We start from the raw sequence: 69,902 nt of genomic DNA, 5'->3' as shown, positions 1-69,902 counted from the left end.
ACCACTGTTTGTTTTTTTAATTTATTATGAAATTAAATGGTTGATACTATCATAGGTGAACAAACTGGGTGAAGAAACTGACTTATACTGAAGCTAGATTTAAAACAGTACCTGAAAGCAATAGCAATGTCATCCCCAAATTTCTCAAGAGGCCTTGTCCATAATCTCAAGAGGAGAAGCATTTTGAAGCTCCTTAGCCAATTTCTCAGTCCTCTTCGTCAGCTTTCTCAATTAACTCTGCAAAATTCACCAAAAAAAAACAAACATTTAGCCCAAAAAATCATTTCCATCCCTTCAACATCATCAAAACAAACACATGCAATCACAAATATTGAAAAATCAATATACCAGGAGCCATAATGGTTGCTGCTGAGGAACTATTGAATCATTCCTCTTAGGCTCAGCATTCAATGGCTTCATTGCCAATCGTCTCCTTGAATTCAAAGCAGTCGACAACATTTGAGGCCTATCCAATGGCTGAAAGGTACCCAATTGTGATACTGCAAACACAAAAAGAATAAATAAATAGTAAAAGCCAAAACTTTTTAAGAACCCAAGAATATATGAACCCAGATGCAAAATTGAACTCAAAATTGAAACTTTGAAGGGAAAAACAACTTTAAAATCTGAAAAAAGATCAAAAAAATTTTTCAACCCAGATGCATTATCCAAATAAAATTCAAATACAGCACAAATCTGAAATAAGAATTCTAACCCAGATGCTAAATTGATCCAAAATAAGGATAAAAATTGAAACTTTAAAGAAAAAATAACAAAAAAATCTGAAAGAAAATTGGAATCCAGATGGTAAAATGCTTCAAATAATCACATTCTAGGATAAACACTAAAACTTTGAAAGGAACAAGAAAAGGGTAATTGAAATTTGCAGTAAAAAATAAGCCAAAATCTGAAAGAATAATTCAAGAAACTTGAAACCCAAATGCTACAAATTATCACATTGTAGGATAAAGATTAAAACTTAGAAAGGAAAAAAGGTAAAGGGGGTACCTTTTGGCTGTTGATAAGAAGAAGATGAAGAAGAAGACAAAGAACCGTGAATAGCAGATGAAGAAGTGAAAGCCAAAGCCATTTTGAGAGAGATATCACACACAAATAATACAAAGAAAGATTTGTTTCAACCAAAGAAACACTAAATTTCTTTGTGAAAATATAGGGAAGAAGATGGTTATGGGAAGAAGAAGGCTCTGTGTTTGTGTGTGGGTTTGAACAGAGATGCAAACATGGTGAGAAGTATTAAAAGGGAACCTGAAGACAGGGCGGCCTTATAGGTTCATTGAACCTGGACGTGATTTCCATTTTGAATGTGGTCTGACGTGGCAAGATCTTATTGGATGATGGATCAAGTTGTGCATCAGCGCTTGGGTCATGTGGCGGGAAAGAGAAAGGAAGAATCGTGGTGGTGAGAGAATGCGCATTTCTGACCAGTCAAATGTTTCCTTAGATTCTGGTAAACCAAATGCAAGACCTTTGTAGTTGTCAAACCTTTTACTGTTGGCATTTTAAAGTAACATTCTTGTTTCGTTACTGGAAAATGACTTTATGTGGTCGTTCCATTAGGCTTAGATACTTTTTGCCTGGCAGTTATCGGAGGCAAGCATGAAAAGAGCTTGGTAGCCTTTCATTACACATCTGACAAGCCAATGCTAATTTTTAATAGGTAGCTACATGATTTACAAATTAATTTACAATTAAAATGAGTTGGCACAATTTAAATGAGGCTGGCACAATTTAGTGGCTATTTAATCCCGTAGGAGATAGAGCGAGGTGTTGGTTTTACTCGATAATGGTGCGAAAAGTGTGCAAGTGGAGCAGTAAGGGCATGGCTGACAGGGAAGTGTAAATGGAGCAATCGCTTTAGGTCTTCAAAGGGGAAAGAAGTGGACGACGCGTATGTGTTTGTCGATGGGTTTGGCTTTAGATTTAATTTACTTTTGACAAATTATGATTTGTGGCTACTACATGTATATTTTGCGAAAGATATGGGCATAATCTAATTGATGTATAGAGACATAATTTAGGTATAAAAAACAGATATTCTAATATATTCAAAGTAGTAAAAAGTTTATATTACGAATGCAACTCTACATTATCAGCACAATTATATGGTTTCAAGTATAAACTTTGCATAACTTACATTACAATTTATATGGTATTATTATACTCAATGAAATATGAAATAATAAATAACTTTTTTAAAACTTAAAAGTTCAAACTTAATAGAATAATTTGCTTTATTAAACTAACTCTTTTTAATAAATAAATCGAGTTTAATACAACTATTTAAAATTTATTGCACCAAATTTAATACTTGCAATTACAATTATAGACTAAGTATTGTTTATTATTTAACACATTATTCTTAGATTCATTTAGAATATTGGTTCTTTGCCTAAATTTTGAATGTTGATGAAATTTAGTGGGCTTTGGACATAAAAAGTAGTATTTGAGAAAAAGAAGTTGAAAAAGGGTGTTTGAAAATTGAAATATACATTTAACTTGAAAAAAAAAAGTACTTAATAAATTTTCTCAGTGGAAAGAAATAAAAGACTTGAAAAATTGGTCAAAATTTAACTTGAAAAAAAAAAGTACTTAATAAGTTTTCTCAGTGGAAAGAAATAAAAGACTTGAAAAATTGGTCAAAACAACTTATTCAAAAATTTCAATTCAGTATATAATCAAACACTATTTTGATTCACTTGAAAAAATATTCCATTTATATCCAAACGGCTCCCTAAATTAGATGGCTAGACCAAAAATTTATCTCTAAGCAAGTAATTATTAGTTTGACTGTAAAACAAGAAACGTGAATTTTTCCCAATTTGTTCATTACCAAGAAGTGTGATAAGAGTATATCCTAACTCCGAAAATATTGTTGTTCTCTTATTCTCTCCACAAATAGACTCTGTCCTATCTGCCTTTATGGATGGCTGTTAGTATTTTCACATTTAAAATCCGTTTGACTTAGCTTAAAAAAGCAGTTTATTTTTCGGTACAAAAATAAAAAAAAAAATAAGTTGGGTTGGCTACAACATTTTTTAAGCTTTTACAGCATGAAAATGAAACTATAAGGTAAGTCAATAGAATGACTTAAAAAAATTTAAAAACGGAACTTATAAGTTATTAGGAAATGGCAAAAGGCTCTTAGATGCCTGGCAAAAATGTTCAGTATCTAACAAAGATTCTTATCCTTAAAGCCTTGGAAGAGAAAAACAAAAGAAAAAAGATTTGTCACATCTCAAGCTCTCATGGATCACATAAATAGATTTTGGTTGCAAAAATGTTTAATTGGCATATGAAATATTGTGTATACTGATAATCAGCAATCTGCACACATTGGATGGAGTGTAAAATCTTAAGTAGGCGTTTTGGCCATGAAAACCAAATATTTTCAACTTTTATTTGGAATTTTAAAGCTGGAGTTGAAGATGGAGTTGTGTGTTTGGTACATAGTTTTTGTAATGAATATTTGGTTGTTTGATTATCCTGAAATTGAAAAAGTGAAAACAAATTTTTAGGTGTTTTTCAAAGTTGTATTTAGAATACAAAGCGACGACGTTGATTTGGAAAATAAAGTGAAAACGTTACGGAAAAAAGTGAAAATTAACATGTGTGACAGATTCTAAACATAACTCTACCATTATTACCGTAAATATTTACCTGTGCTTACACAAACACGCAAATTTTGTGTATTAATTAACCATAATTAAATGCTAAAATTGTAACTGCTACTAGTATATAGCATGTAATACTCCACTAATGGTCTTTCACAAGACTCTAGTTCTTTTTAATTTGGTATGACTATAGTATGATACTCTTATGTACTTGTCGGAGCGGTCAAATTATTATATCCGAGTCCTTACTGGGTTTGCTATTATATGTTATTTTATTTTTTGTTTTTAAGAGAAGAGAAAAGGGCCTCGATGGTAAACGACAACAATATATTCCAGTTAGTGGATGTTTTTTCCCCACAGCAAGAGTCTTATTGATATCATTTTTTTGCGCATAGTTGTTCTCCTTTTGGGGTGGTTTTTAGTTTTGTCCCCTCATAATTGGTAATTTTTAATTTTTGTCCTTTAATACGCGTATTACGGATTGACTCCGAACTCGGTTAAAAAAAAAAAAAGAATTTGGAAAGGCAAAGGTTTGGATTCACAAGACAAAATTTTACCTTCAAAACTCTATTATTTTAAGGCGAAATTTTACTGAAGGTAAAAGTCTGTACGCCCAATTAAACTCCTAACTTGGCTTGTCTAGCCTTCTTCTTGCGAATTTTTTAATTTTTATTTTGAGGGTTCGAATCCAAGCCAAGAAATTTTAACGAAGGCCAAAAATTAAAGACCATATGTCAATGGAGGACCAAATAAATGAGGGTTCGTCTTAAAAAAAAATACTATTTTATAAGGTTAAATTTTTTATGTATATATATGGAATGTTGAGCACTTGAGAACCCCGTATATTCTTTTTTATATTTGGAGCACATAGGTAAACTAGCTCATGCTGCCGCCGCGTCCTATTAATATCATCGTCAGGTAATAAAAATAACAATAATGGGAAGAAGATACCCCTGGCTATGGAGTCCCCACTAATAAAAGTTAATTCGTAGAATATGAAAGTCTTGCCCCTTAGAATTTCAAAAGGGTTACAAGCACTTTTATCTAAGCCTCCATGAAATGAATGATTAGGGGGGGGACCTTAGCTATATGATGCACATTAAATAGCCATAGAAGAATTAAGAATTAAGAATTAAGATTCTTCAACTTGATATTTGCTATATACAGCTTTAAATAAAAAAAATAAAAAATAAAATATGTGACTTTTCAGATTAGAACTATCAGAAGGTGGTCGAGTTTTAGTGATAAAATAAAGCAAACACGATGATAAGGGAGGCCACACCCAAAAAAATCATACTCATGTTTAAACCAGCTCAATAAATACATAATATTTGGATTTATATGTAAGATAATAATACAATATAGGTAACTAATGGACATATTCTTTCTATCTTAATATTATCACTTAATTATGAATTAATATGATAATTGTTAGGTTTTACTTTTCCTCTTACATGTGGAATTGGATTAATAAACTCAATTCAATTTGACTAGGCCACTTTTGCCCAAAAATTCCTCTATATATAAGATCAATTTAGGTCTTATTTTCGAACGTAAGAGTGAATTCGCCTTGGCCATGTATAGAGAGAAAAACGTGAGAGAAAGTAAATTTTTCTTGGAAATTTTATACATGATAGTCTCTCTTTAAATTGCGTTTCTCGATTCGTTAACCGTTGGATCGTGCTGAAATTTGAACTGGAGGTTCTTAACATCTGTTTCTTCGATTTCAACGGTGGAGATCGGATTTTGTTGTCTGTAGCTCCAGTTTTCGAGTACGAACAGTAGCTCATTTTTTGGGGTGATTTCTCTCTTTTCTTCACTATTTTTTGTGCTATCTTTTATGTATTGTTACTCCGTGCTTGGCTTTGTTGTTGTAGCCATTTGGAGAATATTTTTGTAACTCCTGTTGATTATAGTGGAGATTTTGTGGGCCGGAGGTCCCGTGGATGTTTTCTCTTCATCTTAGAGGATTTTACCACGTAAATTTGGTGTCTCTTGCATTCGATTTATTTTTGCTTGCTTTGCTATTTTATTATTGGTATAGCTCTTTGCCCAAATTTCCATTTGTGCTAGTGTTTATTGTTTTCTCTTGGTTCAATAGTGTAGGAAGTTTTGACTTGGGTATTTCTTCCGCTGTTACCTCGTCGGGCAATTTGGTTGTTGCTTGTTTCTCCCAACAAAGTGGTATCAGAGCTTGTGGTTGTATTTGGTTGTGTTGATCATCTATTTGAATGATGGAGGCAAATATAAGCAAGATGGTTTGCTTAAATGTGATACAAAGAATTATCATATTTGGAAAAAAGCAAGATGAAAGATCTCTATTTGTCGAGAAATTGCATTTACTTTCGTGTTTGATTCTAAGAAACTCGAGTCTATTGAAGATGAAGAGTGAGAATTTGAGCACTTATAGGTTTGTGGCTATATTAGGCAATGGGTTGACGATAATGTTCGAAATTATATTGTGAATGAGACAAATGCTAAAAGCTTGTGGGAAAAGCTCGAGACACTCTATGCTTCGAAGACTGGCAATAATAAGTTGTTCTACTAAACCAATTGATGAATATTAAATACAAAGAGCGCAGTCCTATTTATGATCATATAAATGATTTTCAAAGTGTCCTTGATCAGCTGTCTGGAATGGGTGTCAAGTTTGATGAAGAAACACAGGGACTTTGACTTAATACTTTGCCAAACTCTTGGGAAAACCTTAGAGTTTCTTTGACTAATTATGCTCCCAGTGATGGTGTAACTATGAATATTCTAAGAGTGGTGTTTTGAATGAAGAGATGAGAAAAAGATCTCAACTTTCGTCTTCTTCAGCTTCACACTCCGATGTTTTAGTTATGCGAACGAGAGGGAGAAGCGAGCTTTCGAAGGTCAAAATGATAGAGGTAAAAGTAGAAGCAAGTCAAGATCCTCATGTACAAGAATCTTATATGTGACTATTGTCACTTGAAAGGGCGCGTTAAGAAATATTGCTACATAGTTTAAGAGAGAGACAGAAAAGCAAAGATAGAAGGCGATAATAAAAATCGTGTCACAAAAATGATCTTTCATTTGCTTGTGGTAAAAATGATATCAATCTTGTTTGTGATAGTCTACTCGATTTGTAGATTCAAGTGCCACTTCTCATGTATCACGCCAAAGAAGGAATTATTTTCTTCTTATACTTCGGGTAATTTTGAAATGTTACGAATGGGCAATGAGGGTGAGGTTGAGGTATTTGGTATTGGAACAGTTTGATTGAAAAGTAAGAATGGTTCGAAGAATGGTTCGAGGTTGGTTAATAATATCGAAGCATGCTCGGATATTCGTACGAATTTGATTTACGTAGGAAAGCTTGATGATGAGGTTATGATCAAACCGTTGGTGGTGGTAGGTGGAAGGCTTTAGGAGTTGATGATTGTGGCTCGAGGTGACAAGATATGTCGACTTGTAATTATTTGAGGGGCTCCATTTGTGGTGATTGATAAATTTGGTGGAGAATGATACTTCATGAGTTATGGCATAGAAGGTGAGTCATATGAGCGAGAAGGAGATTGATAACTTGGCTAAGAAGAATTTGCTTTACGGGTGAAACAACAAAGTTAAAGAGATGCGTTCGGCTTAGGGGGAAACAGAAGAGAGTTTCCTTTTAGAGTCATTCGCCTTTAAGAAAGCTGGATTTGCTGAAGTTGGTACATTCTAATTTGTGTGGTCCCTTTAAAGTAAGCTCTCGTGGTGGTGCACTTTACTTTTTGTGACTTTTATTGATGATCGTTACCGCAAACTCGGGTATTTCCTTTGAAGTCCAAGGATCAAGTACTTGATGTGTTCAGACGACGATATGGAGGGCCGTCTCAATCTCTGATTAACATATCCTAAACTGGTGATGGTGGCTCCCAAAGTATCAAAACTTAAATCAGCCGGATCCGTTATTACCGCCATACTAGCTAATTTATCGGCTACCATATTAAGTTCCCTATAGTCTTGGGGTGATTTGAGGTCACCCAACATTGCTTCTCACTGTGAGTTGACCTCGCAATCATCCACAATAGATGAGTGACAATTAGTTTTGATCTTGCAATAGAGAAATGATTTGGCTTGCATCAATTGATATTTGCAATCGAACAAGGTTTTAGATGTTGCAGTATCAACCACTTGAAGTAAGGCTTGTAGCTCCACATCCATTGAGGTTGTGAGTGTTAATGATTTTGAGAAATCAAGCACCCAATTTCCTTCAGAGTTGTTTCAGCCTTCTGTGAAACATCTATCATATTAAACATCACTATTTATTATTATCGTAGTTATATAAAAAGATAAATAAATTTTACATCCTAGAAGCTCTACAAAATGAACTTAAAAAATAATAATATAGAAGTGTGTGATATTCATGTACTAATAAATCAAAGCAAGTAAAAGACTTATAAAATCCTATCACCATGAAGATAAAAAGAAAAGCCATGATCACTTTGGAAGCCATATCTTAGCATCTGATAATTATTAGACAAGCTATTTGATAGTTGTATTATTAAAATAAATGATTTTTTGAGATTTTTTTTCTTTGGTCCAAAATAAGTGAATTTTTATAGTCCAAGAGGTCATTAATTAAAAAAATTTAAAGTTTTTTCAAATCTCAACAATTATTATTTCAACCTATAAGAAAAGTTTGGGAAAAGACATACTCCCGATGACCATAGGGTAATTAGGCTAATGACCATTAATTAAATTTTTGAATGGGTGTTCCACGCCTCAGAAATTCAATTATTTCGGAATAGAGGAAAGAAAGAGTTCTGCACTATATTATTGGGGCTTGGAGTTTGATTTTCAAAAATAAGTCACGACAATTGTGATGCCACGCCAGAAGCAGTAGGTGTTAAAGTACAGTCGCTTGACTAAAAGAAACAATGTTTTATCCAATAGATTATTGACATTTCAAGCATTCATGGGGGTATTTTCGTCTTTCAGTCGCTCATTTTATGATGGGACTCTCTAGTATTTAGCCACATGTTCATCAAACCGTAGTACCGCCCGCATAAGATCATAGCACGACGTACTTTTCAGTAGAAGTAGCAGCATGTTATTGTTTCTAGGGTGTTCCTAGGATTCTTCACTCTACCAGACCAGTAATAACTCTTGTCTCTCAATCTGGTAACACTTTCCTCTCTCTCTTTTACTACTTTTTTAGGGTTTTATTACTATGCTCTTCATTCCTTGATCGCACTGTGAATCCCTAATCAGTTAGTTTAGAGTACCATCACAAAGCAATTGAATTTTTTATGTGAACCGGGGACGTATTTACAAATTACTACTTTTTTTGCTGTGGATCGAAGGTACTTGTAACATAGTTGTAGCATTTGATGTTGTCAATGAAGCCTAAAAATGTTACTCCTTCTGTCCCAATTTATGTGCCACACTTTCCTGTGCAAAAAGAATGTCATCTTGCTATTTACAAACAACTTTAACTTTAAAATTAGCCATTTATCCTCAATGAAATGATTAATAACCGCACAAATGTCGAGGTTTGTTTTGACCACAAATTTTATAAGTCTTCATTTTTAAAAAAAAAATTGTGTCAAGTCAAACGGTGCCACATAAATTGGAGGGATGGAGAAGTTTTGCTTGGCAGTGTCAGCTGACATTGTTCAACAGAGCAAAGAAAGAGATGAAAGGAGGGTTTTTTTTGTTGGTTTGTTTGTTTGGTGAAAGTGGATTAGAAGAGATAATAGTGTTGATTGGGCTTAGCAGAAGTAATGGTTTTGTGTAATGTTTGGACTGGGTGATGGGTTCTTTTGAATCATGATTTATGTCCTCTAGGGCCTTTGTGATAAAAATTAGTGAATACTTTTGTATGAGATTTTGTTGTTACTGCTTCTGTTTCCTTATTTGCTGTGTTTATGCTTTCCTTGAGTCGAGGATGTATCAAAAACAACCTCTCTACCTGCACAAGGTAAGGGTAAGGTGTGCGTACACACTACCCTCCCCAAACCCCACTTGTGGGATTACACTGAGTATGTTGTTGTACTTTTGTATGATTTGTGTTTTTGTTATGTATTTTGAGCTTCTTTGAAGTACCTGCTATTGTCATTGAAGTAGAACATGGCGGAAGCTAGTGCACCAGCTGTCCCAAGTACTGAGTTGTTGGAGTGGCCAAAGAAAGATAAGCGCAGGATTTTGCATGCTGTATATCGTGTTGGTGACCTTGAACGCACCATCAAGTAGGTGGTCTGACTTGATGAGATTCTTTACAAAAGTGTTGATCTTGTTTTCTTGATCAGATAATAGTACTATCTTGTTATTGTTGCTAGGTTTTACACGGAATGTTTTGGGATGAAAGTTTTGAGGAAGAGAGATGTTCCAGAGGAGAAGTACTCGAATGCTTTTCTTGGTTTTGGCCCTGAAGAGTCTCAATTTGTGGTGGAGTTGACATATAGTAAGTTTAAAGCTCTTATATGTATGTCTGTTAGAACTACATTTTGGATTCTTAATTCTAGATAGTCCCCCTATCTAATTCATAAAAGAAAAAAAGAGTTTGGCCATCTCTCTATCGACTTTATACCATGTGATAAGGGCTCTAAAAAGAAGTGTGAACTTTGAGATTTAGTCACTCAATGTAAAACTCCTTCCCTGAAAATTACAGGGATTGTTGTTCTTGCGTTGTTATCTGGGTTTTCCTTGGGGGATGGGGGGAGAGTTGGAGGATAAAGCATGAGTAAATTGTCAGGATACTCAGTATATGGTGCAGTGGAGAGCCACTTGGAGAACGGGATGCCAGGAGGAAACTTGATTTTACTGAACCAAAGGCACATTATTTGGTTAAGGAGCACAGATTTTAATACTAGTTTACCTATTATCCAACACCAATGATTGAATTATATACTGTACCTTGAAGAGTAATTCTCAAATCTTACATAGATACCATTGTACAGATTACGGAGTTGATAAGTATGACATTGGAACCGGCTTTGGGCATTTTGCTATTGCGACACCAGATGTAAGTAATTTTTGTTAGCAAAATTATGTGGATCCATTTATTTCTTCTAAATGTGCTTTCTTCTTCCTTTCCTTAAGGTTTACAAACTGGTTGAGGAGATAAAGGCTAAGGGTGGAACTGTCACAAGGGAGCCTGGTCCTGTCAAGGGTGGATCTACTGTTATTGCTTTTGTCAAAGATCCTGATGGCTACCTATTTGAAATCCTCCAGCGAGAGTCTACTCCTGAACCACTTTGCCAAGTGATGCTTCGTGTGGGTGATCTTGAACGCTCTATCAAATTCTATGAAAAGGTGACTTTTGCTAATTTATATTTGCTCTTTGTAGATATCCTTTTGTGTTATATCCTTGATATGCCAAATGCGAACTTCTTGCAGAAATATCCGGCATGAAATGGAAGAGAACGCTTGTCATTTTTGTGGACATGTGCATTTGTCTCAATTCTAGTTTATACAATACATTGAAAGCAATGCAATAATTTCTTTATACCAAACAAAATAAGGAGAGCATTGGGTTAAACATGTTTGTGGGGCTAAATCGTTACTTTTCCTTAGCCTCAAACGATGTGGCCCTTCAAGTATGTCCAAGGTATACCCAGTATGACAGGACTTTGGAAAGAAGATACTTGCAATGCATTCATATTTGTTGCTCTTTTTAAGAACCCATGGGGGCTTTAGACATGAATATAGATCAGCTTGGGCTATATTGTAGTTATCTATGTTTTATAATGTTTATGTATTTTTTATATCTACAGGTGTGCAATTTGTGGTTTGACAGAGTTTGTCTTTGAATGTAGGCACTTGGGATGCAAGTGGTGAAGAAAGTTGATAGACCAGAGCAGAAGGCATGTTTGATTTTCTCTTGCCGGACTTGGAGCCCAGATTACTTGTACAATATGACTGACACTTATCTTTTATGCCTGTGCAGTATTCAATTGCTATGATGGGATATGCTCCAGAGCACGAGACAGTTGTTCTTGAGTTGACATACAACTATGGTGTGACTGAGTACACAAAAGGAAATGCTTATGCGCAGGTTGGTTTACTAGCATGCATGTTTATTTCTGGGCTTGCCCCTCATCCAACTCCTTTCTCCCCTTTTTTATTAGTGTTGTCAAAAGTGGGCATACTCGCCCAGGGAATTTCTTCCAACCAAGTCTTGATCCCCTTTCCTTGTTCTCACTCAAGGAGTGGTCATTCAAATTCTAGTTGGCTCTTTCTTTTCCGCCCCCCCCCCCCCCCTTTTTTTTTTTTTTTTTTTGTGTGTGTCTGATAATCCATGTTTTCTGGTCAAACATAAGAATATAAAACATTTTATTCTCTTTCTTGATTGAGATTCACTTGGAACCGTCGTCTGGTTAACCATGAACTTCATTTCAAACATCTTATAGGCTGGACATTCATGTGATTTTGTTCCAGGTCGCAATAAGCACTGATGATGTTTACAAAAGCGCCGAGGTTGTCAATCTTGTTACCCAAGAGCTTGGAGGAAAGATAACTAGACAGCCAGGACCAATTCCTGGACTCAACACTAAGATAACTTCTTTCCTGGATCCAGATGGCTGGAAAACAGTAAGTGTCTGGACATCATACTGTTGTATCATTATTTTCTGCCCTTTTGCAGGGCATCTTGAGCTCATTTTCTGTGTCCTTACCTTTGTTGTGATTACGTGTAGGTGCTGGTTGACAATCAGGATTTTCTGAAGGAGCTAGAATCGTCTAAGTAACTGGTCAAGAAGATGCTTGGTTGTATTTTACTAGATATAAAATAAATAGTCCGTTGTGGTATTTATCTTCACATGCAGACTTTTGCTGATGTTTGGCACTGTAATCAACTATGTTGAAGAACTTTGTTGAGGCATTCTCGTGTGTTACAATACGAATATGACATCTTTGCCTTATGAGTATGTACCGGTTCTTTTCACCTTGAATTTCTATGATGTATGAAATTATCCCATCAGCAAGTGCGGACTTGAAATCTTACATACACTTCTGCCCGGAGGAAGTGTCGATGACAATAATAAATGTTAATGTTTTCCTATTCAATAGTTTTTCAACATGGCTTATCTTTAAAACTTTTAGCATCTTTGATTCATCATGGCTATATATTATATTTGCGTCAGAAATGAGGACTGGTGCGACAATAATTTCAGACATAGAAACAAACAAGGAGACTAAATAAATTTATATCGCCGGATAACTTTGAATCTTATTAGGAACATAATATGGTTGTTTGATCTACATATAATATATAGAAAGTTAGGCATAAATAAGGTGATATGACGTCTTTTTATGGTCATCATTTATATTTATCTTTTTTTTTTTTTTTTTCCTTTTTTCCCCTTTTTTCCCCTCTCCTCCATCCTATTAATTTAATTTATATTAAAAAGCCTTTTATGTCTCTATTAAAATTCTCCAAACGTAATGTTCTTCTCCCTTCCCCCTAATTAATATGTATTCATGTGTATTAATTTCCCGAGGATAGGAGATGAAAAAAAAAAAACGTGGATAAGAGATAAGAAAACGTTATGGTCCTTCTCACTTCCCTCTAATTAATTTTTATTAATGTTAAAAGGACAAGAACCAACTGCCTGTGCCTATTTTTTCCTGTAACCTCACTCTTTCTTTGGATGCAAACCTATAAATGCATGTATGTGATTTTTCATATAGATAATTCGTTGAACTTTTGTAGAAAGCACTACCATAAGTAGTTGTTAATTAAGCGAATTTCATGTATCTGCGAAAATGTTGCTAATTTTATTGTGTATTCCTGAGGATTATATGTATTGTAGCTCGTAAGACTGCTATTCATGTATGATTCATCCATTGCAGCTCCAAAGGTGCATGGAATTTCTTTAGCATAAGGTTCACTGTATTTTTTTTAAAAAAAATTGCTTTGTACAATAACAATATATTTGTGAGATTCATGATTAGTGTATTTTGGTTGAGCTTATTTGTGTGTGCTCCGAGCAAATCAAATGGACCTATTTCTTCATAGGCAAAGGTTAGCCAACATTTCGGTCAAAAAGTATACACTTTTGCGTCTCATAATTTCTTACTTAGCTTTTGCTAAATTTTGGTGATTTGTGCTAAGCCATCTGCATCGAGGAGCCGTACAATCAATATATCTACCTCAATGTTATATCTCAGATAATTATATACATTTTCTAAATTCATAAACTTTTTTCGACTCCTATTAATTAGCTTTAATTTCTTTTATAATGCATAGTTTTCTTGATTAGATTTGTTCTGAGAAACCAAAAACAATAGCACTAATAGCCTGTTTGGTCAAGCTTATTTTTCCCCTAAAAGTACTTATTTTTTCAATAAGTGCTTATTTGAAGAAAAAAAAGTAAGGTGTTTGGCCAAGCTTTTGACAGAAAATAAGTCTTTTTGGAGAAAGAGAAAGAATTTTTTGTAAGCTCAAAAAATAGCTTTTTCCCAAAAATACTTTTTTGAAAAGTGCTTTTTGAAAAAAATACGAAATAGAAGACTTTTTAAAAAAGCTTGGCCAAATACTAATGATCGCTCAAAAGTGTTTTTTTTTAATTAATTTTCCAAATACAAACGTTTTTCGCAAAAGTACTTTTTTAAAAAAAAAATTTTTTGATTTTTTGGCCAACAAATATGCTATAAATAGCTTTATCCAATTGCTCTACTTATTAGGCTCTCTAATATTTTGCCTAGCAAACGAAATGTAGTTACCCAATGCTTGATAAAGATTGGAACCATTTCCTTTTGTATTATATAGGGGAAAGGTCAAAGTAAAATGTGTAAGAGAGGGAATTATAAGCTAATCGAATTCTCACCAACAAGATGAAAGTTGATATAGCAAAAAATTAAACAATTGAGATCTTCTACAAATATTGAAATCTCACACTAAATAATGCCTCTAATTATGTTTCTTCTTATTTTTTTGTTTTGTCTGCTAGATTGCTGTACTTAATAATTGGTTTGGCGCTCAATAAAAAAATGCTACCTTCATGGAAGGTTATTCATGTGGTCTTTCATAAATAACGATCTTTTTAAAAGATCAATCTTCATTCTTGCACCCAACAATATATTCATCTACCAAATATAATTCACAATATTTGCATTTATAAGAATAAAAGCATACAGTAAAACGAAACTAAAAAAAAGGTTGTACTGCTGCGACGATTTATTTTAATAAACCTTTCTTACTTTTAGTATTTAAAATTCTCTTACAGTTTAACTAAATTTTTGTTGTGATTTTTTGTTGACTAATTTGAGAACAGTGAAAGTTATACTATCGTTGGAAAGTATTTTGAATGCCAAATTTACGAGATGCAAAACAAGACTTATTGGTAGTTTTGAAGCGAGTCATAAAGGGATCAAAATCATAGAGTACTGATCTTTGCATTTTTCTTTCACTTGGAAAGTTAATGGATGTGTAATTTAATGGCCATTGTTTTTCGGATCCAAGATTCGTATGGATTAGAATCATCAACTTTTAAAAAATTATTTCTTGAAAAAAAAAATAACAATTACTTTAAGTTTCGGAAACATACTTTGTGATTATTTTAGTATTTAGACAATTGAAAATTTTATATTATAAATTTAAGGAGGTCTTACAACCGCGCAAAGCGCGGACATATTCACTAGTTGAAGTTAAAAGATGTATAACACAAGGCACAGGAAACTATCTCTGGGTACATTTAGCAAGCGCATCCTCTTCCCCAGCAGAGGGGGAAGCTCTAAATGAGGTAGATAAACAATGACTACGAGTTACAATTTGCTCATTGGACAAAAGCTACAGGTGAAGCAATGGTTAATTGCTATCCTGAGATTTGCAGACAGCTAACCTAGAAAAATAGGGTGTGGGTGGGTGTGAACTGAACCAATAAATCTTCTAAAATGCAGATGGAAAAAATATGAGAGCACAGGGCAGGCACAACAATGGGACTGGTAATTCCCAGCGGATAATACACATACAACAATTTGAAGTTGGGCAACTCCTCTGCAAGTTGAATTCCCAACATAACATGATTTTGGAAGGTAACGAATTATAAATCTGTGTCCATAGGATAGCAGCCAAGAACCCGAATGAATCTTGCAAATTCCTGTATAGAAGACATGTTAAAGAGATTTAGAGGTGTTCAAATCCTGCAAGCATGGCAGACCATAATATACAGCTGCAAAGAGAGTATATAAAATAGGAGGAAAGACAACAACAACATTATGCCTCAATCCCAAGCAAGTTGGGGATGGTAATAGAGCAACAAGAAAACACATGTGGCTGAAGGGTCACATGAGAGATAGTTGTACTAACCTGAAGATGCCCAAGAGCAAATTGAGCACGAGGGTCTGCCATCGATGCTTCAAAGTCAATGTAAAAGAGGTAGTCAAAATACCTGCCATCAAAATTTAGTCACTTTCTTACATTCCACAACAACACGAGTAGGCCTAGTTAAAATTTACCCTAGCCATGAGAAAAGAATGAAGTGCAACATATGCCGGTGTGTAAACGTAAAGGATCATCCTGCACTTGTTCCTTGCAGGACTGGAGCTGTTGGATGTTGTTCAATCTTGCTATGACTTAACAACAACATTTATGGTCTGGAAATGTGGGAAAGGAAAAGATGATAATAAAGAGAAGGGAGTAGTGTGAAATAAATATATAGTTTGAAAAGGAAGCGGTGAGGAACTAAAGATATCACATTCATGGGTGCAGTTAACCTCCCTAATTCTTTTGCTTCTTCCATGAAATTAAACAGGGATGAAAACATATTCAAAACTTCCAATTCCACCCTTCTCTTCCCCGGTAAAGTGAAAAGGATAAACAAACACAGCCATCTCAATGACTTGTGCGATTCCATTTGTTCTCAAGGCACTTGAATTATTTCTTTTCCTTTTCTGGATAAGCTTTAGGCACTTGAACTATTTATGAAGCCATCTATCTATGTACCTTTAACATATTTGGCAAACAGAAAATTAGGAAACCGTGCTATGAAGGAGCTCTATAGTGGCATATCAAACTTATACCAGAAGAAAGGACTAAAATCACTCGCTTAAAGATCCATCTTTCCTCTGAATTATGTTGCTTTTCCTACAAGCTTCAGTAATCCACAACCTTGAAGAAGGGCTGTGGGCATGGAGTGGGACAAGATCATAATAAGGAATATATTGTTGGATGGGAGGACTGTTAAATGCACCTTAAAACAAATCTTCTTTTTGTTTCAGAATTGCAAATGGAACTAGGGGTGTGTTTGGTATGAAGGAAAATGTTTTTTACGGAAAGTGTTTCAGTAGAAAATGTTTTCTTTGAAAATAAGTAGTTCTCTTAATATTATTTTCTGTTGTTTAGTAAGCAAGCAGGAAATATTGTCCCAAAAAGCATCTATACATAATCTAGGAAAGTACTATGGGATGGGTGTAGAGGTAGAGTGGTGGGGGCGAGGGTGGGGTGTTGTATGAGGATGGTTGGGAATGGGAAGGGGATAATAAGTGTGCAATTTCACTTATGCAAAACTTGTTTTCCCTACTCCCATCAAGAAAGTCATTAACCTGATTTTTAAGGAACTTGTTTTCCTAAAAAAAATATTTTCCAAAACATTTTGCCCAACCAAACATGAGAAAATTGGAAAACATTTGAAAGAAAATATTTTCCTCCATACCAAACACACACTAGAAGATGTTTTTACGGAATCATTTTTTCCTTTAGGAAGAAATTAACAAAAGTTGCGGGTGTAAAGCCAACTTTGAATGTTGAGAGAACTATTATATCAATCAATCAACTACGCTCAATCCCAAACTAATAGGAATCGGCTAAATAAACCCTTATATCCATTCCAATCTATTTACGAATTCAATATCTAAAGGATTCATCATCTATTTGTACATTGGTTTTTAACCCAATGCAATCCTCCTTTATTTGGATTCGGGATCAGCTGTACGTTGCGAAACTCATACACGGGGAGTTAAAGCTTATATTTCTCAAAATAACAAACTGAATAGAGAACAAATTATATCAATGGGAACCGAGGATTATAATTCGAAGATATCCAGAGCGAGAAAGATAAATTAGACAAAGCAGACACGGTTTCAGTCAGTTGCTTAGCGCAATAAACAGATTTAAGACTCACTTGGCACTTCCTTTGTTGGAGTCATCTACTACCCTTAATGGGCGCTTCTTTTGTGGTCGGCTCTCAATCTGTATGAATACAATAGAACATGCCTCAGAACCTTTTAATTAGAGAAGGCAACTACAGAAGCATTTCGAAGGAAATACCTTCGTTAAATTGATCTCTCTCAGAGCAAAAACTGCTAAGGCCTTGAATAGAACCCCAGGCCCTTCTTCCAGAGTGAAGACAATGCTTGTCTAGAAAATGTTGGGGAAATGAAAATGGATTCTTCATATGAACAATATAAGTTGGATAGAGAAGAAATATGTACTACCTTATATGGCCTATCAGTTCCAGGAATTATGGGCTCCCTTGCTAGTATCAGATATCTGGTGATATTATCTGGATCATCCTGGTTAGTGGGTCATCAACTAAAATCACATTACTGAAGTTTTACAGCAGACTATAACAAAAAGATTAGGCTAATTGTTTTTTAGTTTTTTTTGCTAGTTTTTTCCAAAATGATGCCGCACCCATGCGGATCCTTCATAAATGCTTGGAGGATCCAACACGCACCCATGTCCATTTTTGAAGAGTAGAACCTGCTTGGTCAAGAGTGTAGAATCAAGTTGCATACAATTGTGATAAAGATGATAAAGCAGAGAAAAGATATAAACAATTAAACATCTTCAACGGTCCAGAACAAGTAGGTCTCAGACTGTCTTAAGAACTATGTTGCTTGGATAAGGGTGAGGGTATCCGACACGGATGTGGATCTAGAGACCGGATTTGTCATCACATAAAATTTAGGATTCTAAGGTGTAAGCAGGCACATTGTTTTGTTGAAAAATAACTAACAACAATGTAATATGACTCGATTTCTATTTAATTAAGTTAAATGACCATTGAGTATTGTGTAATTATGACTTGACCTTTTATGTTTAATTAATTAAATATTCAAAGTTTACTAGTTACTATTCAACTTCACTGCGGGTGCTGGGATATGGTTTGCATTACTGGAGAACTCGACATGGGTGCAGCGGCATTTTTAGAGGACCCGACATACTTAATAAGAGAGTCACAGTTTTAAACAAAAGACGCATCATGTTAAGACTTCTACGCGCCCATCCAGGCAAGATTTACTTTGTTGTCTTGTAACTGCACAAACCAAAGACTTTTTCTTCACATTCTGAAATCCACATAATTACACTCAGAGTATCCATAAAGTTGATTAGTGGAAGAAAAAAGGCCAGAAGGGAAAGAGAAAGGAGAAAAGCATGTAGAGACAGAGTCCCGATATTCACTAATCTCCTGCAGCAGAACACGAGCAAGAGATGAAGCTCAAAAGTTTCAAATACAGCTATGAAATTTGAAATCAAAACTTAGAAGCATTAATATCTGCAATGAAGCATTGACTAATTTGAAAAGGAAGAAATTAGTGATGCTGGAATAAACCCAGCCACACCCAAACACCATCTTTGTGGTTTAATTATTTTTACGCTAGCCATTAACCTATAGTCTTAATTTATCGGGGAGGTACAAATGGGCGAAGTTGTGCCCAAACACCAACAGAAATACTTAGCGGACTGGTTCACAGTTGGAACTGCCTCTGAAAGTTCATTCTATTCCCAGTTTTACCAATTTGAAACACATTCTTCCTCATTTTGACACGCATGCAAGTTCCTTAAAGGAAATGTATTTCTTGCTCGTTACTGGCTGGATGAGCAGAAAATGGAAACTGTTAATTTGTAAGCCAAGACCAAATCCACTAAAATTTCATGATCTTTTCTTCATCATTCAATTCCGTCGACATTGCTAGCTCTTACTCCTGAAATTGCTTATGGTTCCATGTGAAGATAGAGAATAGACGTGAAGGGCTAACAAGAAGTGTGCAAACCATGCCTTCTGTAAACCACATTATTTTTACAACAGTTCTTAGATAGGGATAACTACAGTGATGAAAAAAGAAAAAATCAGCTACTAGCAATATCCTGTCTCACACTTTTAGAGTACCGTATAAATTTACAAAAATGAACTAATTAGCAATTAGGTTACATCACAGAACAAAAGAAATAATATTTCCTATGACCCTTCTGGCAATTTGAGATTAAATATGAAAGGGGAGTAGGGAACTATCAAACCCCATGATGAAGGATCTTGTTATTCTAATTCAACACATAAATCAAGCAAAAAGATGCAGCCTAAAACTATAAATAAAAAATAAAAAATCTGTACATGTTTCACGATCTTCTTTTTCTGTAGGAAACCTCTAAACCCTCAGGGATTGGTGAATTCTTAAACCAAGAAACCATCCCATGCTCCAGCAAATCTAAACCCTTAACATTCTGGGGAGGGGTCAAATCATCAAAGGTCAGCCAAGATCCTCAAGAGGTTATTGGTCAATATGCAGCCTATGCAAATGTTATTATTTTATGAACGTGTAAACCTCAGAAATGCAAAATCCTAACCTGAATTCTTTGCGCAAGAATGCTGAGCCCGTAAATTTCTGCAGCTCGAGCACTTGCCACTGCTCCAGTATCTCTCATTCCTCCAGATGCGACAATCTGTCGAGGTGTCAAATAATGAGGAAACAAAAACGGCAGAGAATGAAAGAGAATTTAATTGGAATACCTGAGCAGCAATGGAAGTATCATCACTACTGACCCTTGCAACGCCTAACTTATTTAACATGACGTTGCATTGTTCAAGTGCCTGAAAGCAAGTACTGGTTGTATTAGCATTTACTAAGTAGAAATGGAAGCAAGAAATATGCAATGTGCAAAACTAAAGGAAGTAACTGCTTTTAGTTAACTCAACCCCAAAGCTAATCCAATATATCTATATCTTTTCACAATTATTAATGAGAAAATGAGATTCTTCTGAATAATGAAATTAAACAATTACCTGAGGGTGGCTCACGACGCACTTTAGTTCCTCTTTCCTGATTCCTGGCAAGCCCAAAAGGCAATGGTTAACAAGCAACTGAACTTCTCCCACAATATGCAGCCTGTGCCGAAGGAGTAGATCGTAGTTACGATGGATGCTCCCACCAACTGTGTTTTCGATTGGGAGTACAGCTTTGTCTACTAACCACAATTCAACTGCCTGAGAAATGAAAACTAATACTATAAAGGTGTGACAAATTGCAAAGTTTCTTCAGGAACAAAATGACTTCGGTTGAAAACACAAATACCTTAAATGCAGCCTCAAACTGATCACATGGGACAGTTTCACATTTCGGGTATGCTTTAAGCGCAGCTGCCTCACTATATGCACCTGGAATTCCCTACGTTAGACAAAGAAGATTAGTTTATGAGGAATCTCACTTAAGAAAGGAGTTAAAAAGTTAAGAGCATGGAGATCCTTGCTGTCTACCTGATAGGCAACTCGCACCTTTGAACCATCACGGTGACCACTCGAAGGATCTGTTGCAGATAAGGGTTCTGCAATAAAAAAAATTGTGCCTCATGATGTTGGACAAAAAAGGAAGGCACTGAATAGCCCCAATGAGCAAAAAAACTGAATTTGACACATTTATTTCGTTGGAATATTTAACCAAATGCTTTCTTGACGTTTTCATCCATGACAAATATGTATGTTATATTAACCTATCGTTGAAAGAGGCTGTTTGCCTGCATTCTATCTTCCATGATAGTGTGGAGTAAATGAAATCTAAAAAGCTATCTACAGAAATGCACAATGTTTTCAACCAGATATTTTCTTTTCTTGTTCACTGTCAACAGAGGCAACAATTTGAAATTATATTTCCTTCTAACTTAAGTAGATTCGTGGATGGTGAAAACATAAAGCAACTAATTTGGAGAGAAATTACCAAATGCATTCCACAGGAAGAAACACGAGGACACCAAAAATGGCACTCAACAGGGGCGGCGCTACAGTTCCGCTTATGGGTTCGGCATAACAAGTAGTTCTGGCCAATACCCTTTATTTGTGTTTAAAAGTTCACTTAATATGTATAAATAATTTATCCAAGACATATAAGATGCTTGTTTCGAATCTAAAACTCATTGTCTCAATATCCTAGCTCTGCCTCTGACACTCAGGCAACATGGTCTTAGCAGATTCTCACATGCTATGTACAAAATGGTTTTTTTTGATAAGGTAAGATTAGTTCAGGGGCTATGTACAAAAAGTAAGAGATCCCAGACAGAAAGCTAATAATCAGAGAGTGCTCGACACAATTGGATCTTTCAAAAAATGACATGGACTAAAAAAGGTTACAACTTTATGCAAAGATCAATCTTTTCATCCAATTGTAACTTGTCATTACCACAAAGACCTCCTTTCTTAGCATTCTAAAAAAAACCCAAGTCTATTCTCATTCCGTAGAACCCAAAAAGGTAATTAACTGCTAAAATGAATTCATTATAGTTCTGAATATACATCCCAAATCACTAAAGGCAACAACAACAACAAGCCCAGTGTAATCCCAAATCACTAAAGGCATTAAAAGAATTTCTAAATCACACAATCCCAAATTAACAAAACATTGAAAGGGAAAAACAAAAAATACTAACTTGGTAAAGATTGTAAATCCCTGTGAAATCCTTTAGACTGGATGATCTCAGTCTCTTCAACAGTACCAGGAGAAGCAACCCCAGGTGCCAATGGCTCCTCATCTTCAACAGGAGTAATAGCTCTATCAGACAACACAACCAAACATTCCCATTTACTATGGGCCCTGAAATTCAAGAAACTTGACCCAAAACCCCTAGACCCATAACCCAATTTCAAAGATTGAGGATAAGTACAACAATGCTGCTGATTAGTACAACAGGCAGCTTTCAAAGCCATGGTTCAGTGTACCAATCCCAATGTGGTGAACAATATCTATGGGCATACAAATTCAGACACATCAGACTAATAACACAAAGATAAGACACTGTCCTATGTTGTCTGTTGGGGTCTTGAAAATTTTGTCAATTAAGAAATGGTCTAATGAATAAAAGTCCTAGGAAGAGAGACAGATTCTTGGGAAACTTAGGAGAAAATGTAGAAATGGTGGAGAGGTAGGTAAGCAGAATGTTGGCAACACGTTTTCAATTGTGTTGATTTTGTTGAAGAAAACCAGTCAATGATATAAAAGAGTTTTTAACATTTACTATATATTACTAGTATCAGATTTCTTGAAAATCAAATCATCATGGCTGTCAATTTTGGTATGCATTTTATTAGAGAAAAGGCCATAAAAAATGGTTTTAGTCCTTTAAGGTCTAAAAACTTATCAAATTTGGTCTCCATCTATTTTTTTATACAAACAGCGTACAAACTCATAAACCGTGAGATTAATCGTTAAACCATTATGGACCTATATTTCTCTCACATACCTTTTTTTCCTCAAGTTCATTCTTTAACCTCAACTTTTTTCCTCAAGTTCTCTCTATTGTCGGTTAAAGCAGGCCCGATCTGTCGATTTTGTTAAAAAAAAAAAAAAACTGATGGTCTCACGTCTTGTTTTTTTTTTTTTTTTTTTAAATTAAAGAATGAAATGTAGGAACTTTGAGTCGAACCGGATATGTTTCTTGGCATTAAAGGGTTTTACCAGCGATATTTCTTGTTCATATACTTAATTGTTTTTCGCTCTAAAACTAACGGACTCGTCTCCGTCGGTTTTTTCATAAAAAAATAAAAATAAAAAATCGACGGACTTGTTTATTTTAGAAAATAATATAACAAATAATTATATTTTTCGCTCATTTTTCACGCGACATCGGTTTTTCTTAAAAAAAAAAAAAATAAAAAAATTATTGAAAAAACCGACGAAGTTTTTTTCCATCGGTTTTTACCGGTATTTTAGTAGTGTTTGAGAAGAATGGTTACATTTTTTAGTTTGTCTTTTAAGAATGGTTACGAAATTTTGTATCGAGATTATCTTTTCGAATTTTAGAAACAAAATCAAATGCTCTTTTTTTTTTTTCTTTTTTTTTTTTGTAAAAAAACAAGAGGAACTTGAGGAAAAAGAAAGGGAGAGAGAAATATAGATTGGTTTAATGATTAATCTCACGAAGGTTTATGAGTTTGTACTTGTTGTTGGTATAAAAAATAGACGGAGACCAAATTTGATAAATTTTTGAATAGTTAGAGACAAAAAGAACCAAAAGAAGGGACTATTTATGACCTTTTCTCCATTTTATTACTATGTACCGACATGTCTTTCAAGTCATATGGAAACAAATAAAATAATTTTTAAAAAAAAAAAAAAAAGTCACAAATAGCTAAGAACCAAAGTTGAATGCTACTCCTAAAATGGAAAGCAATTAACCCATATATTTCTTTCCACAAATGCTAGTGCTATTGTTGGGTTAAAAAGAAATACTGTAGTGGTTTAATTAGTGAGTTGGTGATTTTATTTGGAATTTGGTGGAGGTTGAAATATGCTTAGCCAAATTCACCTATGTGGTCGTGACAGCTTGTGACATATCAACTAACTTCTCCCCCATGGCAATCTATTTTTTATTTCTAAAAATTTAAATGGAGGACATGTAGTTGTACTTGTCCCTTTGTCATTTACTCGTACTTATTTTTTTTAAAATAAATTCAATAAGTAGTTTTCGTGAAGACATAATTATCATTTTTTTCAAAAACTAGCTACATGTGCATTTCTTAGTTTCAGATACTTCTAATGAAATAAAAACAATTTTTGTTAAGATATTTCCGCTCTTTTCTTTTTTAATGTATCAAAGAAAAAGTAAAGAAAAGAAAAGAAAATACAACTAAAATTTTATAGATTTCGGGGAATAGTTTGAATTTTAAAGAGAGGGTGAAGCTTGAGAGGTAGCTCGCGCCCAACTAGATATATATCTTGTTGTGTTATTTTCTCTAATTGGCCATTTCATTCTTATTTCAACCCGAGCCTCTCCTCCAAAAAAATCTATTTAAAAAAAAAAAAAAAAAAAAAAAAAAAAAGAATAAGCATATATAATTACTAGCAAACTATATCCGTGCACCCAATATGATTAATTTGATTACTCACTTTAGTTAATCTTTATAGTTTGTATATTTTGCAAAGGATACTACGATTCTCCTTAGTGAGTGTCTATATTTTTTTTCTTTTCATCTTATTTTTCCCCTTAATTTCTCAATTGTTGTTAAAATTTGTCTTATTTTGGTTATATCCGCCTCCTTTTATATTTAGTAAGTTCAATTCAAATATCCTACATGTCAAGTTTATAATCACAAGATTAAAAGGATATTTTATTATATTATACACACTTTTAATTTAGAACCACAAGATTAAAAAGTGTATCTTTATTTCTTAAACTTCGTGTCTAGTCAAACGTAGAAACTTAAATTGAGACAGAGGGAGTATATGCCAAATGAAGGAAATGAAAGGACAATTGAGACATTGCCGACACGTGGGGACTTAAAAAGTACACACAAGAGGTAGTATTAATGTTCAACTTCTGAAATGTACACACGTTAATCCCGACTTAGAGTACAATTTCAGTTGCTTTTTGAACAACTTATTGTTGTTGTCTTCGTCCACCTTGGGCGTTTGTTGTTTAAAAAAAATATCTTATTTTGGTTATGTCCGCCACTTTTTATATTTAGTAAGTTAACAATTCAAATATCCTACATGTCAAGTTTATAATCACAAGATTTAAAGGATATTTTATTATATTATATACATTTTTAATTTAGAATCACAAGATTTGATAGTCAATCTTTATTTCTTAAACTCCGTGTATAGTCAAACACAGACACTTAAATTGAGACAAAGGGAGTATATGCCAAATGAAGGAAATGAAAGGACAATTCAGACACTGCGAATCTGTGGGGACTTAAAAAGTAAACACATAAGAGGTAGAATTAACGTTCAACTTCTGAAATATACATATGTTAGTCCCTGCTTAGAGTACAATTTTAGTTGTTTTTTTGTATAACTTATTGTTGTTGTGTTCGTCTACCTTGGGCGTTTATATATAATAGTAACAAAAATATAGAATATAGAATAGAAAAATAGACATATATTTTTAGTAATGTGGCCAAGTAATATGAGACGAAGGGAGTACTTCATTTATTAATTCCTAAAGAACGTGAAAAGTCAAGTATAGTAATGTGGCAAGTAATATGGGACGAAGGAAGTACTTCATTTATTAATTCTTAAAGAACGTGAAAAGTCAAAAGTGAACAAGTAAAAATGCACGGAGGAAATAAATATGTGTCGGAGAATTAAAATTGAAGTGCATACATGTATACACGAGAAGAGAATAAATATTCAGCAAGAACGTAAAAAGTCAAAAGTGAACAAGTAAAAGTGCACAGATGAAATAGATATGTGTAGGAGAACTAAAATTAAACTGCATATGTTTATACATGAAAAGAAAATAAATATTCCGCAAGAACGTGAAAAAGTCAAAAGTGAACAAGTAAAAGTGCACGAAGAAAATGAATGTGCCGAAGAATTAAAATTGAAGTGCATACGTCTATAAATGAGAGGGGAATAAATATTAAGTACTACGTCATATGTCCATGTGGGATAAAAAAGTAATTGGTTAAAGTGTACAAGTTATATAGCTTTTGGTACAAGCATTCATTGCATGTACAATTTATAAAGCTTTTGATACAAGCAGTCAATGCATGTGTTCGTCCACCCCCCACACTTATATATAAGCATATATAATTATGTGGCATACCAAATATGTGCGGACCTATCTTAATTCGAGGGGTTCAAATGAACTCCTTTATTCGATAAGTGTTTTGTTATATAAATTAGTCGGACTCTAAGGGATCGTTTGGTGCATGGTATAAGTTAGGATATTTCAGCACTAATTTTTTATACCGTGTTTGGTAGGAGGTATAAATTTATTCTGGGATAAATTTATACCTTGTACCAAACAAAGTATAAAATGCATCCCATGGTATAAGCTGGGATATACCTTCTTATACCACTTATCCTGGGACTATTTTATGCCATCTCCTAAATGGTATAAAATAGTCCCAAGATATGGAATAAATTAGTCCCGAGATTATAATCCTAGGATAATTTTGGCCATGCACCAAACGACCACTAAAGTTGTTACCGTACACCATATGAAAACAAAAGAATTGTTATCATATCCATTCTTTAGAAAACACCTGTTATAAATTGACAATTACTCACACGACGCTTATGCCGCTATTTTGCGCTGGTCTTTAATTTTTTTTCCTCATAGCAAACAACTATTTATTTATTTTTTACTAGTTAGGGGTGGGTAAGTAGTTTCCCACATGAGAGACACTGATCGATTTCCCCCTGCGGGGAGTCACATAGGGCCGAGCCTTCGGCAGCAAAAAAAATATTGTTTATACATGGTTAAATTATTTTTTATGTATATATAATAGATGTTGAAACCCTTTTGGCTTCTTCATATATTTACTTTTTATATTTTGAACCTCCTCAGTGAACATCCGGGCTCCGCCGTTGTCCCTCACCACAACTGTCTTAGTTAGAGCTTATCGCATCGGACTTGTATTGTATGGTTTACATTTCCTGTGTGGTTTGCGAGCTATTGCACAGTGAGCAGGTTACCCAATGCGCACCCGAAGGATAGCGGCTGCGGGTTTAAAAAAAATGTTTTTGCCCGGTATAGATTATTATTTTCGCATTATAATATCCCACAAGTTATTCTCTGCATCTTTAAAAAATTTATACCCCGCTAGACATCAAGTTCAATTGTTAAGGATAAAAATTTAAGATCAACCCGTTGGAAGGACCAAAATTAAAGAATCCCATTTGAAGGGTGAAAATTAAAGACGATCCCATTTGAAGGACAAACCGTGCAATTTCTTCCACCGCCCCTTAGGATTGCCCACCCAAATGATGGCCCAAATTTACACTACTAGTGGACCATTAGAGGTGAAGTCAAAATTATGAGTTCACCTTGATATTTTATTTTTTTTTGAAAAAAGGACGCAAAAGTGCATTCAGTAGGGTTCAATCCCACAACCTTAAGGCATTAAACCCAACACTTAACTAGTGCTTCACTCAATCTAGTTTAACCATGTATTCCCTCAGTTAATATTAGATATATTTTAAGGATAATATATATAATACATCGAATTTAGTCGGATGACCATGTGTTCACGTGATCCATTTTTAATAAGTAGATTCGCCTCTGCAGACCATATAATATAATTATATAGTACGAACAATTTAAGTAAAAAATGCAACTCTAGAGGACTTTAATTTGCCGAATGCATATATTATTGCCTTTAGTGGAGATTAATCTTTGGAGGCAACGGAGTGATAGTTAGCTAAGAAAGAAGATTTGAATGAGTGGAAATTTACTAATTCACTGATAGAGTTTTATTTTATATCAGAAATAAGTACCGTTCGGATTTCAATTTAATTTTCGAAAAAGGACCTAAAATACCCTTGAACTATTAAATTTGGTGCAAAATATCCTTCATCCACCTTTGGGGCCTAAAATACCCCTGACGTTAACATTTGGGGCCTAAAATACCCTTATTTTTAACGGACTCATTTTACAACCCAATTAACAATTTCATTTATTATATGACTTCTCGTTTTGGTTAATAAAATAATTAACTTAAACTAATTAATCCCCCATTTAACCCGATCCAACTAATAAGTCCTACCCGCCCAATTAAATCACCTTTTGTCCATATCAAAAGAAACCCTCGAATCCATTCAACTAATAAGCCTGACCCTCGAATGGTGCCGACATTTGAGTGGTGATTCAACCAATACATGAAATATTGAAAGAAACAGTGTGTTTCTGTTTCATGGTCTGTTTCTTTCAGTGTTTCATGGTCGTAATTTCAGCTGAAAATGACGTATTTAACTTTCTTTAACAAGAAATCTCATGTAGTCAAATTCTATTAAGTCTTCAAGTGTTTCAACGTAAAGGTTATCAATTTAACTGATCCTTTTTATGTTGAGTTATTTATTGGTGAATCATGAATGTATGAAGCAACTTATATACAAAAATGCAAAAAAAAAAAAATTACTTTTGCATGGTGGTATTTGACTAATTCTACTTTGAAAGTTTGAACTAAAATAAAATAGAAACAGTGTGTTTCTGTTTCATGGTCTTTTTCTTTCAGTGTTTCATGTATTGGTTGAATCACCATCCAAATGTCGGCACCGTTTGAGGGTCGGGATTATTAGTTGAATGGGTTCGAGAGTTTAATTGGGTGGGTAGGACTTGTTAGTTGGATCAGGTTAAATAGGGGGATTAATTAGTTTAAGTTAATTATTTTATTAACCAATGAGAAGCTGCCACATAATAAATGAATTGTTAATTGGGTTTTGAAATGAGTCCGTTAAAAATAAGTGTATTTTAAGCCCCAAAAGTTAACGCCAGGGGTATTTTAGACCCCAAATGTTAACGTCAAGGGTATTTTAGGCCCCAAAAGTGAATGAAGGGTATTTTTGCACCAAATCTAATAGTTCAAGGGTATTTTAGGCCCTTTTCCGTTTAATTTTTTCTCTTCTCTCATCCATTCAAGCCTTTTGGCTCAAACAAACAAAAAAACAGTACAAACGTGACTAATAACTTATTTTCTATGTCAATCAATCAATGATGAATCAATTTCCATTATCTGTTGCCAACACTAATTCCAAAGGTAGTGGTTGAGTTTATTTTAAAAAGAAGTTATTTCCTGTAGTCTTCAAAGTGATATCATTTGGAGACCATCTGTTTTCAAGTCTCTTTCAAAAAATTTGAAAAGGACATTGCTATAATACTGCCATCCTTGTTCAAGTCTCTTTCATTTTTTTTTTTTTTGAAAAGGAGTAATATATTTATTGGTTGTAATTATTGGTCATGGTTTGTGCCACAAGACATGGACTTTGAGGTATATGGTACAGAAATCTTTGTTGTCTTAATTCTCACGTCGCATTACATTTTCCTCCATTAATTGCTTCTCCTATAAGTGTGCACTGCAATTTCATTTCACAATATTTTTGTAGCTATCAAAATCTTTTACATTTTTGGAATATATATATGTAAAATAATCTTAAAATCAATAATTTATGTGGTCTTAAACTCAACATGATACTTTTGTAGCTAGTTATACAAGTCTTTTATTAAGGGTAAATTAAAAGGAGAAGTTAATTTAAGTTAAATAGTTTTGATTAAAGATATAGAAAGTACTGTAAAACACTTTTTGAAACATGTTAAACGAAAAAAGTGTCATATAAAATAGAATAAAAATAGAGTATTAAAGGATATTAATTACTCCCTATTTAACATGCACATGAGAGTACATGATGAGAATACGAAGATTGAACTGGCAAATTAAAGCATGTCGATGGTAATGAAACATAAAAAAGAAAAAATAATCTAATGTTTGGTTTTACATATACATGAGTGTAGCAGTTTCATTTCCATTGAGACTCGTGTTTTCTTGTTGTATTATACTCATCTCTCTTCACTTTTATTTGTCCAATATTTTAAAAATACATTTTCACTTTTTACCTGTCAACTTTTAGCATATTAAGAGCAGACAATTTTTTTTTTCCTGTTTTACCCATAATTTTAATTACTCATTTCAAATCGTTATTCAAATCCATTAAAAATATGCACTAATTAATATGGTTATCATAGTAAATTATGCACTTTATTTGTTATTTCTTAAGGGGTATGCAAAATTTACAGTGGACAAGTAAAAGAACGTAGGGAGTACGTTAGTAGTACTAGGAGATTAGGATATTAATAATCATGAGCTAATAAATTAATTTAGCACCAACTTGTTGTCATGTGTCTAATTAGACAAGTATTAAGCCTTGTCGTGATGTCTTCAAATATTGAATTGCCAATGAGTCCCGGCAAATAAGCAAAGCTAATGTATATTATCTTTCGAATGGAAAACCTGAAAGGGATATGTGGTACGTACATATACCCCTTCAAGATTTGTGTATAACCAATGGAAATTGAACACTTCATCTGGCTTGGTGATAAAGCTTGTTATATTTCCTTGCATGGTTACAGGGAAGTATAAGCCTCACTGACACAAAATAAATAAATAAACAAATAAAAGAGAAAGGAAATCGTAGTAGATAGTCTTTTTGACCAAAAGATTTAAGTTAGATACATCGATCGAGGATATATTTTATACCATAATGGAATTTAATCTATATCGTAGATTAATTATTCCTTTTAGCTGACTAATAGATCAATGCTTATGATAGAAATTTCCTACAATATAAGTTTATTGCCGTAACAATTTACAATATTTTGCACAAAATTTAAACTCTATGAGACCCGCAAGGGTGGCTCAGTTAGTTGAGCATGGGGAATTCTATAATGAATGTGCCGAGGTTCGACATCCTGCACAAAACATGGGGATTTGCGCCACTGATCGAAGCTCGTCGCATTAGGCTCTCCTGTGTGGTTTGCAGGCTATTGCACAGGAGCGAGGTTACCTTGTGCGCACACGAAGGGTTGCAAGTGCGGGTTCCCTTGTCATAATTTTTTATAACTCTATGAGAAAGAACAACAATAATAACAACATGCCCAGTGTGACAAGTGACGTCAGGGAGGGTAGAATGTACACAGATCGTATCTCTATGTTTGTGTGGTAGGAATGTTGTTTCCGATAGACCTCGGAGAAAGAAAGAGTACTAATTAGGGACCTTAGGGACATCTTCTCACAGGTCTATACATGCACTGATCCATCAAATTACTTCACCTGACCAATCTTTTATGCCCAACTTGTTATCGAAAGCAAAAATTTACAAAGCCCAAGACTGTCATACTATATACCAAGTGATCTCCCACTCATCTGGACACTAGTATTGTACGTATAACCGGACGTCAAAATGGGTTTAGCCCGTGAACCTGGCGAAATCCAATTCGCTAGTAATTGGTGAAGTTGAGCTAATTAAGATGAAATATTAGTTAATGGGTTAATTGGATAATTAGTACTATCTTTTATGGATGGATCCTACTCAACAAAAGTATTTCAATAACTCTCAACTTGTTAAAAAAAAATAAAAAAAAGATGTTATTATTACATGGGGAGGGGAAGGGGAAATGGGAAAAGGGATTATAATGTGGGAATTCGAACCCTCACCAACAAAGTGAGAGTTCAGGTAGCCAACCAACTGAGCTACTAAATCCCTACAACTCTCAACTTATTAATTTTGCATGTTGGAACTTTTTCTTTCAATGTGAGCTTGTAACACAAGTTTTCAGTTCGCTCTTTATAAGGTTATGCCACTTCCTCTTAGAATACTTTGATCTCCTACGACATTTTGTTTGTCAGTTATTATTAGTATGCAATGGAATTTACAAAGATATCAACTAAAAGCTATCCAAACACAATTAAAATCTTGTCCTCAAATATTTTGCCGGATATGGAAAGAAGAAAGTTCATTTGCCGAAAGTCGAATCCTAGTTAATTGGTTAAAAGGCAATTATACTAACCGAATTAGGGGTGTACATGGACCGAGTTGGTTCGAATTTTTTAAAGACCAAACCAAATCAATTGCATCGGGTTTTTAAATCTATAAACCAAACCAAACCAACAAAAGTCGGGTTTTTCAACCTCAGGTTTTCTTGGTTTTTTCGGGTTTGTCGGGTTTTTTCCCGGTAAAGTCTTCATTCAAAACATATAACTTGTACTTCAAATATTTCTTTAGTCCTAATAAGATACGACTATCTAATTAAGATATTTATTAAGAAAATAACACAAAATGTGAGATGAGAGATAACATTGTACTAAAATATTCAACAAAAAAAAGTAATGAAATTGCATAAATAAAATGATCATAATCTAAAAGTACTAAATCATGCTATAATAAATATGGCTAATTTATAAGGCATATAGAAATGATCTTAATCTAAAAATACTAAGTCATGCTAAAATAAGTACGGCTAATAAGTATTAATTACATGACAGATATTAAAGGTAAAAATAAAATTAAGTTATGTATTTTCACTTTCTAAACCAGCATAAAACTAAAGAATAGATATCCAACATTATTATCATTCCTAATGTTAGAATTGAATTTCTTTTGTTAGCATTAATATTTATTTGATTTTTATTGAGTTTTATTTGAGTTACTAACATCTATGGGCTATAAAATTTATTGGACCATTCAAAATTTTAAATCCAAGCTTGAAATAATATGTTAAAAGACAAAAAACTATGAAAAAGTTTAAGAAATATTTATAAATTACATTATAAAAAATATTTTTACGTATAATTTTTTTTGAAATTTTATACATGTAATGTCGGGTTGGGTTGGTTCGGTTTGACCTTTTTTTAGTTAAAACTTAAACCAAACCAATGATGGTCGGGTTTTTTTTTTTTAAAACCAAACCAAATCACCAGTTGAATTTTTTTCTCGATTTAATTCGGATTATCGGTGGTGCGGTTTCTCGGTTTTCTTTGTACACCCCTACTAACCGTTGGATTACGAAATATAATTTGGCCGACACTAAGATATGACAACTACTTTTAGTTTGGATTGATAGCTAGTGATTGGAATTGCAAAAGGTAACAACTACTTTTGCTATATATATTATTTGCTCATGATTAATTATATCCTAATCAATTAGTACTACGTGATGTATCAACAAACACACATCTTTTATGGAAATGAAACTGTCACACTCATTGTCATGAAAACAAGAATATATATATGATGGTTCGATTTACCCCATGCATTTATTTTGAAACTATTCTCTTCCCTTCATTTTAACTTGACCACTTCTATTTTTACTTAACATGATTACCCATTTGCACTGCATTGCTCCATTTTCTTTAATCAAAATCCACCATTGTGGTGGGAGTTAGGCTTAGACCCCTACCTGTGAGAGACAATTCATATTTGTCAAGTTTTCGTAATTGATGATTTATCCTATCTAAAAGAAGTGTTCCAAGAATCTCTACAGTTAAGTCAATTAGTCATGACATTGACCATTATCAAGTGCAAGTTAAATCCATATATTATCTCCTTTGTTTCTTTGCATACAAAGAATCTAAATATGTAAATTATTGTACCATCACCTATGTATAATTCCTTAGCTCATGAGTATAAGCTAGAAATGACAATAAAGATGTTTCGAACCTGTCTTTTACTGAATTTGCAAGAATAAGCTTATGAATCACAAATGGCCTTAAAGTACCCTCAATTGAAGATGGTAATATAAAAGTCACTATTGGAAAACGACCTTTTTCTCCATTGTAGAGTGGGAAAACTAAAATAGAAAAGTTAAACTGCTAATTGCAGACTTGCAGCATCTAAAAGTAAAACCAAAGAAGTACCTAAAAAATGGATAACTGCGTCTGCCGGGAGTCGAACCCGGGTCTATTGCTTGGAAGGCAATTATCCTAACCGTTGGACTACAGACGCTTGTACACTAGGTGAGTCGAAATGATGACTTACATATTATTAAGTCAACCAGGAAACATCCCAATAACACATCTAAGAACTAAACATTAGAAAATAAAACTTGTAATATGGTATTTACATCATAAGAATCGGAGTACCAAAATATAAACTGGATGCCTAGCAAAATTGGTTCAAAATTTCAAAGTTGATCATACACCTTTGGTAAAAAGGCATGATAAACTCGACTTCTATTATAAAGATGACATTTCAAGATTTTTTTACCCTCTCAATAGTTCCAATGGTACTTTGAAATTTCACAACTTTTACATAGAAGTAGCAAATTATGTGCCTAAAGCTTTGTATGTATTAATTATTTTTTATTTTTTTTTTTTGTGGGGGGGGGGGGGGGATACTAGGAAAGGGATGGTTACCACTTGTTCCCTGGTTCATAAGACTACTTTTGATAGGAGTCAAAAGGTTCAAAAGGTGATGAATCAAAGCTATATCCTTAAAAGGGTATGGTTATATCAATTACTGTAGAAAGAAATTTTCAACATCTCCAAAATTGAAAGGAATGTACGAAATCAGATTTTTTAACTTTTGTTTCACCTTTGCCAAACAAATTAAAGAGGACAAAAAATGCTTTTCCTAAGGCCAGCATTTAGATGCTAAGAAACGTGTTGAGCTAATAATGTTGGCCGAGCCCATCATCACAACTTGGTGAAATTAAAAGGAAAACTTACATAAAAACTACCTTTTAAGAGCAATTAACCATTCATAATTATCTTTTTCATAATTACAATTCATAGTTATATTAGGCATTTTCCCTATATTTGATGTATTACACTGTTCAGTTATATCAGATGTCACATATATTTATATCTGAATTTTAATGTATTCGAGTCGAATTTGAATGTGTATTAACCGAATAGTTGAATGTATCTCATATGTATTTGGCTCGTAAATGTCTCGTATCTCATACGTACCAGCTTTGTCTTGTATCTCGAACACATTTTTGTTTCTTGTCTTGAATACGAATGTATTTGGCTTACATGTAATTCGTACTAATACATATAATTCATATAGAACAAATACGTATGACGAAAGAAATGATGTAAAATACGTATGCTAAATACATATGACGAAATACACTCAAAATACACTTAGATACAAGGAGAAGAAACTAGGAAAAATATGTAAGAAAAATAATGCGCTTGGTGCAAACACAGGAGGGCGGGGGCGGGGCCACACCTAATAATCACTCCGGCCTGCCGCAATACGTATTTTTATGCATTATAAATGGTAATTTCTGAAAATGTCATAAACCTACTAAATATAAATAAATTAAAAGGTAGTTATGATCAATAATTACCACTTAGAGGTTGTTATGCCAAGTAATTATTCCAAATTAAAATGCATTCTTGCTTCCAAATATGGTGGCCCAACTACTACTTTATAAAAGACCAATAGTTCTATATTAATAATTGATGCCCAACAAGTACATGTAAGCATCTTCCACAATGAATGCAAGCTTCTTATATTAGGCCAAGACACAATGTTTGGATTGTACTTATATTAGTACTTTTAAGCATTTATTTTTAAGCTAAAGACACGATATCTAACTTATGGCTTAAACAACATCCAAACAAACTATAAGTTAAATATGTTTTGGGTCAAGATGAAAAAAGTCTTATCACGCCAGGAGGCAATGGCCTACATTTATTTTTAAGCCAATATACGTAAAATCAATACGATTAGTTGCCAAAAATCATAAGTTTATCATTCCTAACTTATGGCTTATAAGCAAGCCCATCCAAACAAACTGTAAAGTTAAATATGTTTGATCTAAGTCGATTCTTTATGTTCGTATAATTTTCGAGCTAAATTAATGACCGAGCCAACTAAAACAATCAACGGTTTCATTTAATTTTTTCGCAAATTGGGCAACATAAAGGAAGCCGGGGGGCTAGTGATAGGTACACAAATGGGGGGGGTTGAACAAGGTGCCATTATTTCCAAACCAAAAAAGTGCCATTAACCATTCATCTGGGTCTTGCCCAGCCTTTGTGCACCAACATGATTAGTTGCCAAATTTTCTTCATAACAATATTAGTAGCAGAATCTAATTCAAAATTTTAAATGATATGTCAGATAGACATAAAGTAAACTAACAATAGAAATAAAGCTAGTTGTAAATGGTTGAAACTTTAACTGACCATAATTTTGTGTTTGTTTATCTAATTTATATGATTCTTTTGTGTTCGTATAATTTTCCGAGACGTAAATTGATGACCGAGCCAATTTCGAGAATAACAATCATTTTCCTGTTCAGTTTAATTTTTTCGCAAATTCATGCAAATATAAATGTAATGAAGCAATGCCAATTTTATTAATGGAGCAAATACAAAAATAAATGAAGCATAAATAAATTGACCCAGCGCAGCTCGGCCGAGCCCACCTAAGGGCTGGTCCACACACCATTTTCTCTTGCAAAATTGGGCCCCAAAGGGGTCCAGTAAACAGGTTTAAGTAAAGTTGCATTTCAAAATTTTAAGACGTTATCCGTAGAGTCGAGTTCATCCATCTTCTTTCATAATCGGTATCGATTTAGTATAACTTTTGTGATATGTAGATTAACAGTGTATAGTACCTTTACACCATCATATTATGTTTTATGCAATGTAACTATATACAACAAACACTGTGTGATCGATAACTTGAAAATTGACTGAATAGCATGCTATAATTTGTTAAACTATGCTCATAGTGTGTATATATTCACAGTGTTTACGTTTCCTGCATAAGTAGCTCCATCTAAACTGATTTGCGTTAATGCATGATTCTTTTGTGAATTCACTTTTTTGATTCCATCTTAACGGTAAAATTAAAGTAACACGGACACCATGGTCGAATTCTTTAAAAAAGGAAGAGGCTATATTGTAGTCAAAAAAGAAATCTTAGTTGTAAAAATGGAATTGCACACAAATTCATGGGATTTGCACAGAAATCAAAGTTAACTGCTTTAGGATCCATAGGAAAGGAAATTTGGTATAATTGTCTTGTGATTTGGAAATCCAGTTAAGATTTTGGTCCTGCTTGACCCAGACACCTCCCTTTGTCTTTGCCATTTACTAATTTTTAATTTTATGCTCATGGACTACTCTGCTTCTCTCTTTTTATGGACACAACAAACCCCACTTGATGAATAGGCCAACCGACCATTCCTCAATTGTGTCCCTTTTCAAACTTCTTTATTGAGTTCACTATGCAACCATCTTTTGGTTGTTTTGCTAACTCATAGATTGAAGATATTTGGTGAAAGAGAAATTAAGGGTAATCCATTTCTGCAAATCTCGATGTTTTTTAAATATTACTAGTTCTTTTAAATCGAGGATAGTTGTGGATTCAGGAATTTAGATGTTGCGTGGAAAAGTAAGAATTTGAAGTTTACTAGTTGTGAATTTGTCACAAAATCCATAGCTTATTTCTTGTAGAATAAAAAAAACATTACATCATGGGAAGGGGAGGGGTTAATATGCCACTGATGGATTTGAACCCCTCCACCTCAACTGCAAAACACAAGGAACTTGCAAAATGAACTAACTTTACAACTCCCCATAGCTTGTATTAGTTATTAAGTTTGCAGTTAAATACATATACATATTTAATTGATGTCCTAATAACAAAAATGGGTCTCAGGAAAAGTTACTGAGTATACAAAATCATGCTTAGTATTGTAGCTCCGCCACTAGATGATGTTCAAGGCCAGCCAAAGGGTCAAGCGGCCAAAGCCACCGCTTTAGGCCCCAAGTATTAAAAGGCCTTTAAAATTTTATTTCCTCTATTATTTTTATAGATATTTTATTATATGATTATTACTAAAATCAGCTTTAGGCTGATTTATACTTAGGGACTCTTATTCTTTTATACACATTGTACCAAGTCACATTTTTTCACTTCAAAATAAACTTGAGTTGTTTAAAATGTATGAAACTATTTTGACATGTTCATAGATATAATTTTTAATTTTAAATAAGCATATGCTTATCAAATTGATTCTTTCTACAGAAAAACCTTGTACGTAGAATTTGAAGTTTGAAAAAAAAAAATTGGGGAATACTTTAAATTTCTCTATTTCAAGTTTCCTCCCACAAATTTTATTTTTATTTCAACTGAAATTTATGTTTAAACACCGCTTCAACTTTCAAATACTTTTTATGAACTGCAACTTCAAATATTCGTTTTTAGAACTTCAACCACATAATGTCCAAGTGTCCTCCTTAGTGGCAGAAATTTGAGATGATTAGACAATTAGAATTTCAAATAGCATTGTTTTAACCTTGAATATTTTTTAAAATATTGTTAAATCTGGATGAGTAGAGTTAGCAAATACCTCCATTCATGGAAGCTTAAGTAGTCAATGATGATCAATGTGATGTGCAAGTTGGCAAAATAGCTTGATGTTACAAAAATAATAAATTTGTTAGGTACAGTTTAGGCCTCTTATTAATATCTAGCTTTGGGCCATATAACTAGTTGCGCCGCCCCTGATGATATTGTGAGTTCTAAGTTAAAAGAATGGGTTCTAAAACCTAGCTATATACAAGGAGAGATGCAACTTTTAGTTACTACGTTCATATGAACCCAGTGCTTTTAACACATAATTTAAATTATGTGTAAAAATTCATTAAAATTATAACGTATATATATCAATTCATAATCTTAAAAATACCCTCATTCAATGAGAAAAACCATAAATATTGAACCTATAAAACTTAAATACGGAAAACGCCTGGGACTGGAAAATTTGAATTATCTTACCTGTGTGGTGAGTTGTACTTGAAGTTTTGAAGTTCCCCCAATTACAACTTACAAGCCAGTTCAATCTTGAAAGTCATTAGTTTACATACCTACTTGCTTTAAATATTGAATTTTTGATACCGAATACGTGCCAAGGAAAGAGGGAATCGTGAGTTATTGAAACGTTAAACAAGAGAGTTCAATCCATTTTAGCTATAGGCCTATAGCTAAGAAGAAAAATAAACCACAATTTTCTTTCCCAAGTTATGCGCATTATAACTTCTTAAGTGAAAAATATTATTGACTTAAAAAGATATGTCTCAGTTTTTCTTATCGAAACAAAGTCGGAATTATACAAAGATCAGTTCTCCTAAATTTTGTGAGAAAACAAAATGTATAGTACTCAATTGTTTTAGAAAATAACAACAGTAAGAACAAAAGATTACCAAAATAAGGTGAAACAAAAAGGGGAAAGTGGAGTGAAAGGACAAAACAGAAACCGCAGAGAAACTGAAAAAGCTTCACAAAACAAAGAATAAAATATTCTGATCCTACACCGCATAATGCAGATAAAGCATCCATAAAAGTCGCGCCCATTGGAATCCGCAACTTAAATAGCGCAAAAAAAAAAGTTAGCCATTAGTACAAAAAAAAAAAAAGAACGAGAAATAGTATTCGCGCGAATTTCGTGCGTGAAAGGAGAACTGCAAAAACAGTTTTGGCCTTTCGCACCTGCGTGAACATATAAAAAAAAGGAGAGTCACGCATGACTTTTGTGCGTTAATGTTGGGGCCTCTTTTTTTTTTTTTTTTTAATTTAAATTACGTTTTTTTTTTTAAAGATTATAACGTATATTTTAAAATTTCAAAATATCAATATTTTATATAAAACTTAATATCCCTCATTCAATAATGAAAAACCATAAATATTGAAGTCCACCTAAACGTTTGGATCGTCGTTTTAGGGGTTCTAAAGTGCCAGAAGCAAGTTTTGAAACTTGTAATATTTATAGGGTTTTGATTTAAGTGTTTTATTATATTTGAATGTACAAATTTAAATATTTGATTTAATAATAATTCATCTAATACGAGAGCCTATACTAATTAAAAAATAATTCATTCCATTTAATTACAATACTAATTGCTTTAAATATTAATAAGTAGTACACCTAAACCTTAAACGTGTGAAAGCGGAAAAAATATATTTTACACTTTCACGAGTTATGCGTGAAACGTTAAAATATAATTTTTTCACTTTTAGCCTGATTAGGTACACACAAAATAGCTGAAAGGGTAAAATATATTTTTCCAAATATTTTAAGGTTTAGGTGTAAGTTGTTCTTTCACGCAAGTTTTAGGGTTTAGTTGTAAGTTGTTACACTTTCACGTGAAAGTTGTTGTAATTTATTATTGTATTGCTTTGAATTAGTATTGTAATTAAATGGAATGAATTATTTTTTAATTAGTATAAACGTATTGGATGAATTATTATTAAATCAAATATTTAAATTTGTACATTCAAATATAATAAAACACTTAAATCAAAACCCTATAAATATTACAAGTTTCAAAATTGTTTTAGAAAATAACAACGTGTAGGAACAAAAGATTACCAAAAAAAGAATTAAGTTTTATATAAAATATTGATATTTTGGGGGAAAGTGGAGTGAAAGGACAAAAAAAAAAAAAAAAAAAAAAAACAGAAACCAACAGAGAAACTGACTACTAAAAGTTTCACAAAACAAAGAATAAAATATTCTGATCCTACACTTTTTTTTTTTATAATGCAGATAAAGCATCCATAAAAGTCGCGCCCCATTGGCCAAAACAGTACTAGGCGTACTCCATTTTTATGGGCAGAATAAATTGCCCTACCCTGCAAAGAACAAGGTGTAGTAGAATACACCTTTTAATTTAAAAAAAACATGTAATTAGGCAAATTAATTACTATTAATAATACGGAATTTGGAACCTAAGTAAAATGACTCACAAATAGCCTCAGTTAACCTTTTGGTCTAAAAATTATCTCAACATTTTGGTCTAAAAATTATCTCAACATTTGTTTTTGGATCAAATATAATCCCGAAACTAACCGACCAACTAGCTCAAATCAGATTTCATCTATTGTTGTTCCAATTTTAATTTATTGGACGATGCCCATTTCTTCTCTCTCATTTTATAATACACTAATGAAGACTGAAGTCGACATGCCAGTTGCTCAAGAAAGAAGACTAGCTTGCATGATTATTTGCTTAATTTTTTCTGAATTGTTGGATTTAATTTTCAATCTTAGTGGCAACTGGCAACTAGTGTTTGCAATCATTTTTCTAGGGAAATGAAGATAGTCATATGCTAACAGTAAACCATGGTGATCCACTGGGTGAAGATCAAGTAGTCAGAACTAAGACGTACTATATAACAAAAACCTGAATAGATAATGTTTGAATCAGTTAAGCAGTTAACAATTTGAGGCGTGTCCAAAAAAATTAATATTTAAGAAAATTCACTCATGCAACTATTAATAAGAGTTTATCGACAATTCCACAAACAAAAGACAGCTTCAATGTGCAAGAAACTTATAGATTAGAAACGTACAATAGTAGCATTTTTTAGAACACGCCCAAAAGGTTCAGGATTGTTAGTTTTAGGGGTACATTTGAACCCAAAACAAACGTTGAGAGCTTTTAAATCAAAACATTAACTGAGTGTATTTGTGAGCCATTTTCAATACGTTAGGAGTATTTTTGGCCTTTTTCCGTTAACATGTAAATTTTAATAGTTTTATATCTCTTTCTTCAGATTTTTCACAATTCACCTTAATTTGCTTCCTCGATAATTCTAAAATAACAATATAATAGGTAGTTCTTTGTAACTGGAAAAATAGTCGATCGTCGGATCTTTTCATCGCGCCCTTTGAGGTGCAGTCCCTTTTTGAATCCTGTTAATGTGAGATGCTTTGTATATTAGATTGCCTTTTTTGCCTCATAGAGAAAGAAGTATCTCATCTAGCTCTTTCTTTTATAATTATTTTAATTTAATATTTGATATTCTAGCATTTGCATACTTTAAATCACTTGACTGTTCCTTTTTAAGAAGTCTCCAAAAGTCCAGACAGATTTAATTAAAATGAAAAATTATGTATTTTTATTCGAAAAACATTGTTTCTTCGAATTTTGAAAATTTTCTCACACACACAGTATGAGTCCTCTTTACTCCCCCACTTCCTGATGAAGGCATGATGAATCACATACACAAAAGGACCACTTTACCCTTTACCTTTCTCGTTCTTCAATAACATTCCATTCCACAATCACACTCCATTTTTTCCTCTACTTAACAAAAATCTACATTTCAATTCTCAAATTTCACTTAAAAATGTCGAGACCGGCAGCAACAACAACATCGCCGGCGATGACGTCATCAACTATAAAACCAGTAGATTACAAACATAGCCCTGTACATTACGCCGTCGTTTTAGGCGATCACTCTACTCTAACCAAACTCGTCTCTTCTCTTCCTAAACTCGCTAATCCAACTCAGATACACACCGAGTCCGACTCACTTTCACAGGAAAAATTCGCTGATCAAATCTCAACCGTCCTTGACCGACGTGATAACCCTAACCGTGAAACTCCGTTACATCTAGCCGTCCGTTTGAATGACGTGTACGCTGCTCGTACACTCGCCGTTGCTGGTGCTGATATTTCGTTACAGAATGCTAATGGTTGGAATGCTTTACAGGAAGCAATTATGCGGCGATGTTCTGATGTTGTTTCGGTTTTAGTACAGCATCATCATTTAGGTGCTTGGTCTAAATGGCGTCGTCGTTTACCTCGTCTTGTTGCTGTTCTTCGTAGAATGCGTGATTTCTACATGGAAATTAGTTTCCATTTTGAGAGTTCTATTGTTCCGTTTGTTGGAAAAATTGCACCTTCTGATACCTATAAGATCTGGAAACGTGACGGTAATTTAAGAGCTGATACATCATTAGCTGGTTATGATGGATTGAAAGTTCAACGAGCTAATCAGAGTTTTCTCTTTCTCGGTGACGGTGACTTCAATTTCGATATTCCAGCTGGTTCATTGCTTGTTTTGAATCACGATGAACGTAAAATGTATGATGCTTTTGAGAATGCTGGTTCTCGTTTAAGCGATTCTGATATATCGAGTTTCTGTAATCAAACAAGTGTTTATCGACCTGGAATGGACGTAACTAAATCAACACTAGTTAGTCGTACAAATTGGAGAGGTCAAGACAAAACGGAAAATGTTAATGAATGGAAAGCTAGGGTTTATGATGTGAATAACGTTGTTTTCAGTTTCCGATCACGGAAAATCACCGGAGCTGAAAGTGAACAAGTTCTTCCATTAGATTTAGAACTAGAAGAAGATTCCGATGACGGTTTCCTCGTAGCAGAGAATCCACGGTTTAGCGTATGTGACAGACAAAGACGCCACAGCAGTTTCATTAGAGAAGAAAGAGAGTTCGTTACAGTTTCTCGGAAAAGTGTTGATATTATACCGGAGCCACGGCGGAGAACGGCGGCGGCGGCGATACCGGTTGCGCCGTTACCGAATACGAAGGAGAAAGAGTATGTGAAGAGTTTGAAACCGTCAGTTTGGTTAACGGAACAGTTTCCGTTAAAGACGGAGGAGTTGTTGCCGTTACTTGATATATTAGCTAACAAAGTTAAAGCCGTTAGACGAATGAGAGAGCTGTTAACTACCAAGTTTCCTCCAGGGACATTTCCAGTAAAGGTAAGGGGTAAAATTGGTATTTCAGTTTAAATTCTTTTTGGTCCCACGAGATTCTCATTAGTCATTTCTTCTGATGAAAGGTTGATATTTTGTTTTCTGTTGTTCGCTCTTTATTTCTTCTTTTCATGGCACAAGCTAAAGACGTTAGCTGTGGTCTGTTTTGCTGCAGCTCCTGTGACACTTTTCCTAGTGTTTAACGCAAAGAACCTTCCTGGGACCCACTTTAATTACAATTTACCTAGGTGTTATATATATTCTTACTTTAGTTTGTAATTCTTAAATTTAAGTTATTTAGTTTGTTATAAGATCAAGTGTTTGTAAGTTTTTCTAATTAGTCACACTTATTCTTTTTAAAATTCAGGGAGTCATTTGGCAGGTATCTTTGAAGTAAATTTTATCACTTAATATGTGTAAATTTTATCACTTAATATGATTAATTGTAATATTAATTTATAAGTAGCTTAGGACAAAAATAAGTAAGTTCATTTAAGTTATTTCACATTACTATGCTTCTCAATAGTAAGTGAAATTTTATATCTAGGAAGCTTTTAACTACATATGTAGATCAATTTGAACTTTGAAATTGAAGGTATCTTGGGTATGAAATATTCACTATCGTATACGTGCATCACCATCAATGTTTGAGACGTCCAAAATAGATAAAGCATGATATAAAAAAGGAAATTTTCTTTCACTAGCCAATAGAGTGCACCTTTTTTATTTTTATAAATAAATATTTTAATTACACGTACAGAGAGTATGAGCGCATCCACTATTCCATCAACTTGCTTCTGCCACAAGTTGTTGGGTAAAGCCGTTCCACGAGGGACCCCGCTTAAATCTATGCGGGACCAATCTGTTTTTTACCTTTGATTTGAATGCGTATATGTCTGTGATTCAACTTTTTGAATGATCTAACGGCAATTATTTTGTTTTGCGTGATGATAGTTGGCAATACCCGTGGTCCCCACAGTGAGGGTAGTAATCACATTCACAAAGTTTGTGGAGTTACAACCAATTGAACAGTTCTACACTCCATTTTCAAGTCCAAGGCACCTTCTTCATGGTGGTAGTGAGGATGATACTTCAGGCACCAATTACCATTCACTTCCATCATCGTCGTCTTCATCGTCATCATCGTGGCTGTCGAGAAGCAATAGCAGGTCGACGAGTAAGCAGCCACAGCAGAGCTGCAATGGTGGACAACAAGCAGATCCATTTGCAATACCTAGTGGTTATAGTTGGAGTAGTTTTGATGAGAAGAATAGGAAAATGAAGAAATCTAAGTCTACTAGGAGAACTAAGTGATTGTCTTACTAGTAGTAATTCTTTTTAACTTCGAATGTGATCAAACTGCTCTGTGTTTTTTTTTTTTCAATTACTTCCTAATTTCTAATATAGTTTGTAGATATTAAGGAGAATCTAACTTTGAATCTCCTAAACTCTTGTTCTTGGCTTCTCAATTCTCAAAGTAGTCGTTATTCGACTGGGTTTTCTCAATCCGAGCTTACTTAGAAGTACAGAAAAGATCATAATTCATTGAATGGAAATAATAAAAAATTTCATGAACTGCTTTGACTTTAGAATTAAGTACACCATTAGCTAAAGAGGAGAAAAAATGTGGAAGCTCAGTCTAAATGTCAATCAATCATGTTGCGTGATAAAAGCTGAGTTTCTTATAAGAGGACGTACTATGGTGTGGAAGTACTGCCTGCAAATATTTTGCAATGTGACACAAGGCCATGTTAGAAGGGCTATTGTGGGGTTGTAGATATTATACTTGTTGCTCAAAGCAAAGACATTCTTTTTTTGGTTTTTTTCCGACAAAGCAAAGACATTTTGACTTGTGTAATTTTTTCCCCCCAATAATTAGCAACTACCACATGAAGGGGCAAATTATGATTTAAGAAGTCAAAAATAGATGAAAACTAGATATAGTACTATAGATAGAGGTTGATTTTTTTAACCAATACCTCAGACTTGATGTATTCAATCATTTTTTACATCAATTTTATGTCAAACTATTTACAGAAAAGGTTTTACTATGGGTCTCTTTTCTCTGCATCTCAAACCAAGACAAGATGGTACTAGTAATTGTTTTTACTTGCTGTCATTGTTGGTTTAGCTTTATGGTGCATTATCATGATTCTATCATATCTTCTTTTGTATCTTTTTCTTTTACACATGGATAATTAAGTTACACAAAGAGTTAGTCCCAATAAATTCTCATGTTTGTAAAATTTTATCTGGAATAAGAAAAGTAGACTAAACATGGGATGGTTATCTGGAAGAGAGATTTATTAACATATATACTATAATGTTGGAGTCGATCAAATTACCTAAATGTGTGAGAATTGTTTACACTATCCGCGAATGGAACAAGTTATCACAAGCGTTACAAGCATTATTAAATATGATATAGTTAATTTGAATTGCAACAACTCCAGCTTTGAATGAAATTTGAAATGCAACGACTCTACCAATAGGGCAGTTGAACTACATTGAAGAGTAGACATGATATGGTTGGAAGAGCGTCTTTATTTGTAGTTCCACTCTATTTTCAGTTTTAAATACAAAGGATTTAATTTACTTCATCCAGAATCGTCGCAAAGTAAATAATCTTAGCCATTCTTGTGACAAAAACATAACGCACACTACATAGGGGGCCCTTCCAGTATAATATAGGTTGTCCATGGTTAAAACTTAGGGCCAAAATAAGCAGTCACAAAAGGTGTTAATTATATGTTGAGGAATTGGGGGGAAAGGGCTTATATCAGGCCTCCTCTCTCCCCAAAAAAAAAACATAATTCTGAGTACCAAGGTCAACCCATCCAATTTTCGTGTGTTTAAAATGGGACAATTTGCAGGATTGGCCTTCGCTGGGGGCGGTCTTTAATTTTTGGCCCTCAAAATGGTGGTCTTTAAACTTTTTGCAAGGCGGCCGAATTTGCGCTGAAATTTGCCCTTCTGAAATTCTGCAAATTCGGCCTTAAGGTACTTAAAGGCATAATTTGCACATGGACAGAATTCTGCCCATGCAAAATCTGCCTTAAGGCAGAAATGGCCTTGTGAAATTCTGTCTTGTGAGTTTTTTTTTTTTTTTTTTACTGAGTTGGGGGTTTGAACCCACAATCTCGGGGTATTAGGCGAAGGGCAAAAATTAAAGACCACCCCAAATGAAGGACAATCCGCGCAAAAAAAAGTTTAAAATGAATGATGTCAGAGAATCCATTATTCACACACACCCTTTAATGACGAGTCCGGAACAAAAATGACCCAAAAAAAAACCTTTTGAACCAAAATACCCCAACAAAAAAAAAAAAAAAAAAAAAAACGGTGACATAAGTACCTTTTACTGCGCTAAACCAAATTCTCTCTAGGAGTCCACCATTTTCCCAAAACAGCCTCTTATTACATTTTCACACTTTTTTACGTAGTTTAGCCATATATTAATCATGCTTTGAGACTCTGGAACTTCAATATTTTATATAAAACCTTACTTATATTTGTATGATTAATAAGGTAGGTTCAATACTTCAAGGATACGCAAAAGTTTGGATTGTCGTTTTAATAGTTGAAAAGTGCTCGAAGTCCTTTTTTGTTTGAAGACTTGTAGTCATTAGCTTTATGTTATTTATCTTTTAGGGTTTCGTGTTATTTTTAAATTAATGCTTAACTTTATTGCGAATGTGTCACGTTTTTATTTTATTAACAATTTAGGATGTGAAACTATAAACAATAATAAATACTAAGATAATATTTATAAATACAAATAGATACGCAAAAAATATATAATATTTACGATAAACTGTACAACACTAATGTATATACACTATCGTGGATGGGCCCCACATGTGGTATGCCTGAGACTATCCTTAGGCTTAAGGCTCATACCATCCCCATCGCCCTCGCCATCGTCTCCATCGCCCTTTTTCCTCTTAATAACCAGGCGCTCTAAGTCACGACCATCTCCTCTTCCCCTGGCCCGTGCGCCCTTGACTAGAATGTGCTTCTTCTTGGGATCTGATCCCGCTAGCACGGGCAGAACCTCATGCTGACCTGGGTCTGGAAACTCGACCTCTTCCTCGTCGGGAGTCGCCACCACAGGTGCCGAAGGATGAACCTAAAAAGTATATAATAATTAGTACTATTTCTTATTTATATTGAATACATTAACGTTTGTTGAATAATCAAACCTGTGTATCAACGGGCGCCTGAGTAGGCTGCTGAGATGGGTCTGTAGGTAGTGAATATGAGGTAGTATCTTGGACGAGATTTTGTTCGAAGTCCAAATAGCGGTTATAAAAATTATGTCTAAGTTTAAATATTTACCTATCTTGAATAAAATTGATTTTAAGTAAAAATCTTACCTGCACCTCGGTAGTCTCATGAGAAGACATCTCTGCCTCGGCAGGCTGATGAGAAGGCTCCTGAATGGGTCGCTCCTGTGGACCCACTGGCGTCGAATCCTAAAATATGAAAAAAACTAAATAATAAGTAACATACATATTTAAAATAAGTACTTTAAATAATCAAATATGTATTTTAAATATTGACCTTATGTTGAATAAAACTAATTTTAATAAAAAGCTTACCTGTGGCTCGACAGTCACATGGGAAGACACCGTTGGCTCGTCAGGCCCATGAGAAAACGCCTGAGTGGGTGGCTCTGCTGGACCCGCTGGCGCCGAATCCTGAAATATAAAATATTACTAAATAATGAGTAACATATATATTTAAAATAAGTAATTTAAATGACCAAATAAGTATTAAATACTAACCGGATCAAAAACTCATCGAAGTCAAGAATCCTAGCTCCTTCTAAATTCCTCACAAGCCACTCATCAGCTAATGAAGCAAGTAACGCTGCCCAATCGACGTTATTACGCTCCTCCATGTATGCATTCTGGCTCGGCTGTGATGAAAACCCAGGTATCTCAGCAAGTAGGAGCGTCGGTGTAAACGTAGGTGAGTCCCCAGGTGAGCTGCCACCGACTTGGAACGGTTGCGGATGGACTAGAACGGGAACTTCCTCTGGAATGGGATCTGGCTCATCAACCAGATGGTGTGCTCCACCACCAGATGGTGTGCTCCACCACCAGGTCCTCTGGCGGCAGCACCGCGTCCTCTACGCGCACGGCGCCCTCTGGCAGCACAGCCTCCTCCTCTGGGAGTACCCGGTCCTCCTCCTAGCGATGGCTGATACTCGGCCTCTGGAACAGGCTCCTGCATGCGCCTAATCTCTCCTGCCTGCCAGATACCATGCGTAATCGTTGTACGACCACCAGCTGCATTTGTGTTCAACAGTAAAAAAAAAAAAAAAAGTTATTTGTGCAATTAAATAAATCTAAATACGATAAACTGACCATTGCCTTGTACTACCCCGTGAGTGCTGAGTATCCTACATCCCTAGCGGGACGCAAAGCTGGATTGCCGATCAATCGGCGTGTGATCTGATGATACCAGCGCATGTAATCCTCAATGGGAGTCAAATGGTCGACCACCGCTAAAGTGTCCAACCTGTTCTCCCAACGGTGGAGCTGGACAGCCATGAAAGCCAGAAAATCATCATCAACGGCAGCCCGATCGTCCCGCTGGTAGTGTCGGAGCTCATGACGGACGTTAGGGGGTATACAATTTGTATTCTTTGTATGCCCAAACTGTCATAAGACACGCTTGGGCATATGGTCCTCTACGATGTCCAGGTGTATCAATGGACACCGCGACCTCCAAACCCCCTGACCTGCCCGGCAAAAGGTCGGCAAACCATCTAATATAGCAGCGTACGGCGTCCATATAAATACAAATCAGTGATCACCAAGTAGAAAAGACGTTTAATTAAATTAATAATGTAAAGTTAAATAGTTTTACCGCATCGTCCGTCATGTGATCAAGTTGGTCCCGGAATGGAAGAATCTTTGTGGTGCTTATCCACATCCCGGTCAAAACCCGCTATCCACCTCCTCGCATAAGGCATTTCAATCTCGAGGTGATGCCTAGGTACGGGCTGAAAAGGTAGCATCCTCTCCCACGCCCATAACTGTAAGCGATATTAGAAAATACGATTTTTTAGTCGTCATTTCAAGAGGTTTGTTTACATTAAAGGAACGAACACTTAAATTATTACCTGGAGAAGATCAAAAAATCAACACACATCGCTGATAGCACCAATAGACGCTCGACATAGGCATCTGTAAAGATATGCCAAAACAGCACCGCCTCAGCTATAGACTCCTAAGCGGTCCAGATGCTCCAAGAAAACCAAATATCGTAAACTAACAAAGGCACCCGGTGAGTTCGGGAACAAGATGCCCCCGAATATAATAAGCAGGTATAAACGGGCATGACGATCAACAACGTCTTGCTGGGTGCCATCCTCGATAGAGCGTAGCCTCAACAAGTGCGCAGTGCACTAATCTGAACCCGACTCTATCCCGACATCTGGCCTTCGGCATCAAGCACGAAGTGGGTGAGCCTAGTCAACTCCGTCACCCATGTACTACCAGGAAGAGGCTCGTCCCGAGGTTATAATGGCTCTCTATCTACCCGCAATCCAAAGAGGACCTCCACAACCTGAAGTGTAATCATGGCCTCACCAGTGCGAAGATGGAAGGTATGTGTCTCCGGCCTCCACCACTCAATCATGGCCGTAATGAGCGCCCAATCATGTTGTACCCGACCAACGGACACGCAACGATAGATGCCGCCCCGAAACAATATCTCTAAGACGCGAGGGTGTGGGGGGCGCTTGCGTAAAAGAGTCCACGCTCTCTGCAGCCTACGGGGACAGAGCCTAGTCGATATCCCTATAGTAGCAGCCCATAATAACTCTGACCTATGATTTCCTTGCAAAGACAATACTGATCTATCAGCGGGCCCCGGGTGAACAGCGGGCCTTGGGTGATCATCGGGCCCAGGGGGAACATTCGGATCCATGAAAGAGTCCGGTCTGTATAAACTAAATTAGTCATTATTCTTGAAATGAAAGATAAATTATATTAACTAATTAATAATTTGTAGGGAATATGTGAATTATGTTGTATTATATCTTGTGAATAATTAACATGGGATGAACAATTTCACAAATAAATAAACTAACTATGGCATAATTAACATAATAGGAGATTACTATGTTTTGGGGGTATGTAGTTTCTATGTACGTGCGTTGCACGAATATTTCTTGTCGATTTTTATAATATTATTTATATTCTATTGATAAGCAACTTGGAAAAAAAATATCTACTTATTATCTTGAATACAATACTTATTTTGAATGTATAAATCTTTATTAGATAGTCTTTTCAAAAATTATTTTCACTCTCCAACCAAATATTGGAAGAAAATAATTATTTTCAACATAACTTTCGTCATATTAAATGTGTTGTAAATTTAATATGTGATAGTAAGGACACATATGTGATGGCAAAGACTTTTAAGTTAATTAGTTTGGCAATCGAAATTCAGCAGTAATATTTGTTTAGAATTCTATTTTGGATATGTGATATATTTTTAGTTGACCAAATAGCCAACACAACTATGATAAAATTAGACTAAAAGAGTATATTCGTAGATCACATATTTTCCTTCAAACTTTACATTTTTATCGTTAACTTATGTATTTATGAAAAGAAGAACTTTAACTATTCTTTTTTAGATAATCTTTTTTTATTTAACATATATATTCATGATTTTAAAATAATATAAATTTAATAATTCATAATCATTTACAACTTGTTTGGATGGTTGTTAGCTATTGTATTATATTGTGTTGTTAGTTTAAATACAATGTTTGCTTTGATTGTTACTTTAATTTTATTGCACCGTGTCGTTAAATCCATCGTTATGTAACGACGAAAGGTCCTATTTTATGTAACGACAGATTTGGTCCTATACAATACAACACAATACGATACATAATGAAACAATACATAACAATCATCCAAACAAAGTGTTAACAAAATAATAATTCATTAACAATCAACTTCTTTCAATTCATAACCAATATTTAACAACTAATTAATTCATAATCAATATTTAACAAATAATCAATTAACAAAATAATAATTCATTAACAATTAACAATTCATAAATAATTAACAATTCATAAACAATTAACAAATTAACAACTCATAAACATATAACAACTTAACAATTCATAAACATTTAACAAATTAACAATTCATACACATTTAACAATTAATGAATTTGACCAAAAAAAAGAAGAAGGGAACAATGGCAAAAGCCACTGCCCATCCGATCAAACCCAAAAAAAAAAAAAAAAAAAAATTTGACTTTTTTTTTGGAAATTAACGATGATTAAATGTTAAACATGCGTACAATATAATGTATATAACAAATTAATAACAAAAGTTCATAGTTGAAAACATTAATCGAAGATTTTTTGTAGAGTTGTGTTAATCGAGTTGTACGCCGCTTTTTCCCACAATTCGAGCTAGAATGCCCTTTGGCTTCGAATATCTAATTAATCTAAACTTTCCCGACGAAAATTAATAGAAAACGACCTTTTTTTTTTTTATGTGGGGACCACCTTAAATCGCCTCCAATGGCATTTTTGAAATCTTTTAACGCCACTGGAGGGACCAGTGGTGGAGCCGATCGGGTTTTATGGTGGAGCCCTATAGCGCATTATTTTACTGCACTATAGGAGAGAGACAATTTGGTTTAGCACAGTATTTTACTGTGCTAAAGCACTTAACGGCTCCGTCACGGTTAAGTGCTTTAGCGCAGTAAAATACTGCTCTAAAGATACTTATAATACTGCTCTAAAGATACTTATGTCACTTGTTTTTTGTTGGGGTATTTTGATTCAAAAGGTTTTTTGGGATCATTTTGGTTCCGGACTCTTAAATGACTGCCTTGCTTGAGAAATAGTTTAGCCTTGAAGCTTATTATAATGAAATTGAGTTATGTAAAGCTTTATCACTAAGAATGTAGAAGGTGGTTATTCAGTATCCATCGCAAGTCTCATTACTTTTCCTAATTTATTAACCTAAGCCGCACCCTTTTATGGTGGGCTCGGCCTTCAAAACACATGTAAGATAAGTTTTTGCCTCATACAACTCGAGTGGGAAGAGAAAGCATGAATATATCGCAATACATTGGTAGTATATAGTTAACATTCTTTTAATAATTAATTCAAGCTACTTCATCAAAAATAATTAATTAAAGCTATACAAATCACTTATTTATTAGTTTTTTCGTGTTGTCTCGACACTAATGAGGTACAATAAGAACAACCCCTCGTTCAACCTTTCGTGTGAATTAGAATATGGATTTCTTAATTTTTTGAATTTGTTTTTGTATATTTGGAACTGTAAAATTGTTTTGAAAAATCACAATAAGAAAGTTTCATTCTTCATGAAGTGATAGTGCCGTTACTTCACGCCACACTTAAAAAGGTAGGATTAGAATAGATCAAGTGATATACATGGACAGTGCAACTTTTTGTATTATATTATGTGTATTGGTCTATTATAAAAGATGGTTTTTCATTATAGAGAATCAGAACTTATAAAATATCATTGCAATTTTTTGCTCTTTTCTCTTTTCCTCTTCTTAATTGCTGAGAAAGCTTTTAGTACGAGAGTCATCTAACACTACATGGTACAAGAAATTTCTTGTATAAGTGTAAATGGAATTTTGTAAAATGCAGTATATGCTAGAAGTCATAAGTTAATCATTGGTGAATTCTAGATTCAACTCTCTTTTTCAATTGGACTTTGATAATTATTATCAATTTCTTGTCATAAATCACAGAATAGTAATGAAGGAAAAAAAGTAGTTTATAGTTTTCCTAATCCTCGTAAAGTTGATATTTCATATACTATCTTTGCGTAGCTAGAGTAAAATTCGTATATCGCGATTTTGTGCTCATTACAGTATATCCTTTACATTGAATAGAAGTATACTTTTCATGATAAGTTATACAACCTCTAACCTCGTCATAGGAGTCACCTTGACTCGTCTTTTCCTTATCAATTTTCCACTGTAATGTTAACGTGGGTACTACTCTAAATGTGATAAACTGATCATCGTGAGTTTACATACGTCCAAGGAATTTAGTAACATATTCCATCTCATTAATGTTAATTTAGAAGTCCATTGATATATCTATATTATAGGATTGTATAATAATACACAGTCAACACTTCAAATTGATAGAAATGAAATATGCATATACGGATGTACAAAAAACGTTCATACACTACTGTTGTTTTCCCTGATCCAAGAAGATGTATCCACCTATGCCTAGCCCCTATATACACATGACTCTCAACCATTAGTAGTGGAGCCAAGAATTTATATGAAAAGATTCAAAAAATACCCATGTGTCTGTGATTTAAAACAATTTTTGCACCCCTTTTTTTATTAGAATTTCCTTCATGTTATGGGGGATTCATTAGTTTTTATATAACTAAAAGAATTATCTTTCCCTGTGCTATAAGCACAGCATAACTTTTCAACAAAGGAAATTCAATTGAACCCACCTTTCTTCCACTTAGCTCCGTTCCTGATCAGCATGCACCATTTTATGCATGCGGGAGAATGTAGCTAAGAGTGTACATTCAAACACACACGCTATCTAAATCACTTACTGCCAATATGATTTCTGTTTTAACACAATCACATCAATCCAAAACTTTGCTGCTCCCTTGAGACGTGGGAATCACTGAAGCAAGCATGAGTGGCAGTGGGGTTGGGCAGAGGACAACAATTTTGTAGCAAGTGCTTGTCATATGAGGAAAAGCCAAAGCCCCAGTCTTACTTTTGGTTAACTAAATCCTTCCACTAATTTCTACTTTTATACACAACCATTCACAAGGTAGGCAGGTGATAATAGAGAACCTTTAGTCCCTTTCTAAAAGTGTAAACTAATAATGCAATGCCCAAAAATGTTTACTTCAAGAGAAAGTAATCTTATGAGTTGCCAACTCTTTCTATAAAAGGAACACACAAGTTTAAGAGAGCCTATTTCATTAGTTCCACTAGTTCAGAAATTCTACAAATTACAAGCTCTAATAAGGTAAAATCCTCAAAACCCCTTCTCTGTTTTCTCCTTGTTCTTTGCAGAAACACCTTATCTTGTTCACAATTCAATTTGGCTTGGAGTTTCTTGACTGTTGGTTAATCAATTGAAAAACTTTTGTTGATTGAAGAAAGGATTTATGGCTAGTGATGGACCGAGTTGGGCGGATCAATGGGGTGCAGGAGGGATAGGTGCCATGGATGAAGATGACAGCTATTATAAGAGCAGAAAAGGAAATGGAAACAAGAAGAAGGCTAGTTCATCATCATCAGCAGGAATTGGCAAAGTCAAAGCAGTGGCAGTGGCTGGTGCACAGAAGGTGAAAAATGGCCCTTCCATGTTCATCAAATGGGTTAGGAGCAAATCCCAAAAGAAAAACTCCCCCATTTCATGAAATAGAAAAAGATAAAAGATGGCCTTCTAAAAAGGATTTCAGATCAAACATGCCTATTTTAGGGGCCTCAAGACTTGATCAATTCTTGTTTCATTCCTAAGGAGTACACAGTCTGTATTTAATTTCTTACCGTACTTTTGGCATACTCTGCACCTTCTCTTTAGCTTCTGCCACGGGCTGTTCGTGTATAAGATATGTACACATTCGGGTTACTTATAAGGTAATTGCAGATTAAGTCTCTCTAATAAGGGTTAAACGGTATCCTAATAAGAATTGTAAGTAACAATTATTACAAGTTAAGCGATACATGCAGTATAAATGAATAACTTAATCCTAGAGTAATATGCAATATTCGACACAGAGAAGCAGCAGCTTAGGAGTATACACGCGCGCTTGCGCGCGAAGGACAAATATTTAAGTATAATCAAGTCTAATTTATCAAGGTATTAATTGCTGGCAAACACCACGCTTAAACTATAGGCTTTTCTTCCAAATCAACATTAAGTACTAAAAATTAGTGAAGTTTCAACTGGGGCGATGACTGGTAGGGGTTCATAAACATTAAAGGAAAAAGTAATTAGTTATATAACAAGATTAACTTAGATGAAAGAGACTATAGCATAAGATATCAAGAGTTATCATTTGTACATTATAAGGGAATTTTGAAGAGGACCATAAATTTTGATGTATAAGTTAAACGAAAACAAACGACTACAATTAGCAATCCACGATGAGATCAAAGAAATGGCAGATTTACAATTGAGATATTAATTTCCAAGCTCAACGAACCCAAATGTGTTTTCGCCACTGTATGTCATGTAGAGAAATCCATCTTCATCCTTATTTTCCTCATAAATTGCAGACATCAGGGCAGCTACAATGAAAGAAGACGTCATTATAAAACAATCTTAAGAAGTAAAAAAGACCTACACAATCTCTCTGCTTACCTGTGGGAGGCAAAGTGTTCTTAACGAAGACAAAGATGGCTTTCTCAGCACCGAGTTTGATCCTCTTCCGCACCACATAAACAAACTGGCCAACAGTCAAATCAGCTGGGACGAGGTATCTGCATCACAAGTTAAGACGACTGAGCATTACTAGAGCAGCTACCACAATTCAACTTTATCCACCTGTGGGTAAGATCCATAAGCGACAACAACAGTACTGGATGCTGCCAATGTTCTACTACTAATGAACACTTGACATGTCACTTGAACATCAGCTGACTGCGCTTAGTTACACGGATGTTTCATCCGAATGATCATAGGTCCATTCTCGCCAATTCACTACATTAAACTGAGCTTAATAGCCATTTCTCCACACAATCTAATTCTCCATGGAAAGAAAGAGAGCACGTGTATTCAAGAACCTCGAGTAAGGACAACACGTTAGTTGAAATTTGAATTTATCAACACAGCATAGCATTCCCCACCAACCTTCCTGGCCAATTCTCCTGTTGGTAAGAAAAACGCTCTCCCCCCCCCACCCCCCCCCCCCCCACACACACACACACCCCAATCTGATTAAATGGTATGAACGCTGAATATTAACACAACTTGAGAAGCTTGCAGCATTCATAAAGTATAAGCACCCCCAACTTCCCATGATAATATTCTTATCTCAAACTATAAGGTACAAACATGAAACACCAAAAACATTCATATTACTAGCTATGCTAAAACCAAAGATTTGATCTAGAAATTGGGTAAGTAGACACTCTTGTACCCAGACATCATATGAAAGGGAAAAAAGAATCCATGAGTGCAACTTACCTGTAGCACATACCAAAACACAATCAATATAGTAGGATTATGTAGATTTAATTACCTCAGGGTAGACTCATACAAGCACTTGAGTCTGAAAATTAATTTTCAAAAAGATCTAGGTAAAAAAGGAAAGTAGCAACTTACTTCTTCTTATCAATGTCAGGGACATCACTTCTCTCTGCCTTCTCAACAATCACCTGAAACAGGACACGTGATTGTCAGAGAGAGAAGCTACGAAGAGTATTAGGTGTGACTTAATGCCAAGAATTTCTTCAGATAACAATGATCATACCGGAATTCGATCAGGATACTTCTCTCGGATGCGAGAAGATTCTGACTGCCTCCTCTCTATAAACAAAACAAAATTTTGCAATCATCAGAATTTACACCTCAATACTAGCTTTCTTGTTTGATTTTTCCAAGAGAATGGGATATGGTCTGCACAATAAGAAAAGATGATACACTATCTCTCCTCCGAGAGCTAACCTCAAGTCATAAACTTGTTAGTAATTCAATAGAGTACATAAATTTTTTGACCAAAAAATAACAAAACCCGTATGTTTTTTCTTATTTAAGTATCAACATATTGCGCGCCTGGATAAAAAACTAAAAGCCAATCATACAAACTCTAACATGAGAATAGCATACTGTTGTTTTAAGAGAGCAATCTCAAGACAAAATTTGGAGACTCAATGCCACGAAAGAACACTCGGAATGTATTTTTTCGACTCAAAATTCTCAAAGCAGATATGACCATATTCAGGTAGACTAAAAACAGAACAGAGACCAATATAACAGGATCACAGCTTCAATAAGATTGTTCCGATAAGGTCATTAAACTGTAAAATACACCCATACGCATGCAAACGATTCAAGTCTCATTGTTGCCACACCATATACTGAATTTAATCAGTTAACAAACCTAAAAAATCACCATAAGAATTTAATAGCATCCAACAACTTGGATTCAAGAGGGTAAATGCTTAACAATCAGCAGAAACCCAAACCATTTACCCGAACTTGTCAATAATAAGTTTTTCAACATGATCGAAACAACAAATACATGAACTATGAGTCTATGATCATCTGAGAAACTTCAAGAAAAAACATAAGAAACAAGGATACATACACACAATCAAACAACTTGTAGTACAACAATAAAAAATCTGAATTAGAAAAAAATAAAGTTTACCCAAGGGGTGTTCAAGCTTGAAGGAACTTTTGGCCATGGCAAGATTCAATCTTTGATCTCTACCTGCAAATTTCAGACAGCTAAACAACATCAAACTCCAAAGAAAATCCTTTCATACTCAAACAAAAAAACTACACACAATTTATATTTTAATGGAGTGATCGCGCACCAAAAAAAGCCAATCACACAAAAGGGTATCTTTAAAACTTACCAAAAAGAGAAGAAAATGGAGGGATTGTGATCAATTTGGTGTTTTTTTACAAAAAAGGTTGCAGCTTTTTAAGTAACAAGAAACGATGATTGTGAACAATATCTCACTATTTTAAGGGAAAGATAGAAAGGTATTTTTCTTGGAAGAGGAAACTGCTTAGGTTTTTGTACTACACGGAATCAAAGTTTAGATTCCACAAGGAAACTCCATTTACAAGTACTTGTTTCTGTTTGGTGAGAATTTGTCGGAGCAACTGTACGACGTAGTAATAATGTCTTTAAACATCAAAACGACATCGTTGGGTCTCTCTGGCTTTTGAGTAAGGGTATGGTTTGCTCATTTAAATGGGAGTACCAAACCTATTTCATTTACAATTCCCACACACAAAGTCAAAGTAAAGAATATGTAAATTGTATGTATTTACTTAAATAAATTCCTTCACAAATTATATAAAAGAGAAGTTTAATTTTTAAAGGCAATATATGGTGGCGACAATAGTATATTCTTTCTAATTGACTTATTCCAAAATCATTAATTAGATTATAGGTCTTAAATTAATTTGATCCATAAGTATGTACTACTCAAATAGAAACTTGGTGAGTCATATATCCATTCAGGTCTTAAATAGATGTTCGAATCAATTTATTCAAATTGATAATTGATATAAGTCCAAATCAGCTCGTAAATGAATTTTACCAAAATTAGAGAAAAAAAAAGACAGAACAAATAATTTTGAATCTATTATATAATTTTTACTTGTAAAATTATTTCCCAAAAAGCAAAGTATAGATAAAATTTAAAATAGGTAAATGAAAAAAAAAAGTTAGACAGATTGAGTTATAGTTTATTATTAATAGTTATATCCAAATATAAAATGAAGAGTCCAACTAATGATTACACCCTATATAAAAAAAAATGGAGGTCCCAAGTAAAGTCTTGGAACAACTTCTCTAAAATAATGCCATTAGTACTAATATACAATAACAAATTAAAAAATATAGAAAGGGAAAATTTTAGTTGCTCAATTAATTTAGCTATCTAAACTTAGAACCTTATTGGTGGAAATTCGATTTCTTACCGTGTAATTTCTTTTCCATTTCCCTTCTCTTACGTATACTAAAGAAGAATTTAAGAAAACATTGAAGATCATAACATGCCAGTTTGAATGTTTTTGCCTAAATTTTAGGATTTGTGATTTAAACGAGAATTTTATACCATATGATGGAAAAGGACTTGTAATTACAAAACATAATAACACTTATCAAAAATAACAATTTAGCGAAATAAGAGGTATCCTTCGATTTTAGACTCACATATTAATCTCTCCCTACCACCACATCGTAACTTTTATCTCCCAAGCACTTCAATTGCCGACCTATCCTCCATCCCCTACTTCGGTTATCGTCATAACTCTGGTTGCCGCCGTAATGGTCCAAATCTACACAACACCGACTTTATTCTCGTAATTCCGCCAGCAAAATCATCATTTTCTTTTCCTCTTTCCCATTCAACAACATCAGAGCAAATTGCTCACAATTTTTTGCCTTCAGCAACACCTGAAAGTACCTCATCGGATGATGGCAACGTTGCAAATAACATATATTAGTGGCGACAATTCCTTTGCTAGAGAACATATCTATCCAGATCTAGAATGAAACTTCTTCTTCTTCTTCTTCTGATGAATAATGAACGTGGTTTTTAATTATATTATTATGGTGGAATAGATAGTGGTTACTTAAAAGGTAAAATGAATATATATCTGGTGTATATTGTATCCTATGTATCACATTTTACATACAGTGGTATACACATCATGTACAATGACACAAAAGTGTGTATACGTGTGTCAATGAATATCACTGCACGCCATGCATTTGCTAAGTGTACACATTCACATACGCACGTCATTCGAAGATATACAATGATATACAAGTGTAGATCGAGAAAAGACGTTGTGGAAGCATGGGAGAGAATCCGCCAAAAAAAAAGAGGTGAAAGCTATGGAAGAGAAGCTCCGACGATTTTTCATCGGAGCAGTGGTGGGCTGGTGGCAACCAGCGACTGAGATGTGGACAATAGCTTTTATGGTTTGTGCGAAAGAGAAGACAAAATCACTAATTTTATATGGTACTTGTTGGAGGTTGTACATGTTTTATAAAATTATTATTGCTATTTGTAATCAGTAAATGAAATAATATTTTAGTTATGGTAAATATAAAATGTGTTTGTATACACTTTAATCCCTATTTAAAAAGCGTTTAACTTGTATACTGTAGAAAAATATTTAGATTATCATCTTACTTAAAAACCTATTACAAATAATATTCTAAAGCCAACATGACTCACTAACAAGTAAATTATGTTTAGTGACATGTCAAGTAAGTAAATTATACTGATAATATAAGAGTTTACTTTATTATTAGAAATTAAAAGTAGCACAGTGCATAAAGTTTTCCTCGTCTACACAAAATTCATAGAAGGGTCAACTTCCAAGAGGATGTAATGGTTTATTCTGACACAAGCATGTAGGCAATTTTAGTGTTGCTTTATTAATTGATTCCACAGCTCGAATCCAAGATCTTTAAATCATACATTGATAATTTTATTATTGTCCCAAAGTTTTCTTCCATTTACATTGTTAGTATATGATTTAAATCCATTCAATATTAGGTATACGGACTCACGGGGAAAATAACTTAAATACATATTTCCGACTAATGAAAGATTCCCTAGAAGATATTCGCTTCCATTCTCCGGCTCTTCGCGACCGGTAAAGTTCAACCAAACGAAGAAGGGAAAAGAAAAAACAAGTAAACAACGTAAAAGGGCAAGGAAGGTACTGTATGAAACCAATTATATTAATTCCTTGGCTATGCCTACTAGTCTATTACTTAAATGTTGCTTATACCTAGATGGCTAAAAATATTTCTTAAATAATTTATAGATATTTCTTTTAGTAGTTTTTTTAATCTAATTTTAGTTGAATTTTTGTTTTATATCCTCAAATAAAGCTATTTCGTAACAAAAGAAATTATATAGTTAGTTGCGATATCTACTACTAATTATGTAGCTTTAAGTTTTTTCTTTTTCATGTTAATCCCTTTATTTTATGAAAGCAGTTGAGTTGAATATTTTATAATGCACATCAACTAGACAATTATATAGTTGACGGACATCAGACTTATAATCAACGGCATCACCATATATCCAGGGCACAACGGGATAACTGGAATTTCTTATGTTTGGTTTGGTGTTTAAAAAAATAAAAAAATCTTAGTCTATTACTTAATTGTTGTTTTCAAATTTTGAAATGAATTTAACTTAGTATTAAATTTTAGTTGAATTTTTGCCGCTAGCTATTTCGTATATATAGTTAGTTGCGACTACTTATGTAGCTGCTTAGTTAATCCCTTTATTTTATGAAAGCAGTTGAATTCATTATAATGCACATCAACTAGAAGTGACGGACATCAAACTTATAATCAACGGCATCACCATATATCCAGGGGCACAACGGGATAACTGGAATTTCTTATGCCTTAATAAAAAAATCTTGCGTTCAAATTTTTGGAATAACCAATAACCTCAACTTCGAATTTGGAAGTAGAGAACCTTAATGTTGTAGGCTCCTTAGTAGGTCTACTCAGCATAAATCTAAATTAATAAGACTAGTAAATTTCGAAAACCAAAAGAGCCAACCTACAAAAAATAGGGCAACATCAACTTGCATCTCCACTGTGTATATGCAGAGCAAGGGACGTACAAATGGTCACGGATTTGTCATTTGAGCATTCAATGTTTTCTTCTCTGAAAGGAGAGGCAAAATGCTGTTCAGGGTATTCACGTGAAAACCCACATTTAATTTAAACTTCTCCCAAAGGTAAAAGCTCTTTAATTCTTCGATCTTCATTTATAGACAATACCAGTACAATAAAAATTGACCTTTCTGCGAGCAATATGCTATACTAAGATAACACAAAATTTAAAAAACAAAAAACAAAAAACAAAAAACAAAAGAAGCTCAATAAAAGCTACAAAGGACAAAACATGTACATTTGCCACTTATGACTTCTAAGTTTATGTAGGGTTTACCTCTATCTTGTTTTAGGTTTAGATGTACCATACAATACATCTTGCATATAGTTGCTTTTTTTCTTACTTTTTGCCATTGTTTTTGCTCTAGAATTGTCGGTTTTTGCTCTCGTCATAAACGTCATCATAGTAATAGACACAATAGCAAGAAAAATTCAAATACTTAGGTAAAACAACCACCTCGAAAGTGGGCTAGTTAAAAGTTTGAAATTCAATAATAAATAAATTAGGTGTCGTAGTATTGATTCTTGAAATGCCATTTTTCTAATTTTTTAAGTATAATAAATGCAAATGGAAAAGGCTACAGAATTGCTTCGCTGAGCTTTTTCATCGTATCCTAGCTTTAGAGTAAATATACCAACCTCCTTTTTCTTGTTGGGTTGTTGGCAATATTCAATGCCTGTTCCTCCCACCTTCCCTTAGTCAAATCCCATATTTCCCTCATCCCCCAGCTCAACCCCTTCCCACCTTTAACCCTCTGTGTTGCTCGGACTCGCTTAAAATGTAATCATATTTATGTCGGCTCCTTAAAATTGTAGTGTACTATTTTTGAAAAATTCAACATACATTTGTCAACATTTTTAAAAATTGCAAGTAACATAATCCATGTAGTGGCTAATGTAGCACTAAAGCAACGGGTTCATAATGAATTCAATTTTTTTTGTTTGAATCATATATGTCTATACGTGTGTGTGCAAGTAAAGTCAAACTATAAAGAAATAAACATACGGAAAATTTAAAAAGATTCAATATGTATTATTTTTTTTTACCTATTACAGGGTGTAAGTTTTCAGCCTAAGGGGTGTAACCCCTTAGATAAGAGGGGCTCCGTCACTATGTGTGTGGAAATTTACTTAAAATTGTAATAAATATTTCATTTGACTACATAATATTATTAATACAATATGTTTAGTAGGCCAAAAGTTGTAAAGATGGACCTCATTAAATTAAAATTCTAGATTTATAGTCAGGGCCTCCCACCCCTATACATCATATTATTCATTTATAAGGGGCCGGGGTTCATGAAAGGAGATATATAGAAGAACCATAACAGGGCATAATATTCTTGATTACAACTAAGATATGCCAACTACTGCCCTACTACTGTATTTATTCTGTATCCTGAAGATTCCTATTTGTCTTTCTATATATCCCATCCTTTTCAGTTTCCTCCTTCTTCCTCCAGCTTATTAAAATCTGCAGTCTATTAGTGCGCGTGTGTGTAATTCTTAGCTTCGATATCATGGTAAGATTTTATTTGTTCTTATATGAAAAATGCATACGAGATATTGGTGCGGTTCAATTAGAAAGCGGAGTTCTTTGTTTTTAGAACTTTGTTATTTGATTGAGCCGTGCCAATATCACGTATTAGTATCTCTCTGCGTGAATATCAGTTTCATTTTCTCTTGATTTTGTCGACTTGTTTCCCGATCTCTTTAGTTTCTAACTAAATTTTGAAGCTTGTTATCCAGCCTCCCCTAACCCCATTCTCTATATATATGCACTGATAACATAGATAATTTTTTGCACTATCAGTGTATTTTGATTTTTTATAAAAGATTGCTTCTTTTTTCTTAAAAAAAAAAAAAAAAAAAGTTACCGATTAATGGTTGTGTAAAGAATTACCTGCAATTGCTTTTTAAGTGACCTGATGCACTTAGTGCAGTTAACTTATAGTCATAATATCCTTGTCTATTTTGGAATATCTCAACAATTAAGATGACAAGGAATGCTGAGTTAGGAAATAACAAAATTTTCTTGCCTAAATTCCGGGAAAATTAAATAAAAGAAAAACTTTTGGAATGTCATCGAAGAAGAAATATTATCTTCATTGCTACATTTTTCTTGCGGGTATCTTTTTATTTTTTTATTCGTAGACAACATATATTCATGCATTCATATGTATTCTTCGTGACAACTATCATGATTATAAACATTATCATATGTTCAGTGGATAAATTAATTATTGTTGTTTCTTCATCATAACTTGGATACTGGAATTTAATTGAACAAACAGTATATATTGTTATTTATGTAATAGGTATAAATGCAAGTAGGGCATAAAAGATCGGTGTTGGAATTAAATGGTTTGGAGCTAAAAAGGTAGACTGCTTTTGCCAAAAGAAGTGTTGACTAGGTGAAAGATTTATGATTATATGTTTTCTTGACCTCATTATTAAAGTCATTTGTCAAAGTTGCAATATTAATCGTACATTATAATCAGGTTTTTTCCTTAGTGTGGGGGTAGTAATAAATAGTTGATCAACTTGACGAAAATAGCAATGAAAGTTGCTTCTTAGAAGCATTTTAGAATATCGGTTATGTTCCCTGACGATGCAAGAAAGAAAAAACTTTGGAACATGCATTATTTTTATCAGTTATTATTTTAATGCATTTTTTATAAATTATAATCAAATGGTAAGCACAGTCCATCCCCAACTCGAAAACTGTGGGTTTGAGTCACCAAGAGAGAAAAAAAAAAAAAGCTCCTGGGCGGAGGGATTAAAAAAAAAAAAAAAAAAAACCATATACAGTGAAGATCGCCAGCTCAATTGATCAGGAGGATTTTGCAGCAGCTGCACTTGTTCTATGTTGAAACTTAATCGTCCACTGAAGTGCATCATATGTGATGTGACCATATTTGAAGGAACCGAAATGATGAATAAGAATACGGAAAGAAAAAGAGGGTGTCGCACCTTGTTTATATATATATATATATATATATATATATATATATATATATATATATATATATATATATAAGATCATTGCTTTTTTGTCTTCCTTTACGTCGCGCACTTATTGTTCATTTTTTTGCACGGATTGGCCTTCAAAGGCGCTGGTCTTTAATTTTTACCCCTCAAATTGCTGGTTTTTAATTTCTGTCATTCGTCTAAAAAAGTGGCCGAAAATAGCACGAGGTTAAGACCCCCAAACGGGTTGTCGCCAATTTCTTGAGTTAGAACCGAAAGCAAGTTAAAAAATAAAAAATAAAAAAAATCGCGGAAAGGAAAGCGAAGAGGTTAAACAATTGAGTGTTAAAAATAAAAAGTTCTATGAAAATGAAAATAAAAAGATAGATTAGAGGAGGATAGGCCTTATAGGGCCTAACTTAGTTATGTTGTAGTTCCAAGTTAGGCCTTATATAAGGTATAATTTCTATAGTTCTAAGTTATGCCTAAGACAAAAGTTATGCCAGACAAGGGGTATATAGAAACTATGCCTTGCCTAATAGGCTTAATTTGCTACGAAATTCTATCTTCCTTTGCCGAAATTCTAGCTTTTTTATACTTTCTTTGGGGTTCGATAAACCAAAACCCCCGAGAATCTCGGAACCCGTTGCCCGCGTGCGTTTTCGACCACTTACGCAAAATGCGCAACAAGGACAAATATTAAAGACCAGTAATTTGAGGGGCAAAAATTAAAGACCACTCCCGAATAAGGACATTTGCGGGAATGATCCTTTATCGTTCATTTTTTTTTTAGCGGATTCCCTTCTTTTGGGGTGGTCTTTAATTTTTGTCCCTCAAATTGGTGGTCTTTAATATTTTCCCTTCGCTTAACACCCGTCGAAGGTCCTGAGTTCGAACTCAGGCTCAGTAAAAAAAAAAAACGCAAGGCATAAGTTGGGATTCGCAAGGCATAAGTTGGACTGACTTATGCTATCCGTTGGTCGAGTAAGGGAAAAGAAGGCAACGCAGTTCAAGGCAAACTTTTACCCAAAATTAGGTCTTAAAGTCCATCTTCGAAGAAGGTTTTAAAATTCCAAAGAAATAAATTATTATTATTATTATTTTGCCTTAAGGCGAGGGTAGTAAGTTTGAAACCCAATTTATGCCTTGCCTGTATAGTCCCAACTTATGCCTTGCAATTTTTTATTTTTTAAAATTTTTGAGTCCGACGGGGGTTCAAACCGGAACCAAGGACTTTTTACGGGCGAAGTATGAAAAAATTAAGACCCTTTGGTTTGAGAGACAAAAATAAAGACCACCCCCCAGTGAAGGACAATGGCCAATTTGCAGGATTGGCCTTCGCTGGGGGTGATCTTTAATTTTTACCTCTCAAATTAGTGGTCTTTAACTTTTGGCCTTAAGCCCCAAAGGCAGAATTTGTATGGACAGTTTTGCAAATTCAATCCATGCAAATTCTGACTTAGGCCTTACGAAATTTTGCCTTGCGATTTTTTTTTTTTAATGAGCTGGAGTTCGAACCCATAACCTCGGGGTATAGGCGAAGGCCAAAACTTAAAGACCAACAATTTGAAGGACAAAAAGTAAAGACCATCCCAAATGAAGCTTGTTTATATATATATATATATATATATATATATATATAAGGGCAAAAAAAGGAGAACTTAGTTATTACGTGAGAAGTCACAATACCATAAGGGGTATAAGAACATAAATAGCGAAATTCTATCTGCGAAACTTTTCATATTCTACAAAAATAACACTGTTTATTACATATATAACACATTAAAAGAAGTATGTGAAGAATGGGAAGATCCTCAAAACTAGGGATTCAGTCATATCTTTTAGTCTTTATTTTCATTTATCCATCATCTAAGAAATAAACACATCATTTATTCTTTGATTTAAGATAAACATCTGCTACGTATCAATCTTCTCCAACACTATATGCATGGTTTAAAACTTTTATAACTAAAATATACCATGTACTTTTATGGTATAAAAATTTAATATCTAAAATATAGCATGTATTTTTATGGTATAAAATTTTTATATCATAAATATACCCTGTATTTTATGGTATAAATATAGTATATGACAATTCAAATTATTGTTATATTTCAGTACAATTTTATGGGATATAAAGGTTACATTGTATATTCATGGCATAAATTTGCTATATCAAAAGTACATTTTGTGATTTTTTAAAATTAGAATATAAATATTTTGTAAGATATAACTTTTATATTTGAAGCATACCACGTATAATTATGGTAAAGATACCATATATGGCAAAGTCAGTTTTCTATAAGGGAGAGGAAGGCATAACATAATTGTGGGGAGAGGAGATATTTTGAGCAAAAAAATAGGAACAAAATCAATAGGTTTGTTAATGCTAGCCGTAATGGAGAGTAATATTGTGGTGAGAGGAGATATTTTTGAGCAAAAAAGTAAGAATATAATCAATAGATTTGTTAGTGCTAACTCTTCAACTGCTACTAAATGGTAACTAAATATTTCTGCTAACATACTTTTGTATAGTTACGTTTTTTTCCCAAAAAAGCAGGACAATCCTGCAAATTGCCCCTTATCGTTCAGTCAAAGCCCAAACAACTGGGGTATGTATAGTTGAGCCCATCTGATCAAATTTGTTTTTCTTCTTTATTATTTGAAATAAATCGTGCTGGGGTAGTACGAACATTTAGAAAAACTAAACAAAAGAAAAAAGTAGAAATCGAATGGATCCATATATAGAACAAACATCTAATTGAAAGGTGCAAAATTTGACATGAAGTTTAAAGTTAAAATAACGATAAAACTATGTTGGTGTCTAGATTTCTCATGGTTTCACTCGAGGGAGTTTCATGAAGGGTTAGTAGTGGAATCAATAAGATTTAACAGTAAAATTTGAAACATCATCAACGGTGTTTAAAATTTAATATATAAGTATGAAAAATATTTTTTACCTATATATTAATTAGTAGTAGTAAAATTGTACATATACATGGTATAATTTTTCGACGAAGAGTGTTTAACTGATCATTCTTTAATGTATGTGATTATTCCCCGTCGCTCCAATCTCAACCAGAGATTTCTGATTCGAGCCCTAAAAATGAAAATGTTCTGGTCGGGAGCATTCCCCGTAAAAATATCGCCCATTGAACATTTTTCGATCTTGTCTTTGAAAAATAGCCGTTGACGCAGAGTTTAACTTGCACAAGCGCAATTGTTGGACATTATGATGGAGTTTACAGTAGAAGATGACACTCCAAGACAATTGCTTTCTAATTATAGGACAGAAAAGTGATTGTTTGCTATTTTTTCTCGCGTTTTTTTCTTTAATGGTTTTATGCGACGCAAATCTGAATTAATCCGAACCCAAAACAAATAAAAAAAAATGAGTGGATAAAAAAAAAAACTCGATATAATGAAATGTAATACACCAGTTAAATAGGTAGTATTAGATTAGCTAGGGATATTTAAACCTAATAAAGAATTGTGAGATCGGAAGGGATAAATAACTATGCGATAAGTAACTATTTTAGTTCAGAATAAAAAGGGAGTATAGCTGCCGTCAGATCTTTCTATGCATCTACATTTTGTTATACCAGATAAGTTTCCAATATAATCGATTTTTCATGTCATATACTCATTTCATTCTCTAAACATCTTTTACCTACAATAACATCTATCATTATAAATTATAATGGGATACTCTTAATTTGCAAATTACTTATCTCTAACAATCTCAGTTAAATATCTATTCATATTTATTAAATTTATAGTAAACAAAAATAGTTTAGTAATTACATTTTATTGAAGACATATATAACTTTAATAATTTTCTAAGTTTCAACGAAAAATCTGTAATGAAAAACTTTTATTTACGTGGAACATGAGAAAAGGAACTTTTTATATTCTGTCATCCCACATATTACACCTTATTAATATTGTATTAGCTTTTTGAAAATTTTACTTATTACACTATGAATACTGTTTGTGATTTTAAATTAATTTTTATAACATAAAAAGTAACAATAAGTTTTTGGATAATTTTTGTCTACATCTGGCAAATAAGATTTAAATATCAAACACGCACACACATCAGAGATCACTAATGTAATTTAAAAAGAACCATTATATAAGAAAGAAGCTCAAATTTTTTGGGAAGCTGTAGAGTGTACAGATGGAACATCGACTTGTATGACAAGGATTAATGGGAGAAACCAAGGAGAAAAATCAGAATATACTACTGCCCAGTGTTGAATGAATGAAACTCTATGATTTTCGTCATAAGAAACGTTAGATTTCATTAAAGCTATCCTCCTTATTTTTATTCTTTTATTTCGTTATTTCATTTTTAAACCAAAATAACTCCTAAAGCGATGTAAACTGGTCTCCAACATATGTCCTTAAAGACCAAGAACCAAATTTTTTAATCAACCGTATTTTTTTCACTAAACTAGCCATTGAAACTAGCCATTAAATTTAATCTTTGTTAAATCTTACCTATATTTTCTCTATATATCCAAGTTTTGAATCTCGCTCTCTCTCTCTCTCTCTCTCTCTCTCTCTATATATATATATATATATATATACAGGGGCGAATTTAGGTGTTAATTTTGGATCACGTGAACACATGGTCACTCAACTAAGCTTGATATATTATGTGTATAATTAAAAATATATCTAATATTACACAGCGAATACACATGGTCAAATCACAGATTTGTACAAGCATTGGTTAGGAGCTTTGTTTATTTCCTCAAGGTCTCGAGATCGAACCCAAGCTCCTGCAGGTTTTATGCTTTTTTATTTTCTAAAGCAGCCTTTTAATTTTCTTTTTTATATTATTCTAAATCCTTTTTCTTCAATAATTCTAATTACCCAAAAGTAAAAAAACGTGTTTCTTTTTTATATTACATCTAATGAATTTTTTTTCCCTTTATTTCTAATTACCC

General features: G+C 33.9%; 5 protein-coding genes and 1 non-coding gene across 6 annotated transcripts; 2 read left to right on the top strand and 4 right to left on the bottom strand.

Annotated features, from left to right (window-relative positions):
• Positions 1-94: 94 nt before the first annotated feature.
• Positions 95-1,191, bottom strand: LOC132048252 (5'-adenylylsulfate reductase 1, chloroplastic-like). The gene is made up of 3 exons (XM_059439157.1): positions 1,009-1,191; positions 349-500; positions 95-237 (listed from the first exon to the last, which is right to left on the bottom strand). The coding sequence occupies exons 1-3, from the start codon at positions 1,088-1,090 to the stop codon at positions 232-234; spliced, it is 240 nt and encodes a 79-aa protein (XP_059295140.1). The 5' UTR covers positions 1,091-1,191; the 3' UTR covers positions 95-231.
• Positions 1,192-9,513: 8,322 nt separating this feature from the next.
• LOC132046346 (lactoylglutathione lyase GLX1-like) lies at positions 9,514-12,647 on the top strand. Its single transcript, XM_059436946.1, has 9 exons — positions 9,514-9,561; positions 9,708-9,829; positions 9,920-10,044; positions 10,541-10,605; positions 10,683-10,895; positions 11,399-11,446; positions 11,530-11,637; positions 12,021-12,173; positions 12,278-12,647. Exons 1-9 carry the CDS (start codon positions 9,529-9,531, stop codon positions 12,326-12,328), a joined length of 918 nt encoding a protein of 305 aa, XP_059292929.1. The 5' UTR covers positions 9,514-9,528; the 3' UTR covers positions 12,329-12,647.
• Positions 12,648-15,221: 2,574 nt separating this feature from the next.
• Positions 15,222-22,872, bottom strand: LOC132046345 (arogenate dehydratase/prephenate dehydratase 1, chloroplastic-like). The gene is made up of 11 exons (XM_059436945.1): positions 22,222-22,872; positions 21,059-21,126; positions 20,877-20,969; positions 20,588-20,788; positions 20,315-20,395; positions 20,152-20,247; positions 18,018-18,095; positions 17,851-17,940; positions 17,705-17,772; positions 15,892-15,973; positions 15,222-15,682 (listed from the first exon to the last, which is right to left on the bottom strand). The coding sequence occupies exons 1-11, from the start codon at positions 22,496-22,498 to the stop codon at positions 15,626-15,628; spliced, it is 1,191 nt and encodes a 396-aa protein (XP_059292928.1). The 5' UTR covers positions 22,499-22,872; the 3' UTR covers positions 15,222-15,625.
• An 11,069-nt stretch (positions 22,873-33,941) lies between these two features.
• Positions 33,942-34,013, bottom strand: TRNAG-UCC (transfer RNA glycine (anticodon UCC)). The gene has a single exon. It is a non-coding gene; the product is annotated as a tRNA-Gly (tRNA).
• Positions 34,014-42,166: 8,153 nt separating this feature from the next.
• LOC132046343 (uncharacterized) lies at positions 42,167-44,991 on the top strand. The gene is made up of 2 exons (XM_059436943.1): positions 42,167-43,549; positions 44,498-44,991. The coding sequence occupies exons 1-2, from the start codon at positions 42,167-42,169 to the stop codon at positions 44,855-44,857; spliced, it is 1,743 nt and encodes a 580-aa protein (XP_059292926.1). The 3' UTR covers positions 44,858-44,991.
• A 10,598-nt stretch (positions 44,992-55,589) lies between these two features.
• LOC132046344 (autophagy-related protein 8C-like) lies at positions 55,590-58,492 on the bottom strand. The gene is made up of 6 exons (XM_059436944.1): positions 58,160-58,492; positions 57,949-58,011; positions 57,049-57,104; positions 56,901-56,953; positions 55,938-56,056; positions 55,590-55,864 (listed from the first exon to the last, which is right to left on the bottom strand). Exons 2-6 carry the CDS (start codon positions 57,983-57,985, stop codon positions 55,758-55,760), a joined length of 372 nt encoding a protein of 123 aa, XP_059292927.1. The 5' UTR covers positions 57,986-58,011; positions 58,160-58,492; the 3' UTR covers positions 55,590-55,757.
• Between the last annotated feature and the right edge of the window lie 11,410 nt (positions 58,493-69,902).

This window comes from Lycium ferocissimum, chromosome 2 (assembly GCF_029784015.1).
Source record: "Lycium ferocissimum isolate CSIRO_LF1 chromosome 2, AGI_CSIRO_Lferr_CH_V1, whole genome shotgun sequence".
In the NCBI taxonomy this organism is placed as follows: Eukaryota; Viridiplantae; Streptophyta; class Magnoliopsida; order Solanales; family Solanaceae; genus Lycium; species Lycium ferocissimum.
The sequence above is the reverse complement of the archived record's forward strand: the minus strand, read 5'-3'. Positions and strand labels throughout refer to the sequence as shown.

What these genes read in the sequence shown, in the direction of transcription:
- LOC132046343 (XM_059436943.1), top strand. Translation starts at nt 42,167, where the DNA reads ATGTCGAGACCGGCAGCAACAACAACATCGCCGGCGATGACGTCATCA. An exon ending in CAGGGACATTTCCAGTAAAG is followed by an intron (nt 43,550 to 44,497) that starts GTAAGGGGTAAA and finishes GCGTGATGATAG; the next exon opens with TTGGCAATACCCGTGGTCCC.
- LOC132048252 (XM_059439157.1), bottom strand. Translation starts at nt 1,090, where the DNA reads ATGGCTTTGGCTTTCACTTCTTCATCTGCTATTCACGGTTCTTTGTCT. An exon ending in TTCTTATCAACAGCCAAAAG is followed by an intron (nt 501 to 1,008) that starts GTACCCCCTTTA and finishes TTGTGTTTGCAG; the next exon opens with TATCACAATTGGGTACCTTT.
- LOC132046344 (XM_059436944.1), bottom strand. Translation starts at nt 57,985, where the DNA reads ATGGCCAAAAGTTCCTTCAAGCTTGAACACCCCTTGG. An exon ending in CCTGACATTGATAAGAAGAA is followed by an intron (nt 56,057 to 56,900) that starts GTAAGTTGCTAC and finishes CTTGTGATGCAG; the next exon opens with ATACCTCGTCCCAGCTGATT. An exon ending in GAACACTTTGCCTCCCACAG is followed by an intron (nt 55,865 to 55,937) that starts GTAAGCAGAGAG and finishes CTTTCATTGTAG; the next exon opens with CTGCCCTGATGTCTGCAATT.
- LOC132046346 (XM_059436946.1), top strand. Translation starts at nt 9,529, where the DNA reads ATGTATCAAAAACAACCTCTCTACCTGCACAAG. An exon ending in AACCTCTCTACCTGCACAAG is followed by an intron (nt 9,562 to 9,707) that starts GTAAGGGTAAGG and finishes TCATTGAAGTAG; the next exon opens with AACATGGCGGAAGCTAGTGC. An exon ending in ATCCAGATGGCTGGAAAACA is followed by an intron (nt 12,174 to 12,277) that starts GTAAGTGTCTGG and finishes GATTACGTGTAG; the next exon opens with GTGCTGGTTGACAATCAGGA.
- LOC132046345 (XM_059436945.1), bottom strand. Translation starts at nt 22,498, where the DNA reads ATGGCTTTGAAAGCTGCCTGTTGTACTAATCAGCAGCATTGTTGTACT. An exon ending in GCGTCGTGAGCCACCCTCAG is followed by an intron (nt 20,396 to 20,587) that starts GTAATTGTTTAA and finishes ACTTGCTTTCAG; the next exon opens with GCACTTGAACAATGCAACGT. An exon ending in TTCTTGCGCAAAGAATTCAG is followed by an intron (nt 18,096 to 20,151) that starts GTTAGGATTTTG and finishes CCCACTAACCAG; the next exon opens with GATGATCCAGATAATATCAC.